Source organism: Platalea leucorodia (genome assembly GCF_965183815.1).
Source record: "Platalea leucorodia genome assembly, chromosome: W".
Taxonomy (NCBI): Eukaryota; Metazoa; Chordata; class Aves; order Pelecaniformes; family Threskiornithidae; genus Platalea; species Platalea leucorodia.
The window spans coordinates 17,425,922-17,498,010 of NC_138859.1; the positions used below are offsets into that span (position 1 = coordinate 17,425,922).

The window sequence follows — 72,089 nt, forward strand, 5'->3', positions numbered from 1 at the left end:
ACCTGCTACCTTGTATAAAAACTAACTGCCTTGATTTGCATAATTTTGCCTCCTGTTAGTTGTCTTGAAAGCACATCTTCTTTTACTTAAAAATGCAAAGCCCTAGGAGTAATTGGAGAGAAAACACTGGCACCTGTTTAGGTGGTTTTTTCTAAAGAAATATTAATGTAGCTTTACCCTGAGATAATGAACTCTTGAGGATCAAGGCTTAGTAAGCAAGCTAGATTGAGGGACAGTGGTTGGTCTCCCACTGGATGGAAATAGGCTCGTCATATGAGATGGTCAGAATAAACATTTGGTTTTAAAATGCATGATTTGGTATTTTAAATAATCAAGTATATTTTACAGGCAACTTTTTAAATAACACTTTATTTCATTCTAAGTACACTTCCCTTTAGCTAGATAATTGCTTTGGGTAGTCTAATGCACATGACTCCAAGATGACAAGAATCCCTAACAAAGATAAAGTATTTCAAATGATACATAGAGGTTTCAAGCCTGATCTTCATAGAATAGCCCAGGTTGGAAGGGACCTCGAAAGATCATCTGGTCCAACCTTTCGTTGGAAAGGTAGCCTAGATGAGATTATCTATCACTCTGTCCAATCGCATCTTGAAAACCTCCAGTGATGGGGACTCTACCACATCCCTGGGGAAGTTGTTCCAGTGATAGATTGTTCTCACTGTAAAAAATTTCTTTCTTATATGGAGATGAAACCTCTCCTGGTGCAACTTGTACCCATTGCCCCTTATCTTCTCCATGTGACTCGTTGTGAAGAGAGCCTCCGTCCTCTTTGTAGCCGCCCTTTAAGTACTGGAATACTTTGATGAGGTGTCCCCGCCCCCCCAAGCCTTCTCTTTTCCAGGGATAAAAGACCTAACTAACTCCTTCAGTCTTTCCTCATAGGGCAGATTCTCTAGCCCTTTGATCATCTTTGTGGCCCTCCTTTGTACACTCTCCAGCCTTTCTTGAATTGTGTCTTTCTTGAATTGTGGGGGCCAGAACTGGACACTATACTCCAGGTGCGGCCTGACAAGTGTTGAATAGAGTGGGATGACCACGTCTCTATCTCTGCTAGTAATGCCCCTGCGGATGCAGCCCAGGATCTGATTTGCCCCCATTGCTGCAGCAGCGCACTGCTGACTCATGTTTGGCTTGTTGTCCACCGGGACCCCCAGGTCCCTTTCAGCAAGGCTGCTTCCCAGCCACACAGATCCTAGCCTGTACTGGGCTCGTCCCTGGTGCAGGACCTGTCGTCCCAGGTGCAGGACCTTGCACTTGTCTTTGTTAAACTTCATACTGTTCTTGCTGTCCCACTCTTCCAGCCTGTCCAGGTCTCTCTGTAATATGGCTCTCCCTTCTGAGGTGTCCACCTCACCACCCATATTGGTGTCATCAGCAAACTTGGTGAGGGTGCTTTCAATCCCATCGTCCAGATCATTTATGAAGATGTTGAATAGCGTGGGGCCCAGTATTGATCCCTGGGAGACCCCACTTGTGACAGGCTGCCAGCCTGAGTAAAAAACATTGATCACCACCCTCTGAGTGCGACCTGTTAGCCAATTTCCAACCCATCTCGCAGACCACCCATCCAGTCTGTATCTTGCCAGTTTGTCCAGGCTGTGGGAAACAGTGTTGAATGCTTTGCTGAAGTCCAGGTAAACAATATCCACTGCTCTCCTCATGTCAACAGAAGATGTTATTCTGTTTTAGAAGGTGATCAGGTTAGTCAGGCATGATTTGCCTTTGGTAAATCCGTGCTGGCTTTTCCCAGTCACCTGCTACATTTGGTTTGTGATAGTTTCTAGGAGGACTTGTTCCATTACTTTCCCAGGGACTGAAGTAAGACTAATGGGCCTGTAGTTTCCTGGGTCCTCTTTTGGGCCTTTGTAGATGGGTATGACATTTGCCCTCTTCCAGTCATTAGGGAAATACCCTGATCTCCATGACTTTTCAAAGATTATAGATAGTGGCCTTGAAATGATGTCAGCCACTTCTCTTTAACACCCTGGTGTGGATTCTGTCCGGGCCCATAGATTTATGTGGGTTGAGCCCTTGCAAGAGGCTGCAGACCAGCCCTTCCTCCATTACTGGTAGGTCGACACGTGTGTTGTCATAGCTACTTGATCCTGTGATCTGGGGTCCAGCTACGCCGGTCAAGACAGAGGCAAAGAAGGTATTGAGAACCTCTGCCTCGTCAGCATTATTAGTGACTAGTTTCCCTGTCCTGTTTAGCAATGGGCCTATGTCTTCCCTGTGCTTCTGCTTACTGCTCAGATATTTGAAGAACCCTTTCTTGTTGTTCTTGACATCTCTGGCCAATTTCAGTTCCAGCTGAGCTATAGCCTTCCTGACTGCATGCCCTAGTAAGGTTCTTGTAGTCCTCAATGGCTACTTGGCCGCCTTTCCATAGCCAGTAGGCTTCTTTTTTCTTTTAAACACACCCAACTGCTCATTGTTAAGCCAGGGTGGTCTCTTGTTCCACCTTCTTCCTTTCCCTTTGTAGAGGATTGTGGTGGGTTGACCAAGCCACTCTATCACTCCCCCTCCTCAGTGGGACAGGGGGAGAAAATAAGATGAAAAACTCATGGGTCGAGATAAAGGCAGTTTAATAAAGAAAAGCAAAGGATGTGTGCAGAAGCATAGCAAAGCAAAAAGTGTTATTCTCTACTTCCCATCAGCAGGTGATGTCCAGCCACTTCCTGAGAAGTAGGGCCGAAGTACAGGTAGCGGTTGCTTTGCAAGACAAACGCCTTAATAACGAATGCCCCCCCCCCCCGCCCCCCCCTTTCTCTTAGCTTTTATTGCTGAGCATGACATCATATGGTATGGAATATCTCTTTTTGGTCAGTTTGAGTCAGCTGTCCTAGCTATGTCCCCTCCCAACCTCAGCCTACTGGCCTTTGGGGGTGGGGGAGTTGGAGAGACAGCCTTGATGTCAAAACATTGGTGTGTTATCAACACCTTTCTAGCTACAAATACAGAGCATAGCACTATGAGGGCTGCTATGGGGAAAGTTAACTCCATCCCAGCCAGACCCAATACAGAAGTATAATTCTGAACTTTAGAAATACAAAGGGATATATTGTGTCTTTAAGATATTGTTAGTAACTAGCAATATCCAAAGATCGATGTTTAAGAATAAATATGCATATAGACATTCTTATGCCACTACTTAAATGTGGTGTTTTGTGTGCTGATTGAAAATGTGCATATGCTCCTTTTCATGAGAGAGTATTTTGAAAAACAGATCAGTTCAAAAAAAGAGAAGTTATTTATTTGTTTGATCTTTGGTGCTTTTTAACTTGCATATTTTGGTAAATTTCACTTGTATGTCTACATTTTTTTTGGTTTTGTTTTTTTCTTGTGATGTTTTAAGCATGAAAATGTTGCATGTAAATAGAAAGCTGAAATTTCAAGTCATAAATGCAAATTTTATAAATCATTGTTAATTCCCAGTAGGTTTGTGCAGTGTCAGCTGTTAAGTCATGTCAGAATTGAAGAGACCACCAAAAGCAAGATCGTAATCAGTGATGTAATTTTAATGTATAAGGTCTTGTGAAATGTCATGCCATCATGTGGCTTAACATCTGTTAAATGGAGAAGCTCTTGTACTATCTGATGGCTCAAATACATACGTTACTATCCTTGTGATTTGGCAGTGCCTTTTCTTTTTGGATTATTATAGCAAGTTCCAGGGGATTTCTTGAAAACTGACGCAGTATTGTTTTTCTTCCCCTGCGGTTTAAAAAGAACCAAAAATATTATCCCTACTATATGAAGGTGTTTTTAAAATGTTTTTTTTTTTTAAAAAAGTACTTCAGTGCCTTTTTTTTTTAAACACACTGACTTGTTATTAACTTATTCCTCTGCAGGGTGTGATAGGTGTACAGCTGGTGGTTACCATGGTAATGGCTAGTGTCATACAGAAGATCATACCTCACTACTCTTTTGCTCGTTGGCTTCTCTGTAGTGGCAGGTAAGATAAGAAAAAGTTGCTGCACTGTGTTTGAATATGGTAACACAATTGCGCATTAGAGTAGAAAAAGTAAAGCGAACTAATGTAAATTACACTTTTTTTTGAAAAATAATTCATCTGCTATTCTTGAATTCTTGAAGTGTAAGACAGTGTTGCTGTAAAAGAACAGACTTAAGTTTGTTGCTTTAATCGTATCGGTCAAAGTTAGCTGCCGTCTGGCTCTTATCTTTTTAAAGGCATAAGCCACATATTTTAATATTAAAAAGCTAAATTGAATATAAGACACTGCAAGAACAGAAGGATTTTTTTTCTCTGCACTGCCTCAGTATTTTTAGTAATCTGTCTGCTGATTAGCCTTGCATATAAAGAGTGCTTAGGTACTTACTAAAAATTCTTTTTTAATACTTCATAGGACAGGGTTAGTATAAATGTCAATATGCTACTTCATAACAATAGATCAAATACATGAGTTGCAAGGGGAGCATTCCATGTGTGGCTGTATCCATAATAACTAAAACCACCAGCTGTTTTAAATATAAATCAGTATCTTAAGTATTAAAAAAAAACCAAAAACATAGACACTTTCTCTTTTTTTCCAGGAAGAGAAACACACTGTCTGATTAGAAAGTAATATGCTGTCTTTTATAATTGTTGAAATTTTCAGAATATCAAATCTCTACTTTTTTTGCAAAAGGTTGAGAGGCTTTTCTAAGTGAGGTTGTCTGAAATATCTACGTGAGAGAGCCCTCCCATTTGTGGAGGGCGGATAAACACATCACCATTCAAAAACAGAAAAGCCAGGAACTTTAAGTGACCAGTTCATTTCAAGATGCCTGTATATGTACATTCAATTGTGGGTTTCTTTTTTTTTTTTTTTGTGGTGGATTGTTTTTGTTTTTTTTAGTGTTTGAACTGGCAGTGAATTCCTTCAGGGGAAACTTGTAACATTCAATGTTAATAATTTCTGTAGTATATTATTAGCTTGTACTAAACTTCTTTTCTGTTGAACAAATTCCAGCATCAGTCAAATATTTAGCACAATAGCACCTACTGATACAGACTATGTGGAAACCCCTATTAAACACATTGTGTTCTTTATAGCATTGCCAGCTTGAACTCTTACTTATCCATTATACTAATTTTTAAATTATTTTAAGATGATATCAATGAGCTCTGTGCAAGTGCCTGTTAAACACTTCATTATACCAGCAATCAAACTTCCAAAATTGGGAGTTTCTCCTAAAGCATGCATTGCATTTTTGTCCCACCATTGTTCTTCCTTTCAACCTTCCCATCCCCCACTAAAGTTTAGTTTAGTGTCAAAGACACCAAGCTGAGTGGTGCAGTTGACATGCCTGAGGGAAGGGATGCCATCCAGAGGGACCTGGACAGGCTTGAGGAGTGGGGCCATGTGAACCTCATGAAGTTCAACAAGGCCAAGTGCAAGGGCCTGCATCTGGGTCTGGACAATCCCCAATATCAATACAGACTGGGGGATGAATGGACTGAGAGCAGCCCTGCAGAGAAGGATTTGGGAATACTGGGGGATGAAAAATTGGATGTGAGCTGGCAATATGTGCTTGCAGCCCAGAAAGCCAACCGTATCCTGGGCTGCATCAAAAGAAGCATGGCCAGCAGGTTGAGGGAGGTGAATCTCCCCCTGTACTTCACTCTCGTGAGACCCCATATGGAGTACTGCATCCAGCTCTGGGGTCCCCAGTACAAGACAGACATGGACCTGTTAGAGCAGGTCCAGAGGAGGGCCACGAGAATGATCAGAGGGCTGGAACACCTCTCCTATGAGGAAAGGCTGAGAGAGTTGGGGTTGTTCAGCCTGGAGAAGAGAAGGCTCTGGGGAGGCCTTATTGCGGCCTTTCAATACTTAAAGGGGGCTTATAAGAAAGATGGAGAGAGACTTTTTACCAGGGCCTGTAGTGACAGGACAAGGGGCAACGGTTTTAAACTGAAAGAGGGTAGATCTAGCTTGGACATTAGGAATAATTTTTTTTACAATGAGGGTGGTAAAACACTGGAACAGGTTGCCCAGAGAGGTGGTAGATGCCCCATCTGTGGAAACATTCAAGGTCAGGTTGGATGGGGTTTTGAGCAACCTGATCTAGTTGAAGATGTGCCTGCCCATGGCAGGGGGTCGGACTAGATGACCTTTAAAGGTCCCTTCCAACCCAAGCCATTCTATGTGCCTTCCCCCACCCTGAACGGCACAGGGGGATGGGGAATGGGGGTTGCGGTCAGATCATAACAGTTTATCTCTGCCGCTCCTTCCTCCTCACGCTTTTCCCCTTCTCCAGCATGGGGTCCCTACCACGGACTACAGACCTTCAGGAAAATCTGCTTTAGTGTGGGCTCTCCACGGGCTGCAGCTTCCTTCAGGGTACGTCCACCTGCTGCGGTTAGGGGTCCCCCACGGGCTGCAATGTGGATATGTGCTCCGGTGTGGACCTCCATGGGCTGCAGGGGGACAACCTGCTTCACTGTGGTCTTCACCATGGGCTGCAGGGGAATCTCTGCTCCGGTGCCTGGAGCACCTCCTCCCCCTCTTTCTTCCCTGACCTTGGTGTCTGCAGGATCGTTGCCCTCATTTTTTTTCTCACTTCTCTCTCACAGCTGCTGCACAGTGTTTTTTACCCTTTCTTAAATATGATATCACAGAGACGCTACCAACATTGCTGATTGGCTTGGCTGTGGCCAGTGGTGGGTCCGTTTTGGAGCCAGTTGGAACTGGCTCTGTCTGACATGGGGGCAGCTTCTGGTGTCTTCTCACAGATGCCACCCCTGCAGACCTGCCCGCCCCGCTACCAAAACCTCCCCATGTAAACCCAATGTACAAATATTTTTCTACGCTACGGTTAAATACCTTTAATTTACAAATATCTATGCTTTTGTAAGCTGTGCTGTTCATTTTTTCTTCTTTCTAGTAAGAGTTGAAGATATCACTGTGGTGTTTTTTAGGACAGGAATGTAGATGTTAAGATCTGGTCTGTGTAAGAAAAAAGACTGGTTATGGTTATTCCATAATAGCTGTTGCAGATTTTTTAAAATTACTCTTTTTTGAGAAGAGTAGTTATCCTTAATAAAATCATTTAGAACATCATTCTCATAGGTAATTGTAATGATATAGTGACCTTTTTCCAATATAGGTACTGCCTTTTCTGCTGTGGTTGATGACAGCTTGAAAATTTGGTGTTTTAAGAAGCACAAGTGCTTTCACTTGAATGGTGCGTTGATAGTTGCAAACCTTTCTAATGATGAGCACGTGTCTTTTATGCTGAAGAGAACTGAAGTTTATCTGTAATTGATCAGTTGAGACAGTGTTGGTACTTTAACACAAAGGTATTTTGGTTAGGTGCTGCAAAACATGGTTTAATGTGTGTATGTATATGTGACGATATATAGTTTTCTTTTTAAAAAGCACTCTGAATTGCTCATTCTGACATTGTTTTACTTGAGTGTTTTTTTTTCTTTAGTTTACAATGGTATCAGCATCCTACTGAAGAAGATCTAAGACTTTTTGCAGGGAAACAAAGAGGCAAGAGCAAAAAAGATAGGTAAAAACTTGTTTTAAGTTTTTGGTGTTTTGTTTTTTTTTAATCCATATAACAACTTCACTGGCAAACTTTTGGTTTTGTGTGTCTAAAACTTCTTGCATATGATTGCCCTGCTTGCTTTGATTGCCACAGCTCTGTACTGAACTGTGTTCTTTTGGTTTAGCAGAGAGCTTAGCATGCCCAAATTGTACAGAACTAGGTAATTCACAGTCTCCAAAAGTGGTCTGTGACATTGCTAATTTGATGGCAATAATTTTCTTAATGAATCTATTCATTTAGATGAAGACTGAGAATAGGAAATCTTATATACGATTGAAGCTCTTCATCTTGAAGCAAGATGAGAAAGATTTGAGCATATTAGTTGAACACAGGATTACTGTGAGCCGCCACTCTTATGCAGCTGTGAAAAAGGTAAATGTGCTCCTAGGATATATTAGGTGAGGTATTTCCAGTAAAGAGAGAGGGAAGTGTTAATCCTGTTGCACAAGGCCACTGATGTAGAACTTTATCTGGATTACTGTGTACAGTTCTGATCACTCATGTTCAAGAAAAATGAATTCAGACTCAAACAGGTGAGGAGAAGGACTGCTAGGATGATCCAGGAAACAGAAAGACTATCTTGCAAGAGGAGGCTAAAAGAGCTTGCCTTGTTTAACCTAGCAAAAAGAGTCCGAGAAGGATAGGATAGCTGTCTATCAATCAACTTAAGCTGGAAACAGATTTCTGATCTTCAGTCACGAAGCTCTGGAACAGCCTCACCAGAAGTGTAATTGGGGCAAGAACCAAGACTGATCCTGAGGTGGTGGAGCTTGCTATGTAATCTATGCAAGATTTCCGAATTGGCTATGTTTAAAACAAATACCCAGTAACTTGCTTTTTGGTGACATAGGTGGTTTCCTTTGGTCTTTTTTTTTTTATTACAATATAAACTGCTCTCTTAAAATTCTTAATATCTAACTTTTGTGTTAATTCATAAACTGCACATATAACCTGTTTATCATAAAATCAAGGCATTTTTTTTTTCAATTTCTTACTTAAGCTACATGGGTAGCAACCTTATTTGCCAAATGTTGGGCTAAAAAATTAAGCCTTTTCTTTAATATATAATGCTTCAGTATTACACGTTTGTCACAATATTCTTTAATATTCAGAAAAACATTTTATCCAAATTTTCTGTAACAAATTTAAGCAAAATAGTTAATAGTATTACAATTTATAACTGTGCATTTAACCAGTGATATTTATTCATATTTAAAATAACTTCAGTTACATAACTATAGCTTTAAGTTACGTGTTTCACCAATATGAGCCTTTGTCGTGGTTTAACCCCAGCTGGCAACTAAGCACCACGCAGCCGCTTGCTCACTCCCCCCTTAGTGGGACGGGGGAGAGAATCGGAAGGGCAAAAGGGGAAAACTCGTGGGTTGAGATAAGAACAGTTTAATAACTACAGTAAAATAAAACTAGAACAGTAGTAATAGTAATAATAACAATAATAATAAAAACAAGTGATAATAGTACAATAGTAATACAAAGCAAGCGATACACTCTACAATTGCTCACCACCCGCCGACCGATGCCCAGCACGTCCCCCAAGCAGCGATCGTTGCCCCTCCCCCGGCCAACTCCCCCCCGCTCATATACTGAGCATGACGTCATGTGGTATGGAATAGCCCCTTGGCCAGTCTGGGTCAGCTGTCCTGGCTGTGCCCCCCCCCCAGCTTCTTGTGCACCCGGCAGAGCATGGGAAGCTGAAAAGTCCTTGACCAGTGTGAGCACCACTTAGCAACTACTTAGCAAGAACCAAAACATCAGTGTATCATCATCGACATTGTTCTCATCCTAAATCCAAAACACAGCCCCATACCGGCTATCAAGAAGAAAATTAACTCTATCCCAGCTGAAACCAGGACAGTATCCACCCCTTATTCCATAATATTTACGTCATGCCCAGGTCCCACATTATCCAACACATCCTCATTAACGACCACCCCCTTCCTTTCCTTTGATACAATACACGAGTATCATTCCCTTAGTCTATATGCTATCCCTCTAGAACGTTTGTTGAGTTCGTTTAGTTTATGACTTTGGGATTCATCTGTCATAACGGTCTTTCTGGGCAGGAGAGGTAGTGTGTGGTGTTGGATTGTAGCATGCTGAAGCCAGTTCTAGTTCTATCACCTCTGCACTTCGCTTGGTTTCCTCAGAGTTCATTCTTCATTAATTTGGGTGATGCTTACTGTATACTGTTGATATGTCATATAGTAATCACAGAAGTGATGACATACAGTATTATATAGCAACAAACATTATATAATTCAGTTCATTGGCTATTTTCATCCAAAATCAAGTCTCCTTGAGGTACACATCGGACTTCCCCATCCTCCCACATCACCCACCAAGTGCACCCAGGTCCCTGAGCAGAAGCAATCCCACGAATGGGTTTACCTTTGCCTAAGGCGGGAGTAACCCAGACTGTCTTCCCCAGCATATTTTTTATGTGCACTACAGGGACTTTATCCCCTTCTACAGTACGTAAAAGTCTTGATTGGGCAGGGCCAGCTCGACTGGCAGATCCCCTAGTGTTGACTAAGCAGGTGGCCTTTGCTAAATGTGTATCCCAATGTTTGAACGTTCCACCGCCCATTGCTTTCAGTGTAGTCTTTAACAGTCCATTGTATCGTTCTATTTTCCCAGAGGCTGGTGCATGATAGGGGATGTGATATACCCACTCAATGCCATGCTCTTTGGCCCAGGTATCTATGAGGCTGTTTCAGAAATGAATTCCGTTGTTTGACTCAATTCTTTCTGGGGTGCCATGTCGCCATAGGACTTGCTTTTCAAGACCCAGGACGGTGTTCCGGGCAGTGGCATGGGGCAGAGGATATGTTTCCAGCCATCCGGTGGTTGCTTCCACCATTGTAAGCACATGGCGCTTGCCTTGGCGCGTTTGTGGGAGTGTGATATAATCAATCTGCCAGGCCTCCCCGTATTTATATTTCAGCCATCGTCCTCCATAGCAGAGAGGCTTGAACCGCTTGGCTCGCTTGATTGCAGCGCATGTTTCGCATTCATGGATAACCTGTGCAATAGTGTCCATGGTCAGGTCCACCCCTCGATCACAAGCCCATTTGCATGTTGCATCTCTTCCTTGATGGCCTGAGGTGTCATGGGCCCACCAAGCTAGAAACAATCCACCCTTATGTTGCCAGTCCAGATCCACCTGAGCCACTTCAATCTTAACAGCCTGATCCACCTGCTGATTGTTTTGATGTTCTTCAGTGGCCTGACTCTTGGGTATGTGAGCATCTATGTGACGTACTTTTACAACCAGGTTCTCTATCTGGGCAGCAATATCTTGCCACAATGCGGCAGCCCAGATGGGTTTGCCTCTGCGCTGCCAGTTGCTCTGCTTCCATTGCTGTAACCGCCCCCACAGGGCATTTGCCACCATCCATGAGTCAGTACAGAGATAGAGCATTGGCCACTTTTCTCGTTCAGCAATATCTAAAGCCAGCTGGATGGCTTTCACCTCTGCAAACTGACTCGATTCACCTTCTCCTTCAGCAGTTTCTGCAACTTGTCGTACAGGACTCCATACAGCAGCTTTCCACCTCCGATGCTTCCCCACAAGATGACAGGACCCATCAGGGAACAGGGCATATTGCTTCTCATTTTCCGGCAGATTATTATATGGTGGGGCCTCCTCGGCACGCATCACCTTCTCCTCCTCTGGCGATATTCCAAAATCTTTGCCTTCTGGCCAGTCCATGATCACTTCCAAGATTCCTGGGCGACTGGGGTTTCCTATTCGAGCCCGTTGTGTGATCAGTGCGACCCACTTACTCCACGTAGCATCAGTTGCATGATGTGTAGAGGGGACCCTCCCTTTGAACATCCAGCCCAGCACCAGCAGTCAGGGTGCCAGGAGGAGCTGTGCTTCAGTACCAATTACTTCTGAAGCAGCTCGAACCCCTTCATATGCTGCCAATATCTCTTTTTCAGTTGGAGTATAGCGGGCCTCGGATCCTCTGTATCCCCGACTCCAAAACCCTAGGGGTCGACCTCGAGTCTTCCCCGGTGCTTTCTGCCAGAGGCTCCAGGTAGGACCATTCTCCCCGGCTGCAGTGTAGAGCACATTTTTTACATCTTGTCCTGCCCGGACTGGCCCAAGGGCTACTGCATGAACTATCTCCCGTTTAATTTGTTCAAAGGCTTGTCGTTGCTCAGGGCCCCATTTGAAATCATTCTTCTTCCGGGTCACTTGATAGAGAGGGCTTATGATCAGACTGTAATTTGGAATATGCATTCTCCAAAAACCCACAATGCCCAAGAAAGCTTGTGCTTCCTTTTTGCTGGCTGGTGGGGACATGGCTGTGATTTTGTTGATTACATCCATTGGGATCTGACGATGCCCATCTTGCCATTTTATTCCTAAAAACTGGATCTCTTGTGCAGGTCCCTTGACCTTACTTTGTTTTATGGCAAAGCCGGCCTCCAGAAGGATTTGGACTATTTTCTTCCCTTTCTCAAAAACTTCTGCTGCTGTGTTGCCCCACATGATGATGTCATCAATGTATTGCAGGTGTTCCAGAGCCCCACCCTGTTCCAATGCAGTCTGGATCAGTCCGTGGCAAATGGTGGGGCTGTGTTTCCACCCCTGGGGCAGTCGATTCCAGGTGTACTGGACGCCCCTCCAAGTGAAAGCAAACTGTGGCCTGCACTCTGCTGCCAAAGGGATTGAGAAAAAGGCATTAGCGATATCAATGGTGGCATACCTCTTGGCTGCCTTTGACTCCAATTCATATTGAAGTTCTAGCATGTCCGGCACAGCAGCACTCAGAGGCGGCGTGACTTCATTGAGGCCCCGATAGTCTACTCTTAGTCTCCACTCTCCATTAGACTTTCGCACTGGCCATATGGGACTGTTAAAGGGTGAGTGTGTCTTGCTGATCACTCCTCGGCTCTCCAGTTGACGAATCAGCTTATGGATGGGAATCAGGGAGTCTCTTTTGGTGCGATATTGCCGCCGGTGCACTGCTGTGGTAGCAATTGGTACCTGTTGTTCTTTGACCCTCAGCAACCCCACAACAGAAGGGTCCTTCGAGAGACCGGGCAGGGTAGACAGCTGTTTAATTTCCTCTGTCTCCAAGGCAGCTATACCAAAAGCCCACTGATACCCTTTTGGGTCCTTGAAATACCCTCTCCTGAGGTCGTCTATGCCAAGGATGCACGGAGCCTCTGGGCCAGTCACAATGGGGTGCTTCTGCCACTCCTTCCCGCTTAGGCTCACTTCAGCCTCCAATACAGTCAGCTCTTGGGATCCCCCTGTCACTCCAGAAATACAGATGGGTTCTGCCCCTTCATAGCTTGATGGCATGAGGGTACACTGTGCACTGGTGTCTACTAAAGCCTTCTACTCCTGTGGGGCTGATGTGCCAGGCCATCGAATCCACACAGTCCAGTACACCCGGTTGTCCCTCTCCTCCACCTGGCTGGAGGCAGGGCCCCTCTAGTCCTGGTCATAGCATTCGTTACTCACTTCTTGTAAATGCGAATCAAAAACCCCTTTATTAAGATCAGAAACAAAATCAGCCCTTCTGCTCTGTCTGGGGAACTGCTCGCTGGAAACTGGAGCCGCAACTCTCCTGGGAGAACCACCTTTTGTGATTGTTTTTCCTTGCAACTCACGTACCCGTGCCTCTAGGGTCGAGGTAGATTTTCCATCCCACTTCCTCATGTCCTCCCCGTGGTCACGCAGATAAAACCACAGGGTGGCCCATGGTGTGTATCCACTATATCTTCTCTCTTGAACAGAGGGACGCTTACTCCTAATGGCTGAGATACTGGTCCGTACAGGTGAGGAGTAGGATATATCCTCTTCGTGTTGCTGGAACTCCCGGGACAGTTTCTCCACAGCCGAGACACAGGCCTGTAGGGAGGAAGAGAGACTCTTCGTATTGTCGGAGTTGGCCAGCCATTTCATCCACCGTTGGTCCCTCTTCATCTTTCCAGGTCATTACTGCCAATGAGTTTGCGTTTGATGATGGTGCGCTCCGTACAAACTTCCGCCACATGGGTCGTGTGCATTGGACTTCATCTGGATCTTTGGATAACTGCTCGTTGTCCAGGTCATTATAAATCACTTCCAGCACAGCTAATTCCCTCAGGTGCTGGATACCTCTCTCCATGGTGGTCCACTTGCCTGGGTGACATATAACATCTTCCTTGGAGGGATACTTTTCCTTCACACCTGACAGGAGTCGCCTCCAGAGGCTGAGGGCTTGTGCCCCTCTTCCAATCGCTTTGTCAATGCCCCCTTCCCTAGAAAGGGATCCCAGCTGCTTGGCTTCCCTACCCTCTAATTCCAGGCTACTGGCCCCATTATCTCAGCATCGGAGCAGCCAGGTGATGATGTGCTCGCCTGGACGATGACCGAATTCTTTTCGCATATTTCGCAGCTCACTCAGGGACAGGGATTGGGTGGTTACCATCTCATTTATGGGTTCTGCCTCTTCCTCCTCCAGTTCTCCTGATGGCCCTGGTTCATCTTCGTCCCTTACTAAACGAGCTGATTTCCTTGTGTATTTTTTCTTCTGTATAGGGGCAAGTGACACTGGCACGGGTTGGTTCTCTGGTTCAGCCGCAGCGCCTATCGCGGGGGCTGGCGCAGCCGCAGTGCCTGTGGCAGGGGCCGGCGCAGCCACGGGGGCCGTCATTTTGTCGTCCGATCCAGAGACCTTCTCTTCCCCTTGAGGGTACTGAATAGTGTTGAATAGGGCTCGGTAGGCATGGGCCAGGCCCCAGCACATTGCAGTGATCTGTGTCTCTCTGGAGTTGCCAGGGTGACAACATACTTTTTCCAAATACTTTACTAGTTTTTCAGGATTCTACGCTTGTTCGGGGGTGAAGTTCCAAAACACTGGAGGTGCCCATTTTCCTAGGTACTTGCCCATACTCTCCCACACACCCTGCCACTCATAACTATCCAGCCTTGGAGGAGATCTCTGGATGATATTCTTGAGCTGCTTATTAACCTTAGGTAAAACTGAAACAAAATTCCCAAGAACTATCAATGGATATATCTTAACTACCCAAGGATGCTCAAGATAATGAAAAGTTGTTGTAATGAAGGAGGAAACATCATAGAAGAGGGCAGTGAAGGTGCCATCCTGTATTTCCTCCATAAAAAACCTCTCAGAGGAAGAGGTATAATTGCTAATTGTCTCCATGAGGTGGTACCCAAAGTACAGTAATGGCTTCACTACAGAACCCAAATACCAGATAGCACTCAAGGACAGTGTTTTAATAACCAATCTTCCAGGCAAAACATCACTCATTACGGCAAAGCACAGCAAACTGAAAAAACCCACACCAATCTTCAACATGCACAGCAAAAACAAGAGCATGGTGCTGATACAAAAATTCACGGATGCTTCTCCTCACAGTCTGAATTCCCCCAAGGGAGAAACGGAGTATTCAGAGAGTCCCTGAAATGAAACTCAATAGCAACGAAGTTACTATTAAGCAGGTATTCTTTATTGCAGCGCTGGGCAGCACTGGGGATTCTCCACCATAAGTGCTCCACCGATCTGGTAGACTTTCAGAGATTATATACTATAAAATCCTACATATTCACAGGATTTCCGAGAATTCATTTACATAAACATGAGATTTCCTGGAACTTATTAACATATGCAAATGTCCGATCCGCATGCGCAGTCGTCTCCCATGGTGGTCTTCAGGTGGTCTTTGGGGGTCTTCAGATGAAGGCTCGTAGTCTTCTTCACTGTGTTCGCTGATTGACCTTTGCTTCTGCGCAAACTCAGTCCTAGGATCACGTAAAGGGTGTCCTTCAAGGCTGCTGTTGTCATTCTTTTGTGACCTCCTATCTTCCGTGCATTTGTTCTCCCAAGGCCCCGTTGTCTGAGATGGGATTATCCCGGAGCCCCCTTATCTTACAACCATTCTAACTACTCTCTAAATCACAAAGGCCTTTCTTTTGTTTAGTTAAGTGACTAAGATATTTAAATATACTCCTTGCCCCTAGGCTTTCAGGAGGCATTTTGATGCAGTGGCTTTGTCTATCTTGGCTTTAACCCTTTCAGGATTTTATACAGGCCCAGGTAACGGTGGTCCAACTTAGAAGAAGGATGCACAGAACAAACATGTTCACTGGACAACCAAACATAGTCCCCAACCACAAAGTCCGGCGCTGGTCGCCAATGACTATCTGCATAGTCTTTGTAAGCAGCCTTTGCTTTTTCCAGCTGCTCTTGAAGAACCAAATGCATATACTGCAACCGCTCAAGGGAGTCCTCAGGAGAAAACCCCTGGACAGCCACTGGAGTAGCTGGGTGGTCACAGGGATGAAAACCGTACTGTGCGTAAAAAGGGGTCTGCTGCGTGGAAGAGTGGACACTGCTGTTATGTGCAAATTCTGCCAACAGTAACAGAGAGACCCAGTCATCTTGATGTTTATTAATATAACAGTGGAGATACTGCTCCAGGATCTGGTTTACCTGCTCCATCTGACCATTAGACTGTGGGTGATAAAGGGTGGAAAGACGGAGTTGGACCCCCAGCAGGCACATAAGCTGCCTCAAGAACTGAGCAGTAAACTGGGCCCCTTCATCTGTCACCACGCTATCCGGCAGACCATGACAGTGAAGCAGTAGCTGCAAAACCAAGTGTACAGTCTGAGGGGCCATGGGCAGCCTCTTTAGTGGAACAAAAATAGCCACCTTCGTAAACAAGTCCACCACCGCAAGCACCGCTTGCTGTATGCCCCCGAGACACAGGCAAGTCCACAATAAAATCCATTGAAATAATTTGCCATGGCCGCTCAGGAGTTTGTAAGAGTTGTAATAGTCCCCGTAGCCTCTACATCAGTCTCTTGGCCCTGGCATGGACATCGCAAGTCTGAACGTAGCTTGCGATATCAGCATGCACCATAGGCCACCAGTAGCTCTGTGTGACTTGATGCAGTCTTCTGATGACCACCGTGCCCTGCTGTCAGTGTGCCATGACAGTGCTGAAGGACCTTGTGTGCACAGTGGGTCGGCAGGGATATACAGCTGCTCATCGTGATACAGACAACCATCCTTCTCCTGCAGATTCTGTGAAGTATCCCCTGCCCAAAACTGCATGGCCAAAGGATCACCGGCCATCACCTGATGCACAGAACCAAGGTATTGGCTGGCACAGCCGCAAAAAAATTTTGCAGAGAGAAAAATGACAGGAGAGCAGATCTGCCTCAGCATCTCCCGCTGAGGCTTCCTGACGTGACAGGGCATCTGCCCTGCCATTCTGTTTACCCAGCCTGTAGGTGACAGTAAATGGAAACTGAGAGCGAAAAGTTGCCCAACAAGCCAACTGGGAGAGAGGCACTTCAGGTTCCTAAAATATTCCAGATTTTGATGGTCAGTCAGAACCAAAGGGGGCTCAGCAGGACCCACAAGAAGGTGCCTCCACTCAGCACATGCCTCCCCGATGGCCAACAACTCTTCATCCCAGGCATCGTAATTCCTCTCTGCAGCAGTCATCTGGCAGGAAAAATAGGCACAAGGATGAAGCTGTCCATCCAGTGAACCACACTGAGAAAGTACTGCCCTGATGGCATGGGCAGAAGCATCTGCCTCCAACACAAAAGGATGACTTGTATCCAGGTGGGCCAAAACCGGGACTGTCATAAACGCCTGCTTCAAGTCGTCAAAGGCCCCCTGAACCTCGTGTGTCCGCTGAAAAGGGACACCCTTATGAGTCAGTGCTGTGAGCGGAGCAACCTTTTGAGCAAAATTCCAAGTAAAACGCCGATAAAAATTAGCAAAGCCCAAAAAGCGCTGCACACACCACACACCGTCAAGGGAGACTGCCAACAAAGAAAGGCATCAATCTTTTTCATGTCCATGCTCACGCCCTCGGGGGCAATTGAGTAACCCAGGAAGTCTATACGCTGTTGGGGGAAGGCATACTTCTCCAGCTTTGCATAAAGGCAGTGACGCCAAAGGTGGGAGAGAACCTCTCGAACATGAACAACATGTTCCTCCCACGTCCTCGAGTAAACTAAAATGTCATCCAGATGTGCAATGACATAACTGTCCAGCAAGTCACAGAAAACATCGTTGACAAAGCCCTGAAAGGTAGCAGGGGCATTACACAGACCAAAAGGTATCACACGATACTCAAAATGGCCATACATGCAAAAAAAGGCCGTTTTCCACTTGTTGCCCTGATGAACACAAATAAGATTATAAGCCACTTTAAGTAAACCAGCATGCCCCCTGTAAATGCTCCAACAACTCAGGAGTGAGGGGCAGGGGGTACTGGGTTCTTGATGGCAATATTATTCAATCCCTGATACTCCACACATGGCCTCAAGCTTCCATCCTTCTTTACAAAAATTATAGTGGCACCAAGGGAGGGGAGTATTGAATAAAACCCCAGGCTGAACCATCCTCAGTATAAGCCTTCAAGGCCACCATGTCTGGCTGTGACAGAGGACAGATATGGCCCAAAGGGAGAGGAGCGTCTGGGAACAGCTCGATGGAACAATCATACACCCGATGGGGGGGGGGGGGGGCGGTTAATGTCTCTGCTCGCTTTTGCTCAAAAACGTCCAAAAAGTCCCTAAATTCTGGCGGCAGCGCCCCCAACAGGCCAGCAGGTGGCTCGGGGGAGTTGGCGCTGCCGGCACGGGACACCCGGTGGGCACTAGGGCCTGCTCGGAACCCTGGTCAGCAACCGGCGCCGGGAGAGGGCGCTGTACCCCACCGGCTGCGGCGGGAGGGGGGAGGCAGCAGCACTCCCCGCACTTCACCCATTCACCCACAGGAAGGTAAATTCGTCTCTGTGCCCAATCGACCACCGGATCGTGCCGGACTAACCAAGGCGTACCCAGGATGATTGGATAGAAGGGCATAGAGCGGACAGAAAAAGAAATAAACTCCCAGCATCCTGGGGCGACGGAGAGCTGCAGGAGCGGGGTCTGCCACTCAGTGGGACCACTGCCGGCGAGTTTAGCAAAAACCGTCAGTAGCAAAAACAGGGCAAGGGACAGATCGGCGCTCTAATGGCGCACGAGCCTTTTTTAGACTCTGCAGAAATCATATTCCTACAAGAGCCAGAGTCCACCAGGGCCTCAGCAGCGACCGCTCTGCCGTCCGGGAGCGGAAGCGAGACTGACACCGTGAGGAGCAGGGCACCTGGGCTCGCCCCATCTACGCCGGCGGCGACCTCCCTTCCCGCGCTGGCCGGAGCTGTTTCTCGACCCCACAATACCGGGCGCTGAAAGGGACAGTTCAGAAAACGGTGGAAAATCCTAACTGTTCCCAAAGGTAGCCAAATCGACCGTCGTCTCGGCAGAGTCCTCAGCAGGGGGAGAGGGGGACTGGGCAAACCCTGCCCTGATTTGCAATGGGTTCCACCCCGCCGCGAGCAGCAGGGCGGAGGCGGGCAGGGCGGATTCGGGGAGGAGCCACCGCGGTCCGAGCTCCCGTCCCGGCCACACGGGCCCCACCCCTGGCACCGCCAGCATGGTGCCTGCCCCCCCGCCAAGCAGGGGGGACGCCGGGAGGGAGCGGGGGCCCGAAACCGGAGCAGAACCGGGCAAGCGCAAAAGCTGCTCCGCTTCAGAAGCACGTTTAGTGGCAACCTGCAAAATCTTCCGGCGCCAGCTTTCGGGCTACCTCTGTACGAACATCGCCGGCCAGGCCATGAATATAGAGGGGTAACAAAAGGTCATCCTCCCTCCAATTCAGCTCCGACGACATGCGCAGGAAATCCGTGGTGTACTCTGCCCCACTCTGCCCCCTCTGGCGCAGACTGAGCAGGGGGTTAAAAAACCCGAACGGGACAAAAGAAAGCTGGCCTTCGCGCGATCACCGGGAAAAGCACCATCCCAACTGGAAAACATAATCTAACTTCATATTCTATATTATAAGACGTACTTTTGTTTGTACCGTATTTCGAAGACTATTTAGTAGAACTAGAAAAGGTCAACAATGATGACTAGAAGTAAGGCTTCCACACAAGGAGGAGTAGGCTAAGATTTACTAGTCTAGGAACTGATTGAGGGGACGGTTTTGCTAGAGGTATGTATCCACTTTGCAAGAAGGTGGATAGGGAGTAATAAACTTACTGCCATGTTATACAAGGAGATGCTGAATTAAATTAGAGTAGGTTTAAGCACTTTTTAATTTGGGACACAAATTGTGGAACTTGCTGCTACAAGATACTTTGAAGGTCAACAGATCTCAGACTGGTTCAGAAAGGTATTCAACAAATTCATGTCACTTATTAAAAATGATGGTTTCAGAGGTTGCAATCCCTGGCTCAGGTTATCCCCAAGTTGCTTAATGCTGGAAGCCAGGAAGGGTTTTAGCAGTGCGAGGAGGATCAACCTTTGCTTGCCTTATTCTTTCCCTTTGTATAAGCAAATAGCTACCTAGTATGATAGGAGTAAATGGCTCTTTGTGTGATTCTTTATGAAGCTTCTGTATATTGCTGTCATGCTGTGCAGGAGTGGTTAAAACCTGGAACACAGCTTTGAACCCTGCCTCTGCATCACAATGTACTTAACTTTGCTGCTTTGCCCAAAGAGAGCATGCTGGGTTATTGCTTTTTAAATTGTATTAGTTTTCTAGGATTACTAATACAGTGATACATTTTTGGGGGGCTTATTTTCATAAGCAGGATATGAATTGAAATAAATATGATATTTTTACATTTCCTTTTAGATTAGAAAGCTATCTTAAATTTGTCTTTGCTTGATGGCTAGTAGGATAGATCTTTCAAGGATCTAGGTTAGTCCAGCTCAGGTGACATACTTGCTAAGCCACCCTATTGTGACAAAAGGACCCAACGCTATTTTGAAAATTTGATATTTATTTTTTTCCTAACAACTTTGGTTATCTTCTGAGATCAATTATTGCTTGTTATTTCCGGTGAATGATCAATAAATTAACACTCCCAAGTATGTATTACTCACTTACTTACTTTCAATCCAAAGACTTTAACACTGCTGTCTTTTAGTCTACTGGCCTAGACCTCAACTGAAAAGTCTCAAATTAGCTTTGATTTTCTTCAGTGTATTTCTGTGGCAGGGTGGATATGTTCTGTACTGTACCTGTACTCATATCAATAAACTGTTAAGGCTGGGGGAACCAATTGGAACACCTGCCACAAAAATTCATAACTGGCCCGTGCCAACTGAGGAGAGAGGCTAGGACGCAAAGTATAGAATTATAAGGGTAAATATTTATTCATGTGCATGAAGTGTCCCAGCCAAATTGGGGCACCCTGGATGTGGTTTTACACGGGGTTCTTATACCCTTCAAACATTCAGGTACAACACGATTTGACTAATCACTAACACCCACACTACCGATTACTAATCATAGGAAAATTTTGCAAAGCAACTATATTTCTGCAGCATTCTTGCTGCTTGTCTATTGATCCAGATGTCCCTGGAGTCAGTCTTGCTATAGTTACTCATCTGTGATGCCAGGCGACGCTGGGAGGGTTTCAAAGGCGTGTCAGAGGGGCTAGGATGCTGGTGTTATCTTGGTTGTCCAGGGGTAACCTTTATCCTTCATGGATAGCTCTAAGCTTCCAAGAAGCAAAGTCCTTATTTCCAGGGCTGGGCTGTCCTTTAGTTTGTTTTACTTAAGCGTGAACAATACCAAAGTCTCCAGTAAAATTCCACTACCTCATTACATCACAGCGTATAATGTGAACTAATATATTTATTAACAAAGTTAATACACTTTCATACTATAAAGACTGATTGATATAATAGTTAGGAAAGGGAATTTTCATAACACACCCTATAGCTTCCTTCCTGTCTGAACCGTGAAGCTTCCTTTCAGAGGAAACCGGTGTGCTGGAGTAGATGGTGCCCACCAGATCCTGTCCTAATACATACTCAGGACATAACATATAGATGACATTTAGACCTGTATGTGTAACCACAGTAGTATTTCAGAGGCTTGCAAGGTAAAGCTAATAATTATTGACATACCTGGTTGTTTCTCAAGATACGTGCTTATTTGAACTTGAATTAATGCTTTTACCTAGCTAGATGAAAATGTTTGTACGTGGGGGAAAAAATGGTCTGCATACTACTTAAATTTGAAATGCTATTATATAACGAACAAGTTAGTTTTGTTATATCTGTGTGTATTTTATTTACTTTTTTTTTTTTTTTTACAGAAAATATAATGGTCATATTGAAAACAAGCCCCTAACCATTCCAAAAGACATTGGTCTTCATCTGGAAACAAAGTCTGTGACTGAAAGGGACACTATAGGTAAGAATAAGTGGATGCAAACAAAAACATATTATATCAAATATATCCTGATGTTGTTTTCTATCGAGTGTTTATTTGCAATAAATACTGGAATATCTTTTTTCAATAGTTAATGAAAGAATAACAGTACAACTGATTATAAAGAAAGAAAGTGAGAAAGCAAAAATTAGGGCTAAGTCTCTTTTGTTGTTCCATGGGTGACATCTTAATAGCAGTATTAGAAAAAAGGATGAGCAGGTAAAATCCAGCATAAAGCACATCTATTGCTGCATTAGGCATCCCTAGCAATATGAGACAACACCAAAAGGATCACATCACTCAGTGTATTTGAAACAGACATAAAAATAGCTTTGTACAAGAAAATAACTGGCAGATGTTGAAACACACTTTCTGCTCTTCTAAAATAGGAAATGTACTGTAGCATTGAAACCTAGTTCTTTCACCCACACATCTGAAATTTTGAAGTAAAATATTTAGAAACCAAAAGTAACACTGCAGAAATACACAGCATTTGTTTTGAAAGTTAATAGGCTTTTTTATAAATGCTAATTTTTGACTCCTTAAACATAACCAATTTTTCTGTTACATAAAAGTCATATATGGATATGTATACATGTGATACGTATTTTCCTCCTAGCCACATTTTTATATGCATGCATTGTATGCATAAATATAGAAAGCAAGCAAGCAAGCAAGCAAGCAAGCAAGCATAGTGCTGAGCAGGAGATGTTGCAGCTTAAATTATCCAGGACAGTGCTGAAAAGACCTGTAACAGAAATGCACAGCTTTTAAAAACTGGCATGTAAGCAAAGCATTCACAATTTTCAATTAGTGTTATTTGCTTCAAGTAATAGCATTAATGGGTCTCCCCGAGAATAAAACAAGCATCAGTTTATAGATACTGATACAGTGTAGGGTTTAAGTATCTTTAAAAAGTTATATATGCAAATATATGTTAAATCTAACCAAATAGTTATTTCAAAATAAATATCAGACTTTCATTGAAATAACTGAGTTCAACCAATTTCATGTTTTTGACATCAGATACCTTGTAGTCAAATGTTCAGTAATATTCTGTGACTTTTTAACCTCATTGATGTAGGAAGGTGTTTGAGAGGGTGTGGTGGGTTGACCTTGGCTAGCCACCAGGTGCCCACCAAGCCACTCTATCACTCCCCCTCCTCAGCTGGACAGGGGAGAGAAAAAATATAATGAAAGGCTCGTGGGTCGAGATAAGGACAGGGAGATCACTCAGCAATTACCGTCACGGGCAAAACCAGACTCAACTTGGGGGAAATTAATTTAATTTATTACCAATCAAATCAGAGTAGGATAATGAGAAATAAAACCAAATTTTAAAACACCTTCCCCCCACCCCTCCCTTCCTCCCAGGCTCAACTTCACTCCCGATTTTTCTACCTCCTCCCCCCTCCAAGCGGCGCAGGGGGACGGGGAATGGGGATTGCGGTCAGTTCATCACACGTTATCTCTGCTGCTCCTTCCTCCTCACACTCTTCCCCTGCTCCAGCATGGGGTCCCTCCCACAGGAGACAGTCCTCCACGAACTTCTCCAACATGGGTCTTTCCCATGGGCTGCAGTTCTTCACGAACTGCTCCAGCGTGGGTCCCCCACGGGGTCACAAGTCCTGCCAGCAAACCTTCTCCAGCGTGGGCTCCTCTCTCCACGGGGTCACAGGTCCTGCCAGCAAACCTTCTCCAGCGTGGGCTCCTCTCTCCACGGGGTCACAGGTCCTGCCAGCAAACCTTCTCCAGCGTGGGCTCCTCTCTCCACGGGGTCACAGGTCCTGCCAGCAAACCTTCTCCAGCGTGGGCTCCTCTCTCCACGGGGTCACAGGTCCTGCCAGGAGCCTGCTCCAGCGTGGGCTCTCCACGGGGTTACAGCCTCCTTCGGGAGCATCCACCTGCTCCGGTGTGGGGTCCTCCACGGGCTGCAGGTGGATATCTGCTCCACCATTAACCTCCATGGGCTGCAGGGGGACAACCTGTGTCATCGTGGTCTTCACCACGGGCTGCAGGGGAATCTCTGCTCCGGCGCCTGGAGCACCTCCTCCCCCTCCTTCTTCACTGACCTTGGTGTCTGCATAGTTATTTCTCTCACATATTCTCACTCCTCTCTTCCGGCTGCTGTTGCGCGGCAGTTTTTTCCCCTTCTTAAATATGTTATCACAGAGGCGCTACCACCATCGCTGATTGGCTCAGCGTTGGCCAGCAGTGGGTCCGTCTTGGAGCCAGCTGGCATTGGCTTTGTCGGACATGGGGGAAGCTTCTAGCAGCTTCTCACAGAAGCCACCCCTGTAGCCCCCCCACTACCAAAACCTTGCCACGCAAACCCAATACAGAGGGGCAGACTGCACTTCATTGTCAAGAACTGTTCTTTGCAGTTCCTAGCATCTATGGGAAAAAGAAAAACTCTCTCTTTTTAAATCACCCAACCTGCATGGAACACAGTACGTTCCCCAGAATGTTTAGGATGGCGTTTACACAATGAGTTATTGCTATACAAGAGGTGTTATCAAAATCTTGAAGAACAAACCATCAATGTTTTAAGTTTGGGTTTTTTAAAGAAAAAGAGGAAGCAATTATATATAGTACATTAAATGACTGTCAATGAGCTTTTAATCTTAAACAGAGAATCAAAACTCTTACCTAGCATTGTAGCTAGACTTCAGTGGATAACCATTTTTTATCTTGATTCTGAGATCTAAATTAGCCATGATTTTTTAAGTTAGCAGGTTAATGCATAAAAGCTGAGATGATAAAATAATAAAATCTTGTAACCTTATAAATTATTGAGTGGTAATCCAGTATCAAGCAACAGAGGTGAAGAGTGAAGTTCAGGTTAAAAGGAGAGGTTGCTGAATGAAAAAATAAGTGGCTCTTAACTTGGATAATCTGGATCTAGATTGGATCTAGACCTCAATTATTTGAAAATAATTTTTAATTGTCATCCCTTTTTGTATATGTCGGTAATTGCCTTAAAAATATCATTGTACTTTTAAGATTTGCAAACTTGTATTTTTCAGCATTGCATTATTTTCCTGAATATCAGTGGCTGGTGGATTTCACTGTTGCAGCTACAGTCGTGTATGTGGTGACTGAAGCCTATTGCAGTATCATGAAGCCCTCACAAGAAATGAATATCAGTGTAGTGTGGTGTCTGCTTGTCTTGGCCTTTGCAGTGTATCCTTTACTGTTTTTTAAAATAATTCTATCTGTTCCAAATAGCTTACATCATTCTTCAATTCATAGAAATCTGTGTATTGTTGATTTGCAGAATAAATAAATATATATTTATCACCGCCTTTGCCTTAGTCTTTACTAGGAAGACCAGCCTTCAGGAATCCCAGGCCCAAGAGACCAGAAGGAAAGTCTGGAGCAAGGAAGATGTACCCTTGGTGGGAGAGGATCAGGTCAGGGAATACTTAAGCAAACCCGACATATGTAAGTCCATGGGCCCTGATGGGATGCACCCACGACTGCTGAGGGAGCTGGCAGATGTCATTGCTAGGCCACTCTCGATTATCTTTGATTGATCATGGCGGTTGGGAGAAGTGCCCGAAGACCGGAAGAAGGCAAATGTCACTCCCGTCTTCGAGAAGGGCAAGAAGGAGGACCCAGGGAACTACAGGCCGGTAAGCCTCACCTCGATCCCTGGGAAGGTGATGGAATAACTAATCCTGGAAACCATTTCCAGGCATATGAAGGACAAGAAAATCACCAGGAGTAGTCAGCATGGCTTCACTAAGGGGAAGTCTTGCTTGACCAACCTGATAACCTTCTATAATGAAATGCCTGGCTTGGTAGATGAAGGGAGAGCAGTGGATATTTGTCTACTTGGACTTCAGGAAGGCCTTTGACCCTGTGTCCCATAAGATCCTCATAGATAAGCTGTTAATGTATGGGCAGGATGAGCAGACGGTGAGGTGGACTGAAAACTGGCTGAATGGCTGGGCCTAGAGGATGGTGATCAGTAGCAGTCTAGTTGGAAGCCAGTGACTAGCGGTGTACCCCAGGGATCAATACTGGATCCAGTCCTGTTCAACGTCTTCATTAATGATCTGGATGATGGGGCAGAGTGTACCCCCAGCCAGTTTGCTGATGACACCAAACTGGGAGGAGTGGCTGATACACCAGGGGGTCATGCTGCCATCTAGAGGGACCTCGACAAGCTGGAGAATTGGGCTGACAGGAACCTCGTGCAGTTCAACAAGGGGAAGTGCCAAGTCCTGCACCTGGGGAGGGATAACCCCATGCACCAGTACACATGCTGGGGGCTGCCCAGCTTGAAAGCAGCTTGGCAGAAAAGGACCTGGGGGTCCTGGTGGACACCAAGTTGAACATGAGCCAGCAATGTGCCCTTGCTGCAAACAAGGCTAATAGTATCCTGGGCTGCATTAGACAAAGTATTGCCAGCAGGTCGAGGGAGGTGATCCTTCCACTTTATTCAGCGCTGGTGAGGCCACACCTGGAGCCCTGTGTCCAGTTCTGGGCTCCCCAGTACAAGAGAGGCCTGGACATACTGGAGAGAGTCCAGAGAAGGGCCACGAAGATGATGAAGGGTCTGGAGCATCTCTCTTATGAGGAAACGCTGAGAGAGCTGGGACTGTTTAGCCAAGAGAAGAGAAGGCTCCGGGGGGGGGAGATCTCATCAATGTATATAAATACCTGAAGGGAGGGTGCAAAGAAGACGGAGCCAGGCTCTTTTCAGTGGTGCCCAGTGACAGGACAAGAAGCAATGGGCACAAAGTGAAATGCAGGAGGTTCTGTCTGAACATCAGGAAACACTTTTTTACTGTGAGGGTGACTGAAGGAGGTGAAGTAGAGCCTGTCCTTTCTAGAGCCTCTACACGACGACAGAGCTGCTCTATCAAGGCTTGAGTCTTTTCCCTTATCTCACCCAGTAACGATCCCAGTTCCTGTGAGTACCGTGACTCAAGCTGTTGTATCCGCTCCATACACCACTGCAGAGCTTCCGCAGCATCCTCTGCAGATGCACCTGCAGGGGCTTGGGGACCAGACATCTTCACCCAGTATTCCCAGTGGGGAAGATCTCTCCAAGCTAGTTGTCAGGGAAGGCCCAAGACAAGAGACAGAGACATAAGATTCGAAGGCTCTTGCAGGCAGTAGCTCGGAGAGGCTGAGCTCTGCCTGCTAGCCAGTTTTATTAGCTCTCCTGATAACACTCCAAGGGCAGCCGTAGACATAATATTTACAAAACATTGTCTCCTTTGTTTGGATAGCCCTGTAACCCTGACATCTTACTTTTTCCTTGTACTTGAAGTGAATTAGCAATGGCAAGACGTTCTGACACACTTACTTTTCTCCTGTATATAACTGATATATGTATATATGTATGTAGATTTTCACACTATGTACATGGAGGCTTTGTAAGGTAAACAGAGAATCTGGGCACGAATGTTTACTTAGTCCCTGCTGAATCCAAAGGAATGGATTTTGATAAATTTTAACAAGGGAAGAAACTTTGAAGTTTTTGCAATTTGGTGACAAGTTTATTGTGTTGTTTGATGTAAAATATAGTTCCAAAACTACTGTGAAATGCTGGTTTTAAACTCACTTGTAAAAACCAAGAGTAAGCACATTTAATAATTGATTAGAGCTGCATGAAGCTGTTCCCTAGAGATCAGGACACACAGAACATCAGGAAACACTTTTTTACTGTGAGGGTGACTGAGCACTGGCACAGGTTGCCCAAGGAGGTTGTGGACTCTCCCTCCTTGGAGATATTCAAAAGTTGACTGGACATGGTCCTGGGCAACTGGTTCTAGGTGGCCCTGTTTGAGCAGGGGTGTTGGACCAGATGACCTCCAGAGGTCCCTTCCAACCTCAACCATTCTATGATTCTATGATTTAATATCTGGAAAAAGGATTGTGTATGCTAGTGCCATTGTCAGGTAATATATACGCTATACATGCTCTTTGGATATGCTGATATCAATGGCTTTTAAATATTAATACCAGACTATTTATGGAAAGCATCTTATGTATGTGAACAAAAAGTTAGTGCTCATCTGTAATGGTTCTAAACTAATTTGGTTTTGCCCAGCTGGGCAATCAGGAAGAGATTTTTGTACCAGGAAGTATTTAAATGTTGGGAGAAGAATGTTTACTGTGCACGTTTTGCTTTTGATATGTTTAGTCTGATGCTTCCTTAGCTGAATAGTACAATACTGTATACAATCATTTATTGCAAAGATGCATGCATGAATTCATATTTTTAGAAGAACTTCAAGATACTTATAATGAAGTTTATGTGAAAATAAAATGTGTAGACAGTTGTAGGAGCTGAGGTGGTACTATGTTTTCAAAGTTCTGTGAAAAGCTGAACTCCCCTCTGAAACTGAAGGAAACAAAAGCAGAGTATTTAGGAAACAAGCAATATCAAATCATAAAAAGAAGCAGCTGTGACGTACTGGAGAAAGCAGTATCGGACATTGATGCTTGTGTAGTAATTAGCTGGTTTTCAGAGACCAATCCAGACTTACTCTTTGGGGAGGAAAGTTGCCTTTTAAAGATGTGAGAGGTGATGAAGCAATGTAATAAGGGCCTGGAAGAAAGTAGGTTATGGAGATGTGAGTCAGAAAATGAATTTGTGCAACTGCTTTGCTCCCTGAACAGCTAATAACCAGATAAAGTGCTAAGTTAGACTTAATATAGCACTTGAATATTCAAAATTGATTCCTCTGTGGAAATGCCTCTTCTTCCATAGAGATTCTTATTGTGATCTTTTTTGGTGTTAGCACTAGCTAGTGATGTCACGTAAACCCCTTGAACTCTGGTTAGTTTTTACTGACAGTTCTGGATATGCTTAAAGCTTGTCTGTGCTTGATAATTACTGAAGTGTGTGCTGCCTTTACAATAAGGACAGTAATACCTTTTCCACGTAGCCTGAAGTATAAATGATATCCAGAATTTTCCTTTTAATGAGTAATAACTTAGATGGAGGAGTTGACTTGCATTATGAAATAACCGACTGGCAGTAGCTTGCCTCCAGACCAATTATTTCTCTATTGACTCTTATCTGTCAGCAGATAATCCAAAAGGTGGTTTTCTAACCTACCAGGTGGTGACACCTTTAATGATATTATAGCTATGTTGCTAAGCAGCCTTTTTTTTTTATTTGGTTGGATGAAGTCAGGATTTCTAGTTTAATCGCGGCAGAGGGAAGGAGAGAGAGAGAAGCAACTGCTACTTAAGAAATCAGAGGTGCAAGCCACCACCTTCAACTCCCATTTTGAGAATGAGAGGGAGGTTAATATAATTAATGGAAAAACAATTTTCAGATAGTATAACCATAATACACTCTTAAGTTTACTGATGACAATGCCCTGTATTTGCTTCATCTTTCAAATAAATCTTGGGTGTAACCAACTTAAATAATACTACAGTAATTGCAACTCTAGGTGACAAAGTTGTGAATTAATATATTGGCATGGATTATGTAGGAAAATAGACTGCAACATTCCATTCTTACAGTGGTATTTAAATGCACTCCTAATCACTGCTTTAATTTGGTCATCAATTCAGAGGCAAAACCAAATACAGAAATCTAAAAGAATCGAGATGCATGGCTGTGCAAATAGATATTAGGGTCTTTTCCTGATTCTTTCTTTCTGACCTGCCTTTTTTTTTAATGAATTGAGCCTAAATCAGTATTTTCAGCCTTGTCCTAATCTGGCTCAAACATTTGAGATCCAATTGCCCATTTGCAGCTGGATAAGATGGAAACAGAGCTAGTATCCTGCGTGTTAGCAGCACGTTGGCCTATATTTTCTTACTAGCTTTCTTAAATGACTGAAAGGGAAGTATGGCAGAGAGGAAATATTGCAGTTTCTATACATTAGAACTTATGAGACATACAGGAAACCACAAGATAATTACTTTGCAACATTGGCAGGAAGCATGCTTCACACTTTAAATATCTTCATGTAGATTATCAAATCCCATAATTATATATGGGATTTTAAATGTAAGGTCTTCTGTGGAGATGGACAGGTGATTTTTGTCCATTGTCAGAAGCAAGTAAGTAATTTTTCACTGTAAGAGGACAAGTTGTGCTAGGTCAAAACTAAATTTAGTGTGTATATTGGCATGACATTTCTGAGCTGTAAGATCACATAGAATAGTATTAAAATCAAAAGATCATATGCCAAAAGCTAAGTTTTATTTAATAAACTGTGAACAGCTAACTGCATGCTTTAGCATTTCTTTACCTGAGCATGTGTGATTTTTGTATTGGCTAAGGGACCAATATTCTTTTGAGTTTTTGGTAGCAGACAATATACTTTAGAGGGAAAATTCTTAAGAAATTCTGGTAGTTTGTTGGGGTAAGAGGAAGAATAGACAACTCAAAGTTTAAAATTCATGTGGCACTTCTAAAAACGTACACAAATTTGGGAAAGCCTGGAGAAGAATGACCTTGTATGCAGGACTAAGCCTTCACAAATAAATTCTGGGAAATTGGAAACCTGTATAAAAAGTGTTACCTTTTGTTTTGAATGCATTGTCAAACAGTGGAGTCTAAATTCTAGGGTTTTTAATGAATCACTTCAAAAAATGTCTATGTTTTTGTGTAGTTTGAAAGAGAGAATACAATGGAAAATATAATTACTTATCCATTAATAGATAGTTGAACCGTCATTTAATAGTTATACGAAGGAAATAAATGGTGGAACTGGTTTTCTGCCGCTTCCTACAACTTTTATTTACTGTTTTTTTCTGTGGCATGAGAGAGACCTCGTTTTTATTGGAGGTTTCTCCACAGAGTAGGTGGCTTTGTAGAAATCCTTGTGAAATCACTGCTTCCTAATATTGAATAGGGCTTGCTTAAATGTTTGTGCGGTTCCTGGGCAGATGGGATGAAGTAGTTTAGTCCTGTCCAGTTTGAGGGGTTAGTGACAATGCAGAAGACTGCAGTACCAGGGAGCACGATCTAAACTGAACTTTGTATTAGAGAGTTAACATCTCTATAAATATGTTAACATAACTTATTCTGGGCATTACAGGGTTTTTTTGGGGGGGTGTTGGTGCAAGGAGTGGTATACGGAAGTATTAATGAAACAATTCTTGTGATCACTGTAACCTAGGCGAGTGAAAAGAGGTTTCAGAAGAAATCTGGTTCATTATTGTGTTTCGACATTGGGCCTCTGGGATACTGAAAATACTTAAAAACATACAACTATTTACTAACTCAGTATGTCAAGACCAGAAATGATTCATCCTAAATTGTCGAAATATTTGGTTGCCCCCCTGTTGTGGTTTAACCTCGGCCAGCAACTAAGCACCACGCAGCCACTCGCTCACCCCCCTCACAGTGGGATGGGGGGGAGAATCGGAAGGGTAAAGGTGAGAAAACTCATGGGTTGAGATGAAGACAGTTTAATAGGGAAAGCAAAAGCTGCGCGCGCAAGCAAAGCAAAATAAGGAAGGCCTTGACTCTGTGTAAGCACTGTTCAGCAATAACTAAAACGTCCCTGTGTTATCAACACTGTTTTCATCACAAATCCAAAACATAGCCCCATACTAGCTACTATGAAGAAAATTAACTCTATCCCAGTCAAAACCAGTACACCCCCATATTTTAAATTTAAAGAAACCAATGTGATATGTCAAGAATTAATTCTAGAACAGTTTTGTGTTTTGGTGACAGATGCTTTTCCCTGTTTCATGCCTGTATATTAAGAGGTATTGGATTGTACTAGAGACTTGGCTGGCAAAGCGGCCAAAAGAAGCTTATAGAAGTGATGATTGATTGGAAATTTTTTCGACCATTTTTTCTAGGGGTAGATGTTTTGTTTCGGTGCAGTAACCCACTAGTAGCTTTTTTAGGTTGGTAGTGTAGATACTCAGAAAAAAATTCCAAACAGGAAACTAGTCCATACATTTGTGTTTTAACAGAATTTTAATGTAAAAGGAGTAATACATTAGTTTAGTACTTGAGTTCCATGGTTAGAGTATATTGGCATTACATTGATGGCAATTCTGCTAGGCACAACTAAGCTAGCTTTAAATATATTTAATGTGCAGAAATATTTGTGCAGCTGCATTAGCAGATACCTCAGTGAAAGATGCAGAATTCATCTGTCAGATTGGGTAAATGTTCAAGTGGCAGCCCATGCTAAACTCCAGGCTTCTGTATCTGCATTGGTACTGACTGATCAACCTAACCTAGCCAGTGTAAAGCTAGAGGAGGAATGTCTGCGTGTGTCTCCCTCTTTCCTTTTGACTGCAATATAGACTATTCTTGGTTACCTCACAGTTGGCAATGCAGATAAATAGTTTCAGTATAGAGAACTCTCTTATTGTTTTAGCAGAACAGAACAATAAAGTTTTTAATTGCTTTACACTTTCAGGAAGATTCAATGACAGTATGTTTCTTAGAGGCAGCAGTTAGAAGACCTGCTGTACCACCTGCCCTCTATTTAATATTTTTGAAAGGCTATGGGATACTGGGTTAATTGATTGGTGGCTTTTCATGGTGATAGCCTGCACACACTGAACAGTTTCCAGTACATGAAGAGAAGTAGCAAAAGATTTTGTAAAACAAAAATGTTGAGGTTTTTTTTTTGTTTTGTTTTTTTTTTTTTTTCTAAAGACAGATTATCGGTCGCAACCTGCTAAACGTGAATTTAGGCTTAAAAATAGGGTTTGCAATACTTCTTGCAAAAGTAACTTTGACATTTGTGAAAACGCATTGTGTCGTAGGTCACATGTTCTGGTTACTAATTTTTTTTTTTTATTCTTGCTATACAGCTTGTTGCAAATAGTCACTAGTCACTGATTTCTGATTTCCATTACTTTGAAATTTGGAAAGGTGGCTTCTGTCAGAAAAAAATATTCAAAATTAGTGAATTAAATAGTTGATTGCAATTTTAAATGTAGCAGTTGCAGCTAGCATACTTGCAAAGGGATGAGTTTGTAAAATAACAAAGCACTTCATTGGCGGGAGGGGGTGCACGAGGATAGAGTGAAGATGGACAACATCGAGAGATGATCTATCATCTTAACAATAGCACGTGTCTAATTTAAACTACTCTGCTTATGCAGCTATTTGAAATTCATCATTGAGAACAACTGAATGACATTTTAAATCATTGTCTTTGTGCAACACACAAATATGTCAGCTTCTTTAATTTTTTATCTGTTGTAAACCTTTAAACAGTGCTGTACACGATCCTTTCTGTTGCAAAGGCAAGGTATTTAGGAAAATTAATGTGGTATAGGAAAAGTAAGGTATTTCTCAGTTGGGAAGCTGTCTGTCATCTGAAAAGCTGATTAAGTAACCTGATTTCATTAGTAGATTAGGAAACTTTACTGGCTACATTTGAAAAATGTCTTCATATGTAGTCATATCAATGGGATAGCAAAGGAAAGCAACAGACTTTCCTTAACTTGATTGAAGGCTGATCTAGGGAAAGTCAGTCGTCAGATCTTGAAATAATCTCTGGAAGCCTTAAACTATTTTTTTTTCCTGTCTACATACAATTAGAAATAATATAGAGGAGTTTATTTGGTTTTCAATTGTGAATCCAAAATTTCTATGTATTTTACTAGAAACTAAAATGTTTATAAGGGTGGGAGTCATCTTGCCTAACTTCTAAGTGTTTAAAAATCATCCTGATGTTCTTTTAATGGTCAGTGCAGAGAAACAGACCTTTCCAGAACACAGTCTGTATGACCTATTATGTGCCCATTTTTAGGATGAGATAAGTTTTCCTTTAGGGATACCTGTTCTTTCTGTTAACTATAAAGGGAGTTTAAGTTGATTACTGTAAACTTAAGAGTCAAGTTAGATGCTGTGGTTAGGCCACCCTAATGTGCGTATATGAGTACTTCTCTGCATATAGATGAAATACAGCAATGCATATGTTAAATGCGTGCTGCTTAATGAAGTGCAATATTGCATAATCACATGGTTTCTTGAGAGATTAACTGATGACAGTTCAAATGTTTTTATCAAATAGATACCCTAAAATAGATTTTCACATAATCTACATCTTAAAATACTTCCAATATTTTAAAAAGTACAAATATAAATTATTATGTTATTGTGCAGTGGAAAAAATGGGTACAGTTTACACTTGAAATCTTTTTTGTGTCTTCCTTTTTTGTTATTTAAAGCAAGTAATGTCTGGAATGATCTCCAAGTACTTTATTTAAATACAGACTTGATATTGCCTGCCATTTGAAAAAAAAAAATCAATTATAATGGGCTGCAGCTCATAGTAGTAAGAATTGATAGTGTATTATAAAAAAATTATCTTAATCCACTGTATAATTTTGGAACTAATTATGTTTAGAAAGGCACTAAAAAGGAGAATATTCAATAAACATTTTTAAAACAGCTTGATAACAGAGCAGATAACCTCTTAGATGTTCATATTTATGGCATTGAGGAAAGGACTTAAGATATAATACTGGACTATATAGTCTCTCTTTTTTATCAAAATAAGAACGGGATAGATTTTTCTTTCCTAGATAATACTAAATGTGCTGTTAGTTGATTACCTTTGATTGTTGAGAAATCTTGAACACATACGTGCAAAAGTAGAGAAACACAAGTTTCATCTTTTCATGCGTTTTTTGCTTAGTAAATAGTCACATAATAATCTAAGCAACAATCCCATGCCACTGGTCACTATTTCTTATAAGGCAGGTCTATGCTTCCTGTGAGGAGAAGTTTTCATATTTAAGAAATTTTATCCCATTATTGACAGAAGCGCTTCTTGGGGCATCCCATTCCCTGCTGTTTGTATGTATGCCCTGTGCTTCCTGCCCTCCCTCACCAAAACCAGCACAAAGTTACTTTATCTGATGTTTGAATATTTCTAAGTGACAGAGAGAATCTTTTGGTGTTTTTAAAGCAAAAAATATATTTTGTCTTTTCTGACATTTATTTACATATATAAAAATTCTTACAACTTCTCTGCTCTTATGCAAAGAGTTAAGTTTTTGCTGCTTCCACTAATCATGATGTCCTGAAAACTAAGAAAAGGAAATCTAATTGAAAGGATACAGATTTTGTAAAACTACCTGGAAGCTTTTGTAAGACTACTTGGGAAAGCTCAGCAGACATTTGAGAGAACAGCTTTTGCATTAAATGCTTATTGTGTGGGGTTTTTTGTTTGTTTCTAAACTGAAGGGCAACAAACCTCTCTGTTCTCACCTCATGTTTTCTAAAATGTCTTGCCTTTAATCAAGGAGGGAAGAAAAAATTCAATGTCTATGTTTTTCTTCAGAAAAAAAGAGAGACTTATGTGAGGAGGAGCACCTTTTCTACGTTTTCTACCTTTTCTACCTTTTTCTCCCCAAAGGAACAAAAAGTTGTGTATGCTATATACACAGTATACATATATATGTACTATATATACGTATTTGTGTGTATGGATGTATGCATGTGTACAAATGTGCATTCACATATAGTTAAGTCAAGACTGAGGAAGTATTTTAACTGAGATTATTTCAGCAACAAGCATGCAGTGACTTGAATGGTGCTATATTTTTGCCTTTGCACTCTGGATTCTTGCAGTGAAGAATCTTGAATACACCCACTTGGGGTTGTGCATTCTGACAGAACATGTATAACTCCACTGTGGTTAAAAATTTATTTATTCACTTCCCTGCATTCACTGTTGTGTAGTTTGATGAAATATTTTTCATCTAGCTTGATATTTTACATTGAAGATACAATTGTCTTATTTTTGGTTTGATGTAACTTCTGTACGTTCTTACAAGTATGTAAAATTTACATTTAAACTTTGGTTTAATTATTCTCGGGTCGATAGTGAATACCATTGCATTTGGCTATCAGTAAGCCTAAATGAAAACAAAATTATATTCCAGAACAGCGTATTCCTTACTACCCATTATGTGACTGTGTGCCTGTGCTTATTAAACTCCCACAATACTGTAAAGCATAATTAACCTCAAATTGGCCAAACACACGTTACTTTTTAAAGCATTTGCGTATCTTAGTGTAGATGACCAAAATACAGCTTTATAATTTATAAATACAGTTATTTTACAAACTTGATTTTCCTTGACGTTTTTCTTGTATAGTAAGATACTGTTTTCGTTGACCACCCATTATTTCATAGTAGAGGATGGAGGTGAAAGATCAGTCTGTGTCACCTTTGGCTGCTTCTTCTTTGTGAAAGCAATGGCAATCCTGATTGTGACAGAAAGCTATCTAGAGTTTGGACTCGAATCAGGTAACTCCTTTCTTCAGGGTTTGCAACAGCTCTAGTGATTACATTACTTGAAAAATTAATTTTAAGCGTTTTAGGTGGTTTTGAGAATATCTGTATTTAAATGAACACTATATGTAATACACTTTTAGGAAATCTTGCTTTGGAATGTCGATTCTGAAGGATATCCTGTATATTTTCCTTGCTTTGTTTTAAATAGTGTAGTCTTTACCTAGGTTGTTTGCTTTGTTAATTATATCTACTTTCCAGTTTTATTTTTAACCCAGTGTTGTGCTTTGACCCCAGTCGGCAACTAAGCACCACACAGCCGCTCGCTCACCCTCCCCCCACCCCCCACGGTGGGATGGGGGAGACAATCGGGGAAAAAAAAAAGTAAAACCCGCGGGTTGAGATAAAGACAGTTTAATAGGACAGCAGAGGAAGAGGAAATAACAGTAATGATAATATGCACAATGCAATTGCTCACCACCCGCTGACCGATGCCCAGCCCGTCCCGGAGCAGCGATCGCTGCCCCCCGGCCACCTCCCCCAGCTTATGTACTGAGCATGACGTCATATGGTATGGAATAGCCCTTTGGCCAGTCTGGGTCAGCTGTCCTGGCTGTGCCCCCTCCCAGCTTCTTGTGCACCTGGCAGAGCACGGGAAGCTGAAAAGTCCTTGACTAGTGTAAGCACTGCTTAGCAACAACTAAAACATCAGTGTGTTATCATCATTATTCTCATCCTAAATCCAAAACACAGCACTATACCAGCTACTAGGAAGAAAATTAACTCTATCCCAGCTGAAACCAGGGCACCCATTTTGCCTTGCATAGTAAAGTGAAGCTCCTCTACTGAAAAAAAGTTACTTACCTTCTTAAAAATGAATGTTTTGTTCATGTTCATGAAATGTACAAATATCAGAGATGTTTTCAAAGACTGTTTGTGTTAATAACTGAGTTCTATTGCATCGTGGCATACTAATTAGCACATGAAAGAGCTATGCTAGACATAATTTGTTGATAATAATAATAATAATAATGCTAGACAAATTTTGTTTAAAATATGTCCTGTTACCTAGCATTTTATTTCAAAAAAAAGAGATTTTATATTTGTGCTGTGCTAAAATACATATAATTTATGTCTCTGCAGGATTCTCAAATTTTTCAGAAAGTGCTATGCAGTTTCTCGAAAAGCAGGGTTTGGAATCCCAGTAAGTTTCTGGAAATACATTGGTTTTCATTATGTTGGATTTATAACTGAACCACTTGGATTTTCTTAGCAAGCTTTTGTCTTGCATGCTTTGCTCTTATACGCACTTATAATCTCTGTATTAATGTGAAGAGGTGGATTAATGAAAATAATCCATCAATATTTACAAAGTAACTTAAGTTGCATTTGTGTATTCCCTTTTTATTCCAAAATTGTTCCAGTCCATAAAATATAGTTAAAAACTATAAAAGTCTTTCTCATGGTAATTCTTAAACAGTCCCTTCAGCTTTGAAAAGATTGCTTGAAACAGGAGATAAGTATTTTTTGCAGTTCCTGTGGTATGCAGGAAGATGAGAGTGCAAAAGCTACAGATGGAGCCTGCAATAAAGTTGGAATTAGGAGTAAATTTTGGCTTTCAGTCATGTTTTCAGGCTATAATAGTATTTTCCTCTTAGGCAAATACATCTGCTTGCTACAGTACATCCAAGTTTTGTATAGACTGACAAAGGAATGTTTGATAGCTTGTGATGCTACTTATATATACAGTCACTGTCATAGACAGCCTCTGTATATTGTAAATGGAATTCTGTTACAATCCTTGTCTTAAACACGTGATCCAAAATGCTTGTATGGGGTATGTCATCACTGTGGGAATACAAATTTGAATTTCTTGTTTGGAAATTCTCAAGTATTATACAAGAATTATAGATTGTTTTTTTATTTGTGAGGAAAAGAAGTTTCAAATATATACTTAGAATAATGCGTCACTTATAGATATGGATATTTAATGAGAAAGAAACCCTTCAACTGAATCCCATGTGTTTCTTAACCTTTCTTTGCTCTGTTTTTCATAAACTATTCCAAATTTACTAATATCATGGTTTATCCCCAGCCAGCAACTAAGCACCACACAGCCACTCGCTCACTTCCCCCACCCACGGTGGGATGGGGGAGAGAATTGGAAGGGTAAAAGGGAGAAAACTCGTGGGTTGAGATAAGAACAGTTTAATAATTGAAGTAAAATGAAATAGAATAGTAGTAGTAATAATAATAATTATATAATAATACAATAATAATATACAAAGCAAGAGATACACTGTACAATTGCTTACCACCTGCCGACCGATGCCCAGCCCGTCCCGGAGCAGCGATCGCTGCCCCCCGGCCACCTCCCCCAGCTTATGTACTGAGCATGATGTCAGATGGTATGGAATAGCCCTTTGGCCAGTCTGGGTCAGCTGTCCTGGCTGTGCCCCCTCCCAGCTTCTTGTGCACCTGGCAGAGCACAGGAAGCTGAAAAGTCCTTGACTGGTGTGAGCACTACTTAGCAACAACTAAAACATCAGTGTGTTATCAACATTATTCTCATCCTAAATCCAAAACACAGCACTATACCAGCTACTAGGAAGAAAATTAACTCTATCCCAGCTGAAACCAGGACAACTAATTTCTGTGTTAATTTTTCTGTTTGTGTCCATTTCCTTTTAAACATTCACAGTGCTTTGGCTGTTTACAGCAGTGATTGAGTTGATGATGGTGTCTCTTGGTAGTTTGAATGGCATAACATAAAAATAAAAATAAAAGTAAAAATTTGCCTTTGACCAGTTAAACTTACGATGTATCTGTTCTTCTATTAAAAGTATAATCATCGAATTCATTCCACTAGCTATTTTTATTGAATAACTTGTTAATCGCAATATAAAATTATTCTTTTTTGTTTTTTTTTTTTCTCTGCTAACAAATTTAACATTTTGTAGGAAGTAGCTTTAGTTTTGGTTTTCTTATATTGAAGAGCTTTTTATTCTTTTTATTAAAGAAATAGGTGACTTGCTTGTTTTTTATTTTAATTTGATTAAATGTTAGATACTGTTGATTTGAAAGTAGTCTCTGATTTCCCCCCCCCCCCCCCCGGCTTATTTCCTTTCTTTTCTTTTAGGGGTCCTGTGTCTAAACTAACCTTCAAATTGTTCCTGGCTGTTCTGTGTTCACTTATTGGTGCTTTTTTGACATTCCCTGGCTTGCGACTGGCTCAAATGCATCTGGATGCTCTGAATTTAGCAAAAGAAAAAATAACACAGTAAGAGAAAATATATACACATAGGTATATGCTACTCAGTCTTAAATCTCAGTTCAATGTCTGAAAATAAACAAACTATTCCAGTAAGAAGGCAGTGACTAAGACTTCTGTTGCTGCCTGCTTTTCATATCTCCAGCAGACTTGTGACCTGCCTCTTTGTGCTCAACCTGCCCTCTGCTGATCTATTACATTCTTTGCCTCGAAAGTGAAATCCGAGTTAAAGAAGCATTCCTTTTCTTTCCTCGTGTGAGAGATCCACCATGAATGTTTCTACTTCCTGTTTCCTTTCCCCCATATCTTTTTGGAAATTCAAATAGCTGTCTGGAAGAAGAGGTGCAGCCACAGACTTTTATTTTTTTCTTTTTTTTCTAAATGGGCCTTTGTTAATAAGATTAGGTTAAGATACAAAGAAAAAACAGAAAGTGAAGAAATAGCTTCAGAAAGGCATTCAATTTGAAACACATTAAAAGGGAATCTAAAACTCAGTGAAACCTTCTGTTAATAAATATTGAATTTAGAGTAACATATAGGAAGTGCATTCAATTATTAAAGCTTTTGTGGCTTTAAAATGAAAAGTAAATTAAAATTGTCCTTTTCAGTATGTCAGTATTTCTTACATTATGATGACCCAGAATATATAATAAGGCTCAGAGGTTAATACCAGTTTAAAAGAACATTTTCATTTTCAGCTGTTCTTGAGTTTGGATGTAAAATGTTCTCTTATATTTAACTATTTCTCTTCATCATTCTCTGGTTGAGGGAACAACTCCAAATGTCTTTCATAGATCATAACCTCTGAATATTTAATGCATGTTAATGACACAAATTCTGCAGTATAGGCCATTGTGAACATTTAGTCTGGCCACTTTCATAAGAGAACCATTAGATTTTCTGATATGTAAATTATTTATGCTCAAACTGAAGTGTATTTTTTTCCAAAAAATACCCCGTTTAAAAAATTAAACTATGTTTAAAAGTGGATCCTTTACTCTTGGTAAATTGTTAACTAATTACTTTGTATTAGACTTGCACTCTCATTGTAGTTGAATGCATCCCATTACAGCTGCAAGCTATTGACTTTTGTTGTATCATCTGCTATTAAGTTTCAGTCTATGTGTAGACTGTGATCAAGTCACCTCTTAAACTGCTGAGTTTTTAATGTTATGGTTTTCAATATTTTAAAATTTCTTGTGCCTTTTCTGTAACTATCCTCTAATTTTCCAACGTCTGTCTTGATCTGTGGACATGAGATCTTAGGCAGAAATATAAAATCTCTGAAACAGGACTTCATTAATCAAGAACTAAGAGGGTAATTAATATCCACTGGTATGGGGTTATGAAAAAAATAAATCTTGTCTAACTTGATGTTTAGGGGATATTAGAACTGATTATTAAAGATAACATTGTGCAGCACCTAGCAAATTCTTTTTAAAGGTCTACCAATACTTTGACTATTAAACTGGAACAATATAGAAATAACATTAAATGGATTAAAACTTGGTCAGATATCAATGTAGTTAGGTAATGCAATTATAAACAAAGAATCATTGCCGAGTGATTGTTTCTAATGGGCTCTGAAAAGATCAGTATTTGCCCTTAGTGGTGTGTTTTTGTCAATGAGTAGATCATTACTGACTGTTTGCAGCTGTTTGACAGTGACTAAAGGGGAGCAGTAATTGAGGATGACATGTCATTGATACAAAGCTGTTTAATTTGGGTGTGGGGAAAACAATGCCTTTCCATATAAGGTAAGTATAAGGTCATACATTTGTAAAAGAAAAAAGATACAAGCCATAATTACAGAATGGGAGACTTATAGGGAGCAGTGACTTAAAATAAAAAAAAAAACTTGAGATTAGGCAAATGATGAATTGCCACTTCAGTAATGTGGTCAAAATTATTAACGTGAATCTTGCATATATAAATAGGGAATAAGTTTTTGGATAAAATAGAATTAAAATAATCTGGTGTCAGTTTTAATTTCGATCGCCTGTTTGGTTTTCCTTTAGCAGCATCCTTCCCCGTATATATTTTGGAGTTCTCTTTTAATCAATTTGTACCATTTTCCTACACAGAGCCTGCTTCAAGAGTCTTTCAGCCTTTCTACCTCTACTCAAATAAACACAAAGTGGTTCTTGCCACTCTTTGGCACATTCCAGTCCACTAATCCAATAGGCTGTCTTAAATAAGTAGAAGCTCATTTCACAAGTTACCAAAATGCTTTGGACTGCTCCTCAAGGTTCCTAAGTAAAAATCTTCATTAAAATGGATGATCTGGCCTGTGAAAAGTGTTTCTCCTGGTCTGTACAGATAACAGAAATTAATCTGAGTACATTTTTAATAAAGCAAAAAAAATATTCACTAATATAGCAGCATATTTTCCATAATTATCCATCTAAGATACTCACCCTCTAGATTAAAACAGTAATGGCTACTGCAGTTTGGTATTATGCCATCGTATGGAAATTTTCAACAACTGTCTTTTACTATAGTGTGGTATAATGCACGTAGTTCCTTTGGTTAGTTTGTTCGAATATCTAAAAAACTTGATTTATTCCAAAGAGCACTTTTTTCAACCACAACCAGTGTGATTTCACAGTATGTAATATTACTGTTTTGTTGAGACTTAAGTCATACTTATAAACAAAGGGAAGCAATTCTCTTATTTACCTTCCCCCCCCCCCCATTTTAAAATTTGTATTACTCTTCTGTAATCTGTACCACCAGTTTCAACAGTATGGTAACTGTATTTAATAACCCACTCCCTTTTTTTTTTCCTCTTCCAGAACATTGCTACATATAAACTTCTTGGCTCCTTTACTTATGGTTCTACTTTGGGTAAAACCAATCACTAAGGACTACATTATGAACCCACCTTTGGGCAAAGAGAGCGTACCTTTGTAAGATTCCCTTTAAAAATTCTTTCTGGGGTATTGAGGATAAAACTTTAAGTCTAAGTAGTGCCCTGTAAAAGTCATAGCAACATGGAAAACTTAAAATTGTGGCTGTGACTAGCATCTGTCATGAAAGGTATCATAGAAGTTCCAACTGAGCTGTAAAGGGCTTCTGTTGTTTAGGAAGAATGAGAATCAGTCACAGAGTGTTGAATCTGATGAAGAATGGTAAAAGGCAGTGGTTCCCAAGAGCTGCTATCTTCTGGCATCTCTGTGTCAGAGTTCTGTGTTGTTCTTCCTAGGGACAGAATACCACTTCATTGCCAGCTTCTAATACCTTGCATCTTTCTTACTTATTGGTGTAAGAGAGAAGTGATTTCACTGAAGACAATTGAGATAGATAGATAGATACATTGTATGAGAACTGACGTAAGGTTCTTAGTGCTATGAGACTTGTCTTAAAATCTGTGTGTAGATGAAGTCCATATGAAATTTGATAGCTGAAATATTTAAAAGCCTAAAAAGGGAAAGAATTTTCTGGAAGAATTGTATTTGAAATCAATATTGTATAAGTAGCATAGGTGATTGTCATTGTCACTTTATTAACAGATAATTCAAAATACTATTCTAATAGAGTGGAAACTGATATGATTTGCTGTCACTTTTATTGCTTTCTAGATCTAAAAGATGCTTCTAAGATAACTGTGGTCACTGAGCTATTGCATAAAACATTGCAAATATATAATTTTTGTGTTTCTGTTTTACTCTTCAGTAAATCTTAATGAGAGTTGTGCTATAGCAGTGTATCTAAGGCAGTTGAAGTTGTTATCTAGAAGTATGTATCTCAAAACTTAGAATTGTCTGAAAGAGCCTGCTTTTTATTGTTCTGTCTTTATTACTCAGAATTCGAGCATTTAAGAGTTGTTCTTGTTTGCAGACAGATGGGTACTAATTTGGCTCTAATGCTGTTATAGGGCTACCAAGAAGTAGCAGTGTGGTGGGTTGACCTTGGCTAGCCACCAGGTGCCCACCAAGCCACTCTATCACTCCCCCTCCTCAGCTGGACAGGGGAGAGAAAAAATATAATGAAAGGCTCGTGGGTCGAGATAAGGACAGGGAGATCACTCAGCATTTATCGTCACAGGAAAAGCAGACTGGATTCGGGGAAATTAATTTAATTTATTGCCAATCAAAAGTCAGAGTAGGGTAATGAGAAATAAAACCAAATATTAAGACACCTTCCCTCCATCCCTCCCTTCTTCCCAGGCTCAACTTCACTCCCGATTTCTCTAACTCCTCCCCCCTCCAAGCAGCACAGGGGGACAGGGAATGAGGGTTGCAGTCAGTTCATCACACGTTATCTCTGCTGCTCCTTCCTCCTCACACTCTTCCCCTGCTCCAGCGTGGGGTCCCACCCACAGGAGACAATCCTCCATGAACTTTTCCAACGTGCGTCCTTCCCACGGGTTGCAGTTTTTCAAGAACTGCTCCAGTATGGGTCCCACATGGGGCCACACGTCCTGCCAGGAGCCTGCTCCAGCATGGGCTCTCCATGGGGTCAGATCTTCCTTCAGGGCACATCCACCTGCTATGGCATGGGGTCCTCCAAGGGCTGCAGGGTGGATATCTGCTCCTCTGTGGACCTCCATGGGCTGCAGGGGGACAGCCTGCCTCACTATGGTCTTCACCATGGGCTGCAGGGGAATCTCTGCTCCGGCGCCTGGAGCACCTCCTCCCCCTCCTTCTTCACTGACCTTGGTGTCTGCATAGTTATTTCTCTCACATATTCTCACTCCTCTCTTCCGGCTGCTGTTGTGCGGCAGTTTTTTCCCCTTCTTAAATATGTTATCACAGAGGCGCTAGCACCGTCGCTGATTGGCTCAGCTTTGGCCAGCAGTGGGTCCATCTTGGAGCCAGCTGGAACTGGCTCTTTCTGACATAGGGACAGCTTCTGGGGTCTTCTCACAGAAGCCACCCCTGTAGCCCCCCCCCAAAACCTTGCCACGCAAACCCAGTACAAGCAGTAAAGAGAACAGGGGGGAGAAGTGAATATTACTTGCACATGAACTCTTTAACTGTGGATTGTATGTAACTTTTTAACAATATGCTTAAAGATTTCTTTACAGATGATACAAACAAATAACTCTGTAGCGGTAGGTGACCTTTGGAAAACAACATTACAGTTTTTATCCACAGAATGTCAGAAGATACATTTGACACCATGCGGTTGTGGATTATAATCCTTTTGTGTGCTTTACGTTTGGCTATGATGCGCAGTCACTTACAGGCCTATCTGAATTTAGCCCAGAAATGTATGGATCGGATGAAAAATGAAGCTGGCAGAATAAGTACAATTGATTTACAAAAAATGGTAAGTATAATGGCACTAAGGTTACGTATATTTGGGCGCTCTGTCTGTGCAAATTTTTTTCATAGAAAAACATAAATGTCTAGTTTTCTTGTCTTCCTTGGCACCAGAACTGAAATTTGAATGAAGCTTCCTAAATTATATTCTTTATAAAAACAGCACCATTACAGCAAAATTCTGCAACCCAAAATATGCAAAGATGCATCATCCGTATTATTCAGATGCTTTGTCTTAAGTTGTTCCTCCGTTGTTCTAAGAGATCCCATCATGAAGTTTTCTTTACAAATATCTTGGCAAGCCTTATGTTTATCTTGATGAGTGTTTCTGTTCAGCATGAATTGAACCTGGGGAGTGTATAGGGTAAGTGGTGATTTCTTAGCTACAGCATGGAAAAAAAAGTCAGATTTAGATAGAAGGGCAAAATATTGTTACCTAATCCCGACTGTAATTTTTAATTTGAGGAAAAATTTAAGATAGGATGGTTATATTTTGGGATAAAATAAGACATGTTTAGTTCTGTAAGACCACTCTCAAATGCAGTAGCCTAGATATAAAACCATCTGCCCATCTTGTTACTGTGGCAAGTGATAAAAGGGAAAGATTTCCTTGATTTTTTTTATTTTTAAGAGAAGTAATTAAAAAATGTCAACAATCAGAGGAAATGGATAGATAGAAATTTGTAAGCTTGATATAGAGTGGTGTTGCGTGTTTCCTGCACAATGAACTTATTTCTAGTGTTGCATGATAGTGCTGCCTGATAATCTTGCTGAGTCAGGGTGTATTCCAGAAGGAATATTGAAGTATGCCACAGGACAAAGCTTCCTCTCTGTTTTTAGATAATCACTACTATAATCTTGTCTTTGTTATTTCAAATATGTAGTTACAAACCAAGTGACTGGCCTTGGACTTCAGAAAAAAGGTTGGGAAATACAACTAGCAGCAATTGTTTATGACAGAACTGTTCTAGTTGTGAATGCATAATTTTAGTTTTGGAAGCTTTCATCTTATTGATAAAATAATAATGCCTTCTGTATGTGATGTTTCCTAAATCCATTTATGCAGTACTTTGAATATCTTCTCGTTAAGAAGCTCAGGGCCACTAAATATAGTCCTATCTGGTTTTACTAGCCATGCCTGCTTTCTTTTCTTCTGGTGCTTTTGCCAGTAAAGTCTTTCCTCTCTGTCTTCCTACAATGATAATTACTTTTTTTTATTTGCTCTTTTCATCATATGCCATCAATTATCTTAAAATATTTTTTCTCATGCTTTTTCTTCTGTCAATGTTTTACTGCTTTTTTTCTCATGTTAGTTTCTTGATGCTTGATCATCTCAAAGCCCGTTGAGGTTTTAAAGCTATTTAAAAAAATGTCAGGGCTGCCTTAATCTTTTTTTACCACCCTGTATTCTGTTCTAAAATCTAGATTATTTTACTGTTTGCTTGCTATTGATTTTATGACTTTTTTTCCTTCTTCATTTGATCTATTAGGTCAGTAGTTTATGTAAAACATGTAATGTAACAATCTTGAGAAAGCTGGAACAGATTGGGAGCAGGGGGAGGGATAAATCTGAGTGGTTTTCAATGAACCTGAATGTGTACCTGAAATAAAGATCATTTAAATGCTTTGTTATTGATGAACTGCTAATGAAAATCCCTCTTGTCATTGTTTTTGAAGTACTGGTGTTTTCCATTTGGAGATCTTACAACTATCTCACTTTGAAAAGGGACTGCAATATTAACCAAGGTTTCATTTACTTTTGATCAGGCTTTGGACTGTTTCTACAGTCACAGTACTTCATTTTCAAAATGGGATTTAGTTTGTGAATCATATATTTAGCTTTGAGATGGCTTACAAAATTCTAGTGTTTTCAAATATGAGTATTTGAATTATAGCATTCAATTTGCATAAGCAAAATTAATCTTGTTTATGTTAACAGAACCGCTACTTTTAACTCTTTTCTTTCAGCTATCTATTTCCTCTCAGGATTGTAAGTGTCCTGAAACTAGAATTCATTATAGAGATCACTTCTTTATTACGTCTTTTGAAGACAATATTTCACATACCAAAACATGCTATAAAACTTTTAAAATAGCTTTTTTGCATAAGAACTGGGGTTTTTTATTAATTGCTTGTTTTTCCTAAGCATATATATAAAGGTTTGCTTTGATCACCCAGAACTCATGAATTACTTTTTTCTGTTTTCCCAGGTGGCTCGGGTATTCTATTATCTTTGTGTAATTGCACTGCAGTATGTTGCACCATTGGTAATGATCCTTCACGCAACTCTGCTTTTGAAAACACTAGGTAGGCAAAATTTGATGAACAAAACTGTGTTCTATTCTATATAGGGCATTTATATTTTCAGTCTACTAAAGAAAATTAGAATCTAGTCCAACCTTCCTGCTCAAGCAGAGTCAGCTACAGCAGGTTGTCCAGGACCGTGTCCAGTCAGGTTTTGAGTATCTCCAAGGAGGGAGAATCCACAACCTTTCTGGGCAACCTGTTCCAGTGTTTGACCACCCTCACAGTAAAAAAGTGTTTTCTTGTGTTCAGATGGAATTTCCTGTGTTTTAATTTGTGCCCATTGCCTCTTGTCCCATCAGTAGGCAGTACTGAGAAGAGCCTGGCTCCCTCTTCTTCATTCCCTCCCATCAGGTATTTATATACATCGATGAGATCCCCCCTGAGCCTTCTCTTCTCCAGGCTGAACAGTCCCAGCTCTCTCAGCCTCTCCTCATATGAATGATGCTCCAGTCCCTTCATCATCTTTTTGGCCCTGCGCTGGACTCTCTCCAGTATGTCCATGTACTGGGGAACCCAGAACTGGACACAGGACTTCAGGTGTGGCCTCACCAGTGCTGAGTACAGAGGAAGGCTCACCTCTCTTGACCTGCTGGCAAACAGATGATAAATAGCTTTTAAGCTGTGCTCTTCTCTTGCTGCTTTTGACATCTTTCAACAATGAGCTGTATAAAGCATTGCTGATTTAACCTTATGAATATCTGTAAAATTTTTTTTCAATATTTCAAACTTCAGTGGACTTTTTGAACAGAAATTGTAAGATGTGGGGTTTATTTCATTATTGGGAGATCTGAAGTCACTGGGTTTTTTTCTTTCTTTTGAGGGATGTCTTTCACAGCCTACCATGCAGTGGCAGCATTCATTTTGCCAAATGTGAACAGAAAGAAATAGGCATTATTAGTCTATGATTCATTCCATCCTAAAATAGACATCTACATCTGGTGAGATGAATCACACCCAGCACTGACAGAGTCCCAAGGCAATTGATTCACATGTAAAAGTTAGGATGTCAAAAGGTAAGGTGAATCCTACCCTGATAGCTTACTAGTAGTATCAGGAAGCCATGTGGATGAACACAGTTAGCATTTACTAATTTATAAGTAAAATTTTGCAGGTTTTTTTGTTTGACAAATATATATATAAGATGATCTATAGAGTTGCTAGAAATAAATAACAGAACTTAAAATCTAATTCTACAAATATCTTATGTGTTACTCTATGTGTTACTCTGTTTTTTAACAGGTAATTATTCTTGGGGCATCTACCCAGAATCTAATTCTGACACTGCAGTAGAAAACAATCCGCTTCCCAGTTCAGTTTATTCTGAGTCCCCATCTGTTGATGGAAAGATGAAAGTAACTGTAGTGCAAATAACAATGGCTTTGGGAAGCCTAAAGAATATTTTCACTCCTCTCCTATTCCGAGGACTCTTGTCTTTCCTCACCTGGTGGATTGCTGCTTGCCTCTTTTCCACAAGCCTCTTTGGGCTTTTCTATCACCAGTACCTGACTGTGGCATAAACCGATCAACTGACAAAGCAAGTATGCGGTCAAATTCTAGATACAAACCCAAGTACCCAAGAGGAGATGAAGAAAAAACTATATATGAAGAAAAAAACATATCAGCATTTATTCTTAAACACTTATTCTGTGTTCTCAGGGTGAATATTCTTATAATGTTTAAAATTGCAGCTGGGTTTGTTGCTTTTTGTTACTGAAATGATAGGTAACTAATTGAATTATGGTACTGGGATTTATTGACATTATTGTGTGGTGGGTATTGGTGGGCATGTTGAAAAGATAACACCTCAGAGTATATTTGTCTCCATAAACAGCAGGCCACCCTCAAAATTTTGTATTTTAAGAATCAAGAGTCAGTGACTGAACTATGTCAGTAAGGTACCGGATATGCTAATGGTGGCTGCCTAGTAAGTAAAATCTTGAAACAGCCATACAATGGAACAGTAGGGGTATTTTAAAAAATTGTTGGATAGCTGTTGATCATTTTTCTCCATGAAAAATGAAATAATCCAACAGGGTAAAAGAGATGATACTGTATATTACAGTAAAGGAAGTTGTATACAATTTAAATTTAACATAGGAATAGATGTGTGAACCTGGCAGGTATTGCTGTCTAAATATATGCATGAATGCTTATGCAGTAAGAAGGGTGTTATAAATATTATTTCAGTCCCTGCAGTCATTTTGAGGTAATGGCCATGTGGGACATTTGGGTCTTTTAAATTTCTTCTTTTCAGGTAATGGATAAATTCCATTGAATTCACAATATAATTGAAGTATATTAATGACAGCAATCAATCATTTCAAAACAAAACAGTTTAATCCTGCTGATTGAGTGTATGTATCTGTATAATGTACATATAAAAATATATTATATTAAATATATAATATATATGAAAACTATTAAATATTGAATCTTTATTTTAAATTGCTGAATGTATGTTACAAGGCAGTGGGACAGGGATATATGTGTATCTAGTAATTTCAAGATCCCTTTTGAAATTAAAATTATTTTTTTTAAAGTTCACTTGAAAGGGCTATTTGTTTTTGGTGCCTCTATAAAGGTACTTACCTATATTAAAAAAATGTTAATCTTGATGTTTCTGCTCTCAGATCATCATCTTTTGCCAGTCTAATCTGTGTTAACTTGACCATATAGTAATAACTAATAACTTTTGACTTCAGAAATAGATTTTCTGTATAATAAAGCAGATACAGTAAGGAGGAGCAAAGCATTAACTTTACAAGTTTTATTTAGTTGGAAGGATAGATCCTAAGTATAAAAACATTGTTAAGCAAACTAGAATGACATTTTTTCATGATTCATGTAATCAGAAAACAGGAATGGGAATTTATATGCGGTAGCTTTTTTCAAAAGTTAATATTACACTGTAAAGAGAGTTCTCAGTGTTTAACTAATATTAGCTATTTTTATGTTACTGTTTTTTTACTCTTGAATTTCTGTAAAGCTTTGGCATATAATAAGAATTTATAAATGGAAAAGCTTAACAAATATTTAATCCATTGCAAACTACCATATGGGAAAGCAAACTGCCAGTGAATGCAGAAAATTAAAGATTTAAGTTGGTGATAAACCATCTTGCTACACTGAATGTTTTTAAAGTTATTTATTAGTTTATTAAGTTGCACTTCCTGATACAAGGAAAAGATGTATATACATCAGCTTGTACCTTCTGCGTGCATTTGGGATATCTGAGAACACCTTGCATGATTCTAGCAGTTTCATTGCAGTATAGTATTTCAGTGCTACTGGTACTGTAAGCTTTGTTTTTTCACACCACCTTTTTGTAACTAATGGTGACAAACGCTCAACTGTGTGAATTGGTCTAAAGAACAGGTCTTGAAACATTCCTAGGAAATGTCATTCAGAATAATAGAATGTCAAAATATGACAGGTCCAGCAATACTGGACCCACTTTCTGTTAGTTTGAAATATGTGATTAGTAATGGAATTAATAAGGCCAGCTTTTAAGTTACAGTTAAATTATAGTTAGATATCCATGTTTAATGTTTCATACAGGAAAATAAAACAACATGGTGCAGTTTCTTGTGAACTTGGCCCAAGAAGCTCATTAGATAGATAGATTAGATGTAACCTATTATTGCAATCTGAAGGATAGAAATGAACTTTGGATACTGGAGAAAGCTTCAAAATAATGCTAAAGTGACAGAGTTTCTGTTGCCACAGATGTTTATTTTGAAAGTTCATAAGTGAAAGTGAGCTATAGTTATATAAAATTTAATTCATCAAAGGTAATTGATTGTGTGTGTAGTTGAGCTTCACAGAGCTTTTGATAAGTATGTACGCTGTCTTATTCTTCAGAGGTCACACATTAAGGCATTAAGATCAACACTTCTAGCTATTGCTGCTTCATTGTTCCACAGAACTGAACAGTTGACCTTCTGGTCAGCAGTTTGATCTGAGTGGGAAATGGTCTTTCTTTGGATTCATTTAATCCTTACATGAGTCCAGGAGGCTTATTTAAAAACTAAAATATAGCAGTAAATGTCTTTGAAATGTGTGGTGACACAGGAACTAGAGGGAGCATATTGCTATACTGGTGAGCAATGCTTTTTACAACTACCTGATATACTCAAAAATGACTTGTAAAGAAAAATAGCAGGCTTTGTAGTCCTGAATTCCATGTATATTATGTAAGCTTCAAAGAAGTATCTGCTCACTTGTTCCTTTAAAGCAGCAGCTGGCAGATGATTTTTTTTTTTGGGGGGGAGCTTTATCAGCACTAGGAAAAAAAAGTAGCTCACAGAAATAGAAAAGCAGGTAAAACCTGACTGAGAGGTTACTAGTTTTTAATCAGAATTCTTAAATGTTTGTCTTGCTTTTTCCTCACTACTTAATTTCTGAGAATTTTTAGAAGAAAAGATGCCTTTGACAAAGAATCAACATTTCTGTCTGTCTTTCTGTCTTCCTCCATTTCACCCTCCTTTTCTCACTCTAGTAATGGGATTTGTTATCCTGATGTTTTTTCCTATCCACAGCTTTTTCCCTAAGTTAAGAACTAATGTGTTTAGAATTGACCCAGCTGAATTAGTTCAGGCTTGGGGGTTTTTTTGTTTGTTTTTCATTGTTTTGGTTTAAATTCATTTGTCTGTGAAGGATTGGTTCCTCTAAATAGTTTAAATAACTTTGAATTCCAGCTGAAATATGAACAAACTTGTTATTGGTTGTTTAAGCACTGCACTTGTATTATAGAAGTCTCTTTAGACAAAATATTAGGATAGTGATAAATCCAAGTATTCCAGCATGATTCAGGGAAGTCCAAATATAACACTTTGGCTATTTCTGAGCTTAGAGAAGTTGATTAGGAAAAGGAGAAGGGATTGTAACAAGCCTATTCTTCCACTTTGCAGGCAATATTCTCAGGCAGCACTTGTCCTCTTTTGATACCTTACCAAGCTTTAGGATTTCCCAGGTGTTGAAAGGACTCTGGTAATTTCAGCTACAGTTTTTTTTCTCTTTCTGACTTCTCTTGCATAAGAATCAACAAGTAAAGTATCAAGAAAAACAGGTAGTATCAGTGCAAGAGAACATCCTTGTACAGAAGGCCATGCTTTAGAAAATTCATTTCTATGGCAGTTGTTCTTCAGCTTCTTTTAGTCACAAATACTGGAAGACATGTGAGCAGACATGCATGTTTCCCTGGATTATAAAGTCAAACTCACCTATGAACAAAAATGCCATCAAAATACATCAACATTGCAATTAGCTAGCATAACTTCAGTGTATATGTAATATGGTTAGTTAGTACAGAAATTCCAACTAACCTCAAAGGAACAATTTAAAGTTTTGCGCTTTGTCACAGTAACTACAGCTAGTTGGTAATAGGGGTCTTGGATTTAACGCATAGAAAATATAAAAGTATCAAATCCTGAAACCTATCATTTAAGTCTCATAGAAATGTTGGAAGGCTCTACAAGATAGGCCTTCTAACTATTTATTCTCCAAGGCCCCTGTTTTCCTTTTGAATATTAACTTGTTTTTCCTGATAAGTTTTTGAACAGTTTTGAAATGCTATCCTTCATGTTTTGGCATATGATGCAATTTGTTCATTTATTTGTTATCCAGAAAAACTCTAAATTTAACCCACAGTTAATTTTGTCCCTACGAAGTTACTAGAATGTTTTGCCTAAGATTGAAGAATTAAGCACACAGTGAAAATAGAAAATGTTGAATGAAAATGAAGCCCCAAAAATTGTGTGTTCTGTTGGGGAAATCTTTCTATTATGGCTGAGTAAAATCTTAATAGCAGAAGGCAACAGCATTCTTCTAATCTAATCTAACATCTAATCTTCATTCCCGATACTAGACTGAAAAGTCTTCTCCCTCCATGGGAGAGATGGTGAGGCCAAGATGTTACTCCAATGCTGCTTTTACTGAAATCTATATATACTGTACTTACATTTTTTAAGTCTCCCATTGTTGACTGCCAGGAGATTAATGCTGCACTGGACATTGTTTTGCATGCCAGTGTATATATATTTTTATACCTTTGGTTTCAGTAGCATTTTTAATGGAAATTATTTTTAATCCTGATATCATGGATTACCTTTTCTTTTTTAAAAAATTAATATCAGCGCCTGCAACCATAAGACAAATATTTCTACAATGAGGTCGCCCCTCAGCCTCCTTTTCTCCAAACTAGACAAACCCAGAGTCCTTAGCCACTTCTCATAGGACATGCCTTCCAGCCCTTTCACCAGCTTTGTTGCCCTCCTCTGGATGCATTCAAGGACCTTCACATCCTTCTTAAATTGTGGGGCCCAGAACTGCACACAATACTCAAGGTGAGGCCGCACCAACGCTGAATACAGAGGGATAATCACCTCTTTTGATCAGCCAGATATACCGTGTTTGATGCACCCCAGGGTGCGGTTTGCCCTCTTGGCTGCCAGGGCACACTGTTGACTCATATTGAGCCTCCTGTCGACCAGCACCCCCAGATCCCTTTCTGCAGGACTGCTCTCCAGCCTCTCCTCTCCCAATTTATACTTGTATCCAGTGTTATTCCATTCCAGGTGCAGAATCTGGCATCGGATTTGTAGTATTTCTTTCAACAACACGCTATCCTTATGACTCTGCTATTTAAAGAACTGTAGTGTTTTAAGAGTAGCTTTTTTCAAACTATGTAATAGTTGGCCATTTTTATTTATTTTATGATGCTGCTATGTATTTTTAAAGACTGACTTAAAATATCGTGTGCTTAAAATCAGCCTTTGTTCTCTTTTCCTCTGTTCTTTGTAACTTTGCTTCCCTCGTGTGTTCTAAGTTTCAAGAATGCATATTTGTAGTATTTTTATAAAAAGCTAGAATGAAGAAAAATGCACCAAAATTCTGTTTTGTAAATGCAGTTCATATCCACGTCATGATGTGCCAACAAATAGTTTTTGTTTTTCCTGTTTTCAGTCATGTCTTTTTCCCATTGTTAATGATCTTGCATGTTTTCAGTATATAGGGTTTTCTAGGAAGAATACACCTGGGGAAACAGTCTGTAATAGCAATAGTAGGAAATTTTATCTAATGTTTCAGTTTTTCCATTTATATGAGCAAATATTAATGTAAACATGCTATTAAATAGTTTAAGCCTGAAATTTCTCTTAAGGTACACTTATAATTGCACAGGGAACATCCTCTCGGTTGTAAATATTTTACTTTAAATATGTCTCTTGCTGGGATCATACATAAATAAATGTTGTTTTTCTGTTGATAATTTTTTTTTCTTTTTAAGCAAAGAGAACATACCACTTCCTATTCTAGAAAAAGCCTAAGAACAAAGGGCTCCCCTCCCTTCATTTCCATATTTGCCAAATGGGAAAATCTCTGATTTTATTTATGCATGACTCCATCATCTCCCAAACAGAATAAGTTCACAGAAATGGGGAGGGGGTTATGAGGAGCATGGCAAAGTTGTATATTGAGGAATTCAGACTCTACAGAATGGAAAACGTGGAAAGTGGTTAATCTGAAAAGGGATTTACTGGCTGCAGGAAAGTACCATGTCATAATAGGCAGTTCCATATATGCTGCTAGAACAACAATCTGGGAGGTGGGGGAGTGAATGTGATTCACGGACTCAGGAACAAAAGTGATGAGTTGAGGTTTGTTCTCTGTAACCTGGGATAAGTGGGACCAAAAATTATAAAACTGCAGGGGGGGATGTTTGTGGGGTTTTGTTGGATTTGGTTTTCGTATGAAAAGCTGTGGAGGATTTAAGCACTAGAAAAATGACTTCTAGAGGGAAACATAAAAAGAACTCTGCAGAGTGTCAAGAGAAGATTCAGAAGTTCAAATACCTTAATGTGGAATAAAAACTGCATAGGGAAGGACTCTAATCTTAGAGGAAGACAGAAGAGGAACCAGTGACTAGAACCCAACACTAGATAAATTACAGTAGTGGAAAATACCCTGTTTTAACAGAGTAGCTAATTAAATTACAACCTGAAGTGGTGAATTCTTCACTGGGTTGTTTTCAGACATTCTTTTTATAAGCTGCTATTGGTAAGCAAATTACTGGTCTCAGTAAAAGGATGATCAGTGAAAAAGTACATGAACTTATTGGTCACTATTCTATGATATTCTTTTGGATTTTGGCCCTGAGGAAGAACCCAGCCAGCTTTTTGCGTTCCACTAGAGAATTTAAATCTCCTGCTATGTGTATTTTGCTTATTACCTCCTTAAGCCACTGAAACTTTTATCCCTGACAGTAATATTAATGATTGACACCTGGTTTTCAAAGATGAGTAAAACTGACAGCTGTTTTGTATTTTGCTTGTGTGTGGATAGAGTAACTTCAAGTAACAAGTCCAATAACTCCGTTCTCTAAGAACGTGTTCGGTGTTGCCAACTTCTGAGTTGATCACTAATTGTGTTTAAATTGTTTCTTAAGCCCTCCTACATGTGATAGTATTAAAATGTTTGACTGCAAAGAAAAGCTAGAAAAAGTAAGCAGGATGATAAAAGTGAAGGAAACGGATAACAATTAACTAAACCACTGTTTATTTTAGTTTTATTCAAAAGATCAATATTTCTGACCTTTGAAAAGATGCTGCATCTAACTCCATATCAACAGTAGAGTCAGAACTTTACTCTTAAAAAGTTAGAAGTGTAAGCCTTTGAAATGTCATGAACTTTTTTTTTTTTAATGTTGTTATGATTTTAACTTATCAGTTGGACTCTCTCCAGTATGTCCATATCTCTCCTGTACTGGGGAGCCCAGAACTGGACACAGTACTCCAGGTGTGGCCTCACCAATGCTGAGTAGAGGGGAAGGATCACCTCACTTGACCTGCTGGCAATGCTCCTCCTAATGCAGCCCAGGAAACCATTAGCCATGTTTGCCGCAAGGACACATTGTCAGCTCATGTGGCACACTGTCAGATATTGTATGGGTACTGAAGTTAGGTTGAGTGGCTTAATATCCCAGGTTATTCCAAATTTTCTAAAGGTGGGATCAGGAAAGCTAAGGCACAGTTGGAGCTCAATTTGGCAAGGGATGAGAAGAATAAGAAGGGATTTTACATGTATGCTGGCCAGAAAAGGAAGATTAAAGAAAATGCACCCCCATAATAAATAACACAGGAGAACTGGTGACAACTGACATGGAGAAGGCTGAGGTACTCAACAGTTTTTTTGCCTCAGCTTTCAATGGTAATCTCTCTTCCCACATCTCTCGAGTCCCTGAACCTCAGGGCAGGGACTAGAGGAATGAAGTCCTTCTCATCATAGCAGAAGATCAGGTTTGAGACCGCCTGAGGAACCTGAACATACACAAGTCCATGGAACCTGACAAGGCGCATCCCAGGGTCCTGAGGGAATTGGCTGATGTAGTTGCCAAGCCACTCTCCATCATATTTGAAAAGTTATGACAGTCAGGCAAAGTCCCCAGTGACTGGAGAAATGGGAATAGCACACCCATTTTTAAAAAGGGTAAAAAAGAGGACCCTGGGAACTACTGACCAGTCAGCCTCACCTTCATGCATGGTAAGATCATGGAACAGATCCTGTTAGAAGTTATATTGAAGCATATGGAAGGCAAGGAGGTGATTAGAGACAGCCAACATGGCTTCTCCAAGGGTAAATCCTGCCTGACTAATCTGGTGGCTTTCTACGATGGAGTGACTGCATCAGTGGACAAGGAAACAGCTATGGATGTCATCTATCTAGACTTGATACTGTCCCTCACAACGTTCTTGCTGCTAAATTGGAGAGATATGGGTTTGATGGATGGACTGTTAGATGGATAAGGAACTGGCTGGATGGCCGCATCCAAAGAGTTGCAGTCAATGGCTCAATGTCCAAGTGGAAACCAGTAACGAGTGGTGTCCCTCAAGGGTCCATACTGGGACCAATACTATTTAATATCTTCATCAATGACATAGACAGTGGGATTGAGTGAACCCTCAGCAAGTTTGCAGATGACACCAAGCTGAGTGGTGCAGTTGATTTGCTGGAGGGAAGGGATGCCATCCAGAGGGACCTGGACAGGCTTGAGGAGTGGGCCCCTGTGAACCTCCTGAAGTTCAACAAGGCCAAGTGCAAGGGCCTGCTCCTGGGTCGGGGCAATCCCCAGTGTCAATGCAGACTGGGGGATGAATGGATTGAGAGCAGCCCTGCAGAGAAGGACTTGGGGATACTGGGGGATGAAAAATTGGCGGGCTGGTATGAGAAGCAGAAAAGGCCTTGACTCTGTGTAAGCACTGCTCATCAATAACAAAAACATCTCTGTATTATCCACACTGTTTTCAGCACAAATCCAAAGCGTAGCCCCATACTAGCTACTCTAAAGAAAATTAACTCTATCCCAGCCAAACCCAGCACATTCTCCACCCCTTATTCCATACTATGTACATCGTGCTCAGGTACCATGCTATCCAGTACATCCTCATTAACCACCCCCCCCCCCCCCCCTTCCCATCCTTTGATAAATACACAGGTATCATTCCCTTAGTCTATGGACCACCCCTATAAAATATCCATAAAATGCCCATGAAATGTCCATTGAGTTCATTTAGTCCATGACTTTGGGCTCCATCTGTTATGGTGGTCACTCAGGACAGGAGAGGTGGTGTGTCGCGTGGAGTTATTTGGCACCAAAGCCAGCTCAGGTCGGGTCACTGCTGCACTTGCACTGCTTCTTGTAAGGCTTGTCCTCCATTGGTTCAGGTGGTTCCTGCTATAGTAATTCCCATAACATGCAACTCAGATCATGGGTTACAACAATTTAAAGGTATTTCCATTGCAGTCTCCACCCCTGGTCCCTTTGGACCAGACCATAGGGTTTAATATTGCAATGAACTCCTCCCCTTGCCCCTGCTCCGGCTTGGACTTATCCACAGACTGCAGTCCCTTAGGGGAGTACCTGCTCGAAGTGGAGCCTTATCTATGAGCCACAGTCTCTCCAGGGGTATACCTGCTGCGACATAGACTTATCCACAGCCACAGTCGCTTAGAGGTGCACCTGTTCCAGTGTGGCCTTCTACAGGTCACAGTACCTTCGACTTGAGTTCACACTGGAGTTCCAGCCTGTCCAGTACAGCAGCAATGCCCTGGCCATCTGCCAGCCTAGGCACATGGCCATTGCTGTTATCATAATGTTCCCAGGCACAGCAGAGTAAGATGATAAGCAGTACAGCAAGCAGCAAAAGCAAAAAGCAGCCACTAACGAGCACTAGACTCTAATATACAGTAAGGCAAGCGAGCCCCATGGCAAGCACAGGAGCCTGCCGATTAACAGCTAAACAGCAATAACAGCTATAAATTCGATCTAGCACATTCCAATCAAACCTGTCATTATCTCGAACCCTTCGAGCCTCACATTGGGCGCCAAAAAGGACTGTTGTGGTTTAACCCCAGCCAGCAACTAAGCACCACGCAGCCACTCGCTCACTCCCCCACAGTGGGATGGGGGAGAGAATCAGAAGAGTAAAAGTGAGAAAACTCATGGGTTGAGATAAAGACAGTTTAACAGGTGAAGCAAAAGCTGTGCGCGCAAACAAACCAAAACAAGGAATTCATTCACTACTTCCCATCGACAGGCAGGTGTTCATCCATCTCCAGGAAAGCAGGGCTCCATCACGCATAACGTTTACTTGGGAAGACAAAATGCCGTAACTCCGAACGTTCCCCCCTTCCTTCTTCTTCCCCTGTCTTTATATGCTGAGCATGATGTCATATGGTATGGAATAGCCCTTTGGCCAGTCTGGGTCAGCTGTCCCAGCTGTGTCCCTTCCCAACTTCTTGTGCACCCCCAGCCTACTCGCTGGTGGGGTGGTGTGAGAAGCAGAAAAGGCCTTGACTCTGTGTAAGCACTGCTCAGCAATAACAAAAACATCCCTGTATTATCAACACTGCTTTCAGCACAAATCCAAAACATAGCCCCATACTAGCTACTTTAAAGAAAATTAGCTCTATCCCAGCCAAAACCAGCACGTGTAATTTGAGATAGTTTGGATTGGTATAGATTTTTCCTGTGTGTATTAATGAGCATATAAATATCATGTAAGTACATACCTGCAAAAGAGTAGAGTTGACAAAATGTGCTTTGCACATGGCATGCTATAAAGTCAAATTTAAAATTGGGATTTGAGTTTTCTTGGGGTTTTTTGTTTGTTTGCGCGTGTGGGTTATTTTTTTTTTAATGGCTTAAAAGTTGCTAGGTTGTTTTCAGTTGCAAGTTGAATTCTTTTTAGGCATTTCTGGTTTTGAGGAAATACAGGAATTACCTCTATGGGAGTGAATATGGTGAATTTTTGCTGAAAGGGAAGGAGTTAGGAGAAAGACATCTAATGGCTGAAGACAAAATGATCCTAATGGGTTCAGTTGCAACTTGCAGTCATCACTTGAGTAAAGGAAATTAGATTCCATGGATGCAGTTTTAAATAGTCTGTTGAATTGTAAGCATGTTAGCTGAGGTGTTGGACCTGCTACCTTGTATAAAAACTAACTGCCTTGATTTGCATAATTTTGCCTCCTGTTAGTTGTCTTGAAAGCACATCTTCTTTTACTTAAAAATGCAAAGCCCTAGGAGTAATTGGAGAGAAAACACTGGCACCTGTTTAGGTGGTTTTTTCTAAAGAAATATTAATGTAGCTTTACCCTGAGATAATGAACTCTTGAGGATCAAGGCTTAGTAAGCAAGCTAGATTGAGGGACAGTGGTTGGTCTCCCACTGGATGGAAATAGGCTCGTCATATGAGATGGTCAGAATAAACATTTGGTTTTAAAATGCATGATTTGGTATTTTAAATAATCAAGTATATTTTACAGGCAACTTTTTAAATAACACTTTATTTCATTCTAAGTACACTTCCCTTTAGCTAGATAATTGCTTTGGGTAGTCTAATGCACATGACTCCAAGATGACAAGAATCCCTAACAAAGATAAAGTATTTCAAATGATACATAGAGGTTTCAAGCCTGATCTTCATAGAATAGCCCAGGTTGGAAGGGACCTCGAAAGATCATCTGGTCCAACCTTTCGTTGGAAAGGTAGCCTAGATGAGATTATCTATCACTCTGTCCAATCGCATCTTGAAAACCTCCAGTGATGGGGACTCTACCACATCCCTGGGGAAGTTGTTCCAGTGATAGATTGTTCTCACTGTAAAAAATTTCTTTCTTATATGGAGATGAAACCTCTCCTGGTGCAACTTGTACCCATTGCCCCTTATCTTCTCCATGTGACTCGTTGTGAAGAGAGCCTCCGTCCTCTTTGTAGCCGCCCTTTAAGTACTGGAATACTTTGATGAGGTGTCCCCGCCCCCCCAAGCCTTCTCTTTTCCAGGGATAAAAGACCTAACTAACTCCTTCAGTCTTTCCTCATAGGGCAGATTCTCTAGCCCTTTGATCATCTTTGTGGCCCTCCTTTGTACACTCTCCAGCCTTTCTTGAATTGTGTCTTTCTTGAATTGTGGGGGCCAGAACTGGACACTATACTCCAGGTGCGGCCTGACAAGTGTTGAATAGAGTGGGATGACCACGTCTCTATCTCTGCTAGTAATGCCCCTGCGGATGCAGCCCAGGATCTGATTTGCCCCCATTGCTGCAGCAGCGCACTGCTGACTCATGTTTGGCTTGTTGTCCACCGGGACCCCCAGGTCCCTTTCAGCAAGGCTGCTTCCCAGCCACACAGATCCTAGCCTGTACTGGGCTCGTCCCTGGTGCAGGACCTGTCGTCCCAGGTGCAGGACCTTGCACTTGTCTTTGTTAAACTTCATACTGTTCTTGCTGTCCCACTCTTCCAGCCTGTCCAGGTCTCTCTGTAATATGGCTCTCCCTTCTGAGGTGTCCACCTCACCACCCATATTGGTGTCATCAGCAAACTTGGTGAGGGTGCTTTCAATCCCATCGTCCAGATCATTTATGAAGATGTTGAATAGCGTGGGGCCCAGTATTGATCCCTGGGAGACCCCACTTGTGACAGGCTGCCAGCCTGAGTAAAAAACATTGATCACCACCCTCTGAGTGCGACCTGTTAGCCAATTTCCAACCCATCTCGCAGACCACCCATCCAGTCTGTATCTTGCCAGTTTGTCCAGGCTGTGGGAAACAGTGTTGAATGCTTTGCTGAAGTCCAGGTAAACAATATCCACTGCTCTCCTCATGTCAACAGAAGATGTTATTCTGTTTTAGAAGGTGATCAGGTTAGTCAGGCATGATTTGCCTTTGGTAAATCCGTGCTGGCTTTTCCCAGTCACCTGCTACATTTGGTTTGTGATAGTTTCTAGGAGGACTTGTTCCATTACTTTCCCAGGGACTGAAGTAAGACTAATGGGCCTGTAGTTTCCTGGGTCCTCTTTTGGGCCTTTGTAGATGGGTATGACATTTGCCCTCTTCCAGTCATTAGGGAAATACCCTGATCTCCATGACTTTTCAAAGATTATAGATAGTGGCCTTGAAATGATGTCAGCCACTTCTCTTTAACACCCTGGTGTGGATTCTGTCCGGGCCCATAGATTTATGTGGGTTGAGCCCTTGCAAGAGGCTGCAGACCAGCCCTTCCTCCATTACTGGTAGGTCGACACGTGTGTTGTCATAGCTACTTGATCCTGTGATCTGGGGTCCAGCTACGCCGGTCAAGACAGAGGCAAAGAAGGTATTGAGAACCTCTGCCTCGTCAGCATTATTAGTGACTAGTTTCCCTGTCCTGTTTAGCAATGGGCCTATGTCTTCCCTGTGCTTCTGCTTACTGCTCAGATATTTGAAGAACCCTTTCTTGTTGTTCTTGACATCTCTGGCCAATTTCAGTTCCAGCTGAGCTATAGCCTTCCTGACTGCATGCCCTAGTAAGGTTCTTGTAGTCCTCAATGGCTACTTGGCCGCCTTTCCATAGCCAGTAGGCTTCTTTTTTCTTTTAAACACACCCAACTGCTCATTGTTAAGCCAGGGTGGTCTCTTGTTCCACCTTCTTCCTTTCCCTTTGTAGAGGATTGTGGTGGGTTGACCAAGCCACTCTATCACTCCCCCTCCTCAGTGGGACAGGGGGAGAAAATAAGATGAAAAACTCATGGGTCGAGATAAAGGCAGTTTAATAAAGAAAAGCAAAGGATGTGTGCAGAAGCATAGCAAAGCAAAAAGTGTTATTCTCTACTTCCCATCAGCAGGTGATGTCCAGCCACTTCCTGAGAAGTAGGGCCGAAGTACAGGTAGCGGTTGCTTTGCAAGACAAACGCCTTAATAACGAATGCCCCCCCCCCCCGCCCCCCCCTTTCTCTTAGCTTTTATTGCTGAGCATGACATCATATGGTATGGAATATCTCTTTTTGGTCAGTTTGAGTCAGCTGTCCTAGCTATGTCCCCTCCCAACCTCAGCCTACTGGCCTTTGGGGGTGGGGGAGTTGGAGAGACAGCCTTGATGTCAAAACATTGGTGTGTTATCAACACCTTTCTAGCTACAAATACAGAGCATAGCACTATGAGGGCTGCTATGGGGAAAGTTAACTCCATCCCAGCCAGACCCAATACAGAAGTATAATTCTGAACTTTAGAAATACAAAGGGATATATTGTGTCTTTAAGATATTGTTAGTAACTAGCAATATCCAAAGATCGATGTTTAAGAATAAATATGCATATAGACATTCTTATGCCACTACTTAAATGTGGTGTTTTGTGTGCTGATTGAAAATGTGCATATGCTCCTTTTCATGAGAGAGTATTTTGAAAAACAGATCAGTTCAAAAAAAGAGAAGTTATTTATTTGTTTGATCTTTGGTGCTTTTTAACTTGCATATTTTGGTAAATTTCACTTGTATGTCTACATTTTTTTTGGTTTTGTTTTTTTCTTGTGATGTTTTAAGCATGAAAATGTTGCATGTAAATAGAAAGCTGAAATTTCAAGTCATAAATGCAAATTTTATAAATCATTGTTAATTCCCAGTAGGTTTGTGCAGTGTCAGCTGTTAAGTCATGTCAGAATTGAAGAGACCACCAAAAGCAAGATCGTAATCAGTGATGTAATTTTAATGTATAAGGTCTTGTGAAATGTCATGCCATCATGTGGCTTAACATCTGTTAAATGGAGAAGCTCTTGTACTATCTGATGGCTCAAATACATACGTTACTATCCTTGTGATTTGGCAGTGCCTTTTCTTTTTGGATTATTATAGCAAGTTCCAGGGGATTTCTTGAAAACTGACGCAGTATTGTTTTTCTTCCCCTGCGGTTTAAAAAGAACCAAAAATATTATCCCTACTATATGAAGGTGTTTTTAAAATGTTTTTTTTTTTTAAAAAAGTACTTCAGTGCCTTTTTTTTTTAAACACACTGACTTGTTATTAACTTATTCCTCTGCAGGGTGTGATAGGTGTACAGCTGGTGGTTACCATGGTAATGGCTAGTGTCATACAGAAGATCATACCTCACTACTCTTTTGCTCGTTGGCTTCTCTGTAGTGGCAGGTAAGATAAGAAAAAGTTGCTGCACTGTGTTTGAATATGGTAACACAATTGCGCATTAGAGTAGAAAAAGTAAAGCGAACTAATGTAAATTACACTTTTTTTTGAAAAATAATTCATCTGCTATTCTTGAATTCTTGAAGTGTAAGACAGTGTTGCTGTAAAAGAACAGACTTAAGTTTGTTGCTTTAATCGTATCGGTCAAAGTTAGCTGCCGTCTGGCTCTTATCTTTTTAAAGGCATAAGCCACATATTTTAATATTAAAAAGCTAAATTGAATATAAGACACTGCAAGAACAGAAGGATTTTTTTTCTCTGCACTGCCTCAGTATTTTTAGTAATCTGTCTGCTGATTAGCCTTGCATATAAAGAGTGCTTAGGTACTTACTAAAAATTCTTTTTTAATACTTCATAGGACAGGGTTAGTATAAATGTCAATATGCTACTTCATAACAATAGATCAAATACATGAGTTGCAAGGGGAGCATTCCATGTGTGGCTGTATCCATAATAACTAAAACCACCAGCTGTTTTAAATATAAATCAGTATCTTAAGTATTAAAAAAAAACCAAAAACATAGACACTTTCTCTTTTTTTCCAGGAAGAGAAACACACTGTCTGATTAGAAAGTAATATGCTGTCTTTTATAATTGTTGAAATTTTCAGAATATCAAATCTCTACTTTTTTTGCAAAAGGTTGAGAGGCTTTTCTAAGTGAGGTTGTCTGAAATATCTACGTGAGAGAGCCCTCCCATTTGTGGAGGGCGGATAAACACATCACCATTCAAAAACAGAAAAGCCAGGAACTTTAAGTGACCAGTTCATTTCAAGATGCCTGTATATGTACATTCAATTGTGGGTTTCTTTTTTTTTTTTTTTGTGGTGGATTGTTTTTGTTTTTTTTAGTGTTTGAACTGGCAGTGAATTCCTTCAGGGGAAACTTGTAACATTCAATGTTAATAATTTCTGTAGTATATTATTAGCTTGTACTAAACTTCTTTTCTGTTGAACAAATTCCAGCATCAGTCAAATATTTAGCACAATAGCACCTACTGATACAGACTATGTGGAAACCCCTATTAAACACATTGTGTTCTTTATAGCATTGCCAGCTTGAACTCTTACTTATCCATTATACTAATTTTTAAATTATTTTAAGATGATATCAATGAGCTCTGTGCAAGTGCCTGTTAAACACTTCATTATACCAGCAATCAAACTTCCAAAATTGGGAGTTTCTCCTAAAGCATGCATTGCATTTTTGTCCCACCATTGTTCTTCCTTTCAACCTTCCCATCCCCCACTAAAGTTTAGTTTAGTGTCAAAGACACCAAGCTGAGTGGTGCAGTTGACATGCCTGAGGGAAGGGATGCCATCCAGAGGGACCTGGACAGGCTTGAGGAGTGGGGCCATGTGAACCTCATGAAGTTCAACAAGGCCAAGTGCAAGGGCCTGCATCTGGGTCTGGACAATCCCCAATATCAATACAGACTGGGGGATGAATGGACTGAGAGCAGCCCTGCAGAGAAGGATTTGGGAATACTGGGGGATGAAAAATTGGATGTGAGCCGGCAATATGTGCTTGCAGCCCAGAAAGCCAACCGTATCCTGGGCTGCATCAAAAGAAGCATGGCCAGCAGGTTGAGGGAGGTGAATCTCCCCCTGTACTTCACTCTCGTGAGACCCCATATGGAGTACTGCATCCAGCTCTGGGGTCCCCAGTACAAGACAGACATGGACCTGTTAGAGCAGGTCCAGAGGAGGGCCACGAGAATGATCAGAGGGCTGGAACACCTCTCCTATGAGGAAAGGCTGAGAGAGTTGGGGTTGTTCAGCCTGGAGAAGAGAAGGCTCTGGGGAGGCCTTATTGCGGCCTTTCAATACTTAAAGGGGGCTTATAAGAAAGATGGAGAGAGACTTTTTACCAGGGCCTGTAGTGACAGGACAAGGGGCAACGGTTTTAAACTGAAAGAGGGTAGATCTAGCTTGGACATTAGGAATAATTTTTTTTACAATGAGGGTGGTAAAACACTGGAACAGGTTGCCCAGAGAGGTGGTAGATGCCCCATCTGTGGAAACATTCAAGGTCAGGTTGGATGGGGTTTTGAGCAACCTGATCTAGTTGAAGATGTGCCTGCCCATGGCAGGGGGTCGGACTAGATGACCTTTAAAGGTCCCTTCCAACCCAAGCCATTCTATGTGCCTTCCCCCACCCTGAACGGCACAGGGGGATGGGGAATGGGGGTTGCGGTCAGATCATAACAGTTTATCTCTGCCGCTCCTTCCTCCTCACGCTTTTCCCCTTCTCCAGCATGGGGTCCCTACCACGGACTACAGACCTTCAGGAAAATCTGCTTTAGTGTGGGCTCTCCACGGGCTGCAGCTTCCTTCAGGGTACGTCCACCTGCTGCGGTTAGGGGTCCCCCACGGGCTGCAATGTGGATATGTGCTCCGGTGTGGACCTCCATGGGCTGCAGGGGGACAACCTGCTTCACTGTGGTCTTCACCATGGGCTGCAGGGGAATCTCTGCTCCGGTGCCTGGAGCACCTCCTCCCCCTCTTTCTTCCCTGACCTTGGTGTCTGCAGGATCGTTGCCCTCATTTTTTTTCTCACTTCTCTCTCACAGCTGCTGCACAGTGTTTTTTACCCTTTCTTAAATATGATATCACAGAGACGCTACCAACATTGCTGATTGGCTTGGCTGTGGCCAGTGGTGGGTCCGTTTTGGAGCCAGTTGGAACTGGCTCTGTCTGACATGGGGGCAGCTTCTGGTGTCTTCTCACAGATGCCACCCCTGCAGACCTGCCCGCCCCGCTACCAAAACCTCCCCATGTAAACCCAATGTACAAATATTTTTCTACGCTACGGTTAAATACCTTTAATTTACAAATATCTATGCTTTTGTAAGCTGTGCTGTTCATTTTTTCTTCTTTCTAGTAAGAGTTGAAGATATCACTGTGGTGTTTTTTAGGACAGGAATGTAGATGTTAAGATCTGGTCTGTGTAAGAAAAAAGACTGGTTATGGTTATTCCATAATAGCTGTTGCAGATTTTTTAAAATTACTCTTTTTTGAGAAGAGTAGTTATCCTTAATAAAATCATTTAGAACATCATTCTCATAGGTAATTGTAATGATATAGTGACCTTTTTCCAATATAGGTACTGCCTTTTCTGCTGTGGTTGATGACAGCTTGAAAATTTGGTGTTTTAAGAAGCACAAGTGCTTTCACTTGAATGGTGCGTTGATAGTTGCAAACCTTTCTAATGATGAGCACGTGTCTTTTATGCTGAAGAGAACTGAAGTTTATCTGTAATTGATCAGTTGAGACAGTGTTGGTACTTTAACACAAAGGTATTTTGGTTAGGTGCTGCAAAACATGGTTTAATGTGTGTATGTATATGTGACGATATATAGTTTTCTTTTTAAAAAGCACTCTGAATTGCTCATTCTGACATTGTTTTACTTGAGTGTTTTTTTTTCTTTAGTTTACAATGGTATCAGCATCCTACTGAAGAAGATCTAAGACTTTTTGCAGGGAAACAAAGAGGCAAGAGCAAAAAAGATAGGTAAAAACTTGTTTTAAGTTTTTGGTGTTTTGTTTTTTTTTAATCCATATAACAACTTCACTGGCAAACTTTTGGTTTTGTGTGTCTAAAACTTCTTGCATATGATTGCCCTGCTTGCTTTGATTGCCACAGCTCTGTACTGAACTGTGTTCTTTTGGTTTAGCAGAGAGCTTAGCATGCCCAAATTGTACAGAACTAGGTAATTCACAGTCTCCAAAAGTGGTCTGTGACATTGCTAATTTGATGGCAATAATTTTCTTAATGAATCTATTCATTTAGATGAAGACTGAGAATAGGAAATCTTATATACGATTGAAGCTCTTCATCTTGAAGCAAGATGAGAAAGATTTGAGCATATTAGTTGAACACAGGATTACTGTGAGCCGCCACTCTTATGCAGCTGTGAAAAAGGTAAATGTGCTCCTAGGATATATTAGGTGAGGTATTTCCAGTAAAGAGAGAGGGAAGTGTTAATCCTGTTGCACAAGGCCACTGATGTAGAACTTTATCTGGATTACTGTGTACAGTTCTGATCACTCATGTTCAAGAAAAATGAATTCAGACTCAAACAGGTGAGGAGAAGGACTGCTAGGATGATCCAGGAAACAGAAAGACTATCTTGCAAGAGGAGGCTAAAAGAGCTTGCCTTGTTTAACCTAGCAAAAAGAGTCCGAGAAGGATAGGATAGCTGTCTATCAATCAACTTAAGCTGGAAACAGATTTCTGATCTTCAGTCACGAAGCTCTGGAACAGCCTCACCAGAAGTGTAATTGGGGCAAGAACCAAGACTGATCCTGAGGTGGTGGAGCTTGCTATGTAATCTATGCAAGATTTCCGAATTGGCTATGTTTAAAACAAATACCCAGTAACTTGCTTTTTGGTGACATAGGTGGTTTCCTTTGGTCTTTTTTTTTTTATTACAATATAAACTGCTCTCTTAAAATTCTTAATATCTAACTTTTGTGTTAATTCATAAACTGCACATATAACCTGTTTATCATAAAATCAAGGCATTTTTTTTTTCAATTTCTTACTTAAGCTACATGGGTAGCAACCTTATTTGCCAAATGTTGGGCTAAAAAATTAAGCCTTTTCTTTAATATATAATGCTTCAGTATTACACGTTTGTCACAATATTCTTTAATATTCAGAAAAACATTTTATCCAAATTTTCTGTAACAAATTTAAGCAAAATAGTTAATAGTATTACAATTTATAACTGTGCATTTAACCAGTGATATTTATTCATATTTAAAATAACTTCAGTTACATAACTATAGCTTTAAGTTACGTGTTTCACCAATATGAGCCTTTGTCGTGGTTTAACCCCAGCTGGCAACTAAGCACCACGCAGCCGCTTGCTCACTCCCCCCTTAGTGGGACGGGGGAGAGAATCGGAAGGGCAAAAGGGGAAAACTCGTGGGTTGAGATAAGAACAGTTTAATAACTACAGTAAAATAAAACTAGAACAGTAGTAATAGTAATAATAACAATAATAATAAAAACAAGTGATAATAGTACAATAGTAATACAAAGCAAGCGATACACTCTACAATTGCTCACCACCCGCCGACCGATGCCCAGCACGTCCCCCAAGCAGCGATCGTTGCCCCTCCCCCGGCCAACTCCCCCCCGCTCATATACTGAGCATGACGTCATGTGGTATGGAATAGCCCCTTGGCCAGTCTGGGTCAGCTGTCCTGGCTGTGCCCCCCCCCCAGCTTCTTGTGCACCCGGCAGAGCATGGGAAGCTGAAAAGTCCTTGACCAGTGTGAGCACCACTTAGCAACTACTTAGCAAGAACCAAAACATCAGTGTATCATCATCGACATTGTTCTCATCCTAAATCCAAAACACAGCCCCATACCGGCTATCAAGAAGAAAATTAACTCTATCCCAGCTGAAACCAGGACAGTATCCACCCCTTATTCCATAATATTTACGTCATGCCCAGGTCCCACATTATCCAACACATCCTCATTAACGACCACCCCCTTCCTTTCCTTTGATACAATACACGAGTATCATTCCCTTAGTCTATATGCTATCCCTCTAGAACGTTTGTTGAGTTCGTTTAGTTTATGACTTTGGGATTCATCTGTCATAACGGTCTTTCTGGGCAGGAGAGGTAGTGTGTGGTGTTGGATTGTAGCATGCTGAAGCCAGTTCTAGTTCTATCACCTCTGCACTTCGCTTGGTTTCCTCAGAGTTCATTCTTCATTAATTTGGGTGATGCTTACTGTATACTGTTGATATGTCATATAGTAATCACAGAAGTGATGACATACAGTATTATATAGCAACAAACATTATATAATTCAGTTCATTGGCTATTTTCATCCAAAATCAAGTCTCCTTGAGGTACACATCGGACTTCCCCATCCTCCCACATCACCCACCAAGTGCACCCAGGTCCCTGAGCAGAAGCAATCCCACGAATGGGTTTACCTTTGCCTAAGGCGGGAGTAACCCAGACTGTCTTCCCCAGCATATTTTTTATGTGCACTACAGGGACTTTATCCCCTTCTACAGTACGTAAAAGTCTTGATTGGGCAGGGCCAGCTCGACTGGCAGATCCCCTAGTGTTGACTAAGCAGGTGGCCTTTGCTAAATGTGTATCCCAATGTTTGAACGTTCCACCGCCCATTGCTTTCAGTGTAGTCTTTAACAGTCCATTGTATCGTTCTATTTTCCCAGAGGCTGGTGCATGATAGGGGATGTGATATACCCACTCAATGCCATGCTCTTTGGCCCAGGTATCTATGAGGCTGTTTCAGAAATGAATTCCGTTGTTTGACTCAATTCTTTCTGGGGTGCCATGTCGCCATAGGACTTGCTTTTCAAGACCCAGGACGGTGTTCCGGGCAGTGGCATGGGGCAGAGGATATGTTTCCAGCCATCCGGTGGTTGCTTCCACCATTGTAAGCACATGGCGCTTGCCTTGGCGCGTTTGTGGGAGTGTGATATAATCAATCTGCCAGGCCTCCCCGTATTTATATTTCAGCCATCGTCCTCCATAGCAGAGAGGCTTGAACCGCTTGGCTCGCTTGATTGCAGCGCATGTTTCGCATTCATGGATAACCTGTGCAATAGTGTCCATGGTCAGGTCCACCCCTCGATCACAAGCCCATTTGCATGTTGCATCTCTTCCTTGATGGCCTGAGGTGTCATGGGCCCACCAAGCTAGAAACAATCCACCCTTATGTTGCCAGTCCAGATCCACCTGAGCCACTTCAATCTTAGCAGCCTGATCCACCTGCTGATTGTTTTGATGTTCTTCAGTGGCCTGACTCTTGGGTATGTGAGCATCTATGTGACGTACTTTTACAACCAGGTTCTCTATCTGGGCAGCAATATCTTGCCACAATGCGGCAGCCCAGATGGGTTTGCCTCTGCGCTGCCAGTTGCTCTGCTTCCATTGCTGTAACCGCCCCCACAGGGCATTTGCCACCATCCATGAGTCAGTACAGAGATAGAGCATTGGCCACTTTTCTCGTTCAGCAATATCTAAAGCCAGCTGGATGGCTTTCACCTCTGCAAACTGACTCGATTCACCTTCTCCTTCAGCAGTTTCTGCAACTTGTCGTACAGGACTCCATACAGCAGCTTTCCACCTCCGATGCTTCCCCACAAGATGACAGGACCCATCAGGGAACAGGGCATATTGCTTCTCATTTTCCGGCAGATTATTATATGGTGGGGCCTCCTCGGCACGCATCACCTTCTCCTCCTCTGGCGATATTCCAAAATCTTTGCCTTCTGGCCAGTCCATGATCACTTCCAAGATTCCTGGGCGACTGGGGTTTCCTATTCGAGCCCGTTGTGTGATCAGTGCGACCCACTTACTCCACGTAGCATCAGTTGCATGATGTGTAGAGGGGACCCTCCCTTTGAACATCCAGCCCAGCACCAGCAGTCAGGGTGCCAGGAGGAGCTGTGCTTCAGTACCAATTACTTCTGAAGCAGCTCGAACCCCTTCATATGCTGCCAATATCTCTTTTTCAGTTGGAGTATAGCGGGCCTCGGATCCTCTGTATCCCCGACTCCAAAACCCTAGGGGTCGACCTCGAGTCTTCCCCGGTGCTTTCTGCCAGAGGCTCCAGGTAGGACCATTCTCCCCGGCTGCAGTGTAGAGCACATTTTTTACATCTTGTCCTGCCCGGACTGGCCCAAGGGCTACTGCATGAACTATCTCCCGTTTAATTTGTTCAAAGGCTTGTCGTTGCTCAGGGCCCCATTTGAAATCATTCTTCTTCCGGGTCACTTGATAGAGAGGGCTTATGATCAGACTGTAATTTGGAATATGCATTCTCCAAAAACCCACAATGCCCAAGAAAGCTTGTGCTTCCTTTTTGCTGGCTGGTGGGGACATGGCTGTGATTTTGTTGATTACATCCATTGGGATCTGACGATGCCCATCTTGCCATTTTATTCCTAAAAACTGGATCTCTTGTGCAGGTCCCTTGACCTTACTTTGTTTTATGGCAAAGCCGGCCTCCAGAAGGATTTGGACTATTTTCTTCCCTTTCTCAAAAACTTCTGCTGCTGTGTTGCCCCACACGATGATGTCATCAATGTATTGCAGGTGTTCCAGAGCCCCACCCTGTTCCAATGCAGTCTGGATCAGTCCGTGGCAAATGGTGGAGCTGTGTTTCCACCCCTGGGGCAGTCGATTCCAGGTGTACTGGACGCCCCTCCAAGTGAAAGCAAACTGTGGCCTGCACTCTGCTGCCAAAGGGATTGAGAAAAAGGCATTAGCGATATCAATGGTGGCATACCTCTTGGCTGCCTTTGACTCCAATTCATATTGAAGTTCTAGCATGTCCGGCACAGCAGCACTCAGAGGCGGCGTGACTTCATTGAGGCCCCGATAGTCTACTCTTAGTCTCCACTCTCCATTAGACTTTCGCACTGGCCATATGGGACTGTTAAAGGGTGAGTGTGTCTTGCTGATCACTCCTCGGCTCTCCAGTTGACGAATCAGCTTATGGATGGGAATCAGGGAGTCTCTTTTGGTGCGATATTGCCGCCGGTGCACTGCTGTGGTAGCAATTGGTACCTGTTGTTCTTTGACCCTCAGCAACCCCACAACAGAAGGGTCCTTCGAGAGACCGGGCAGGGTAGACAGCTGTTTAAT

At 41.4% G+C, this 72,089-nt stretch overlaps 1 protein-coding gene across 1 annotated transcript; it reads left to right on the plus strand.

The window, feature by feature from the left end:
- Nucleotides 1-3,881: 3,881 nt before the first annotated feature.
- Nucleotides 3,882-48,450, plus strand: LOC309601556 (transmembrane protein 161B-like; the record flags this gene model as incomplete). The annotated part of the gene is made up of 11 exons (XM_082334618.1): nt 3,882-3,979; nt 7,465-7,545; nt 21,757-21,854; nt 24,899-25,055; nt 35,952-36,103; nt 37,232-37,292; nt 39,228-39,368; nt 42,155-42,268; nt 44,459-44,633; nt 46,837-46,933; nt 48,173-48,450. Exons 1-11 carry the CDS (start codon nt 3,906-3,908, stop codon nt 48,448-48,450), a joined length of 1,428 nt encoding a protein of 475 aa, XP_082190744.1. The 5' UTR covers nt 3,882-3,905.
- Between the last annotated feature and the right edge of the window lie 23,639 nt (nt 48,451-72,089).